Raw genomic sequence first — 72,089 nt, 5'->3', positions numbered from 1 at the left:
TTTTCTGATTAAGCAAAAATAAGTGCTGAGTGGTTAGATTATTGATTCCATATTTATCAACGTGTGGCTAGGTGTTCCTTCCCCTTTTCTACCTCGCTAATATACAATGAAGTAGCACATTATATAAACTGTAGATAATGTATAATTATGGATATACATTGTAATAAAAAAATCTGTTTTGTCATTTCAGTTATGTTTGCCTGTTCTTTTGTGAAAGCTGTTTTGCCTGGTATCAGTTTCAGCAACAGTGGGTGTTTTCAAAACAATTTTTTCACAAAAACAAGCCTAGTGACCCATTGTTTTTATTTGTTCATTGTTTTCAGCACAAGTTTTCCTAACATATATGTGAATTTGAAAAAAAATTCTGTGAAAGAAAAAACTATACAACATACTGGCACTACAAAATAGCCAGTTATTATAATTAGATTGTTCACCATATGTTTAACATTTCATATTAGTTAGCATCTCTTGCAATGTTAGTGTTAGTGTTCAGGAAGACAACTAATTCTGACACTAAACGGTAGTCTTGATATTTCTAAAAGAAGCATTACATACATAGATCTACAACCAGTTAAGATACATTGTTTTGCACTGTTACTTGACTATTCAAACTTTTCTTTGTCCAAATGAATCAGTTGTTTTCGAGCACTTGCAAAAAAGTATCCTTCTGTTGCCTTTACGTATGTTAGGGTTTCACCTGACGGGGATAACTGTCTTGAGACTCTGGAACATGGTTGGGGTAAGAATGAGGTAAATCGGTTTAAACTCCCCGGTGATGGTTTTGCCACTGACCATCCAAAGGCGCGATGCCCCATTGTTTTCCTGTATTTGTTTGTTTTGTCCTTGTGTGTTTAATACCAACCAAAGTATGCATAAAGACAGCACAATAAGGTTAATTCTTTTTACAGATTCTATTATATACTTATTTCATATCATAGTCATATTTGTAATACAATATCATTTTAATCAGCGTACAAATAGAAAAACAATCTGGTTTCATATTCACTTTTGTGAACTTTATTTAAATGGAAAATACCCTTAGTAAAGAACTTTTTTTTTAATTTTGAAAAAGCTGTTTCTAGATTTTTTTCCTGTTTTCATTGTGAATAAACAATTGAATTGTGAAAATAAAAATGGAAAAAAAAAGTATGGGTCACCGGGCTAAATTTTATGTTAAGGCCGCTTGAATGCAACACCTTTGCGGACGAAAAATGGCGCGAACCTGACTAAGTTGATTACATGTATATCTGCCAGAAGCTAAAAAGTTTAAAAATTCTTAATTCTTTCTATAATTGAATACTGAATAATCTGAAAGGGGATTTTGTCTTATCAATACAAAGTTAACATAAATGTCTAACATTATATAAACGGCACTGTCTTTGTACTAACGTGCGCTGTCAAAATACAGATACATGTCAGGCATGATTCATGTCAATACAACATAAACCAGTATCAACATTTGATTACTGATAAAACTTATTAAAAAAGTTATTTTATTCAAGATTCCTCATATTTAAGATTGTCTGTAACATGTTTCAAGAAATGTTGACCACTTCAATTTTCCATAGATGGTGTCGGCTGCGCAGAAACATGCGCATAAAAAAACTACCGGAATTCCCTTTAAATGTGCTTTGATTTTTCTTTTAAATGTGATGTTTGAATTTTATATTGTTACATGTTGCACAAAACTGTATAAGGCAGATAAAAAGAAACCACCGCTTATGACTGAAATGTTATTCAGTAAATAAACAATAGAAATTTGCTTTCTTAATTCACTGAATAGCATGTTTCAGTGGAAGAATACCAGAGGAAGTGGATTCGTTCAATGTTGTTAGAGAAGAGATGCTGTATACAATGCCTTATTGTCCCAAGTGTACAAAAAGATCGAGAAAATATGCTTTAAACGACCCTTTGCCTTTTGAGCTTCCTTGGCCTGTCTTAGGCATCATCTGCTTCCGTATTTGTTGTATGTATCTTAAATTGCAGAAATTATTACAATACGATCAATTATCAATTATAAATTATAAATTTTAGAGTTGTCATTGTAAATATTAAAGGCTAGAAGAGGTCTGCCCAAATACTTTTAAATTAATGCTTATCTTTTTACAGATTTTATTATATAGCAGATGTATCTGATAATAAGTCGAACAAATGACTGCGAAAAAAAGTTACACCAAATACGCAAAGAACTGCTACGCGCTTCTGAGTATTATAGACCTAATGAAACTTTACGACAGATTAAATCATATTGTAAATAATAATTGACATCATTAAAGCGGATATTACGATATAAAATAAATCATTCCTTTCAAAAGTTTCAAATAAATATGGCAGCCCGTGTATGAGTAAGATAAACGCAGTTGATTCAAAATCTATACACGGTGGAGGTGTCGTTCTTAAAATGTCCACTTTCCAACAATGTCCTGTTCTGTATGCAATGAAAATAAAATTCCTCTCTCACATATGATTTAGGCAAAGACATTAATAAAGCACAACTATTACAGTATTCAAGAAAAGTGAGCCTACAAAACATTTCCATTTTTTTAGTACAAATAAGGTCACAATTCCGACAAAATTTATGTTCTTGGCCTGCATTCATGACTAATAATAATACATCTTATAATAAAGCAATGACCCATAGAGTATTCAATTAAAGTAGACCGTAACACAAGTTTTAATTAGGAAATTCAATAACCTGGTGGTAGAGCGTCCGCTTCCAGGGCGGCAGGTCGTGGACTCGACCTCCGGCCGCGTCATCCCAAAGACATGAACCAATGGTTCCTGTAGCTCCCTTGCTTGGCGCTAAGCGTGAAACGGGAAAATGGCTTCTTCTCTCATTCCATCAGGAATGAGGTGTCGAGAGTGATTTAGTTGTAGAACTTCCTTCACAATCGACCTGATAATTATAAATTATGTATAAACATAGTACAGAAAAGGCCATAATTCTGAAAAAATGTGTGCAGGAGTTATGGTTCCTGGCAAACTTAATAATGATGAGTGTGCATAGTTTAAAAGCTTTTGTTCTCATTATTACAGTAGAGTAGAGTAAAACATACAAAAAATAATTTCGATGTTCTTAAGTATAAAAAGGGTCATAACATACTCATATAATGACAATATATCACTGTGTGTAGTTTCAAAGCTATGGAACTCATAGTATTCAACATAATGCGGGACAGAACGCGGGGTCGTGAATACGATCCCCGGGCGTGGGGTTTATCCTGTGTGACGAATTTGGTAACAGACATTGTGTCTAAAATCATTCGTCCTCCACATGTGATTCAATTGGAGAAGTTTACAATTACTTACGGAGAACAGGTATATCTAATGGAGTTATTTCAAAAAGTAAATAAAGCTGAGTTACGGATCTTTTGCAGTACAAGTCCTCCCAGTACTATCTATCAATGTTAAATTTCTATCAAGCTCTTTTAAATGTTTTGGAGATATGCTCTGCACAAATGTTTTATACGTAAATAAGATAAAGGAAGAAATTTAAATAGGTCATTAAGGTAGATTAGACTGCATTTTCTCTGTATGAAATTTAAACTTCTTCGCCTTTACAATATCCTTACAGTAGTTTAGGTAATTCTGAATTATGCTCAAGAAAGAAGCGTAATGCCATCTTGGTCCAAGAGTGCTCACCTGAAATTCAGAGCTTAAACAGACTGGAAAGTTCAAGAGGCATTATTATGTGACAGATTACAAACAGTACAAACACTATATTCTTCCTAGGTCTATAAACTGGGTAGAATTTACACACAAGTAATTGGACTAGGCCTGGGTTTTTCCCAAAGATTCTTTAAACTAGTCATTTGCACCCTGCAATTCATAAGAAGTTGTTCAAAGATATTTTCATATTTAGCTCAACTGGTCCCTTAATAGGAGCATAGACCACCAGTTGAACATATGTTGGAGAAGACCGTACAGTGATGCTACAGCCAAAGTTTGATAAATATCCATCAAGCCGTTCATGAGGAGAAATCGTTTGAAGGTATTGTTATTTTAGCACCAGTTACCAATAAAAAGGACCAAGCTCACTCATTTAAAACGTGGGAGAGGACCTTAAGGAGACTTCGTTTTAAGAATTTTCTATTTTTAGATATTGTGTCCTCTAGAAAGGTCTTGTCATACCAATTGTAATAATTCTGGGAGATGACCTTACAAAAGTACTACAGATCATGTTTGATAAAAATCCAACGAGTGGTTCACGAGGGAATTGTCACATTTTAGTGCATTCTTTGGCCAAGGATGTGTTAAGTTTTGAACCAACATCCAGCAAAACGAAAAGCAGTAAAATCGCAGTTTACTTTAATGACTTTCCGTGAATAATCTCTGTTGTTGTATATTAATGTCTAAAACCACATAAAAATTTCACGTAGGGTAATATGTGGTGTACTAATACTTTGCAACAAGAATACCACTCTAAAAGAATCTGGATCCGGCATACAAAAGGTTGGAGAGGGGAGCGTACAGTACTACTTATTCTTTTGTTATCTGTTTAATATCTAAAACGTACACATAAAACCTTTTTCAGAAATTCACAAATTCGTGTCAAAGTAATAAAGGTGATTTAAAAATACAACCGTTTCGATTTTGATTGTAGTGCATATTTCTTACAATGTAACACAGCGCTTTACATGACAAAATGTAACGTGAAAATGTGTGAAATGGCAAAATTCTACAGGTATATAGACAGACAGAAAGATGGACACAGTAATTACTTTTATATAAGAACAAAGTAACTTTTTCATGAGATTAGGTTAAAATCTTGTTAACGTATTAAGAAAAGGCACAATAGCACAGTCTGTTTCATTTTTTTCCGGTTTATGGAGATGTAATGAAATGTGCAGTTCTCCTTCAGTCTCCTAGACCGGCTTAAGCGGAATTCTTTTACAGTGAAAAAGAATTTTCTCAATGATCGAAAAGGACCAAAAATATAACAAACACTACGTCCATGTACGGGGAGACTTACTCAACTTTTACTCTTGTTCACCTGATATATTATGATTCAAAAACAAACTTAACATTACAGATATTGCCTTTACCTAATACAGCAAATATTAGGTAACAAAATACAAATCTTCATATGTATCTTTACTGGTTTTTCATACGTGGCACTATGTACAATATAAACAAAGAAAAATGTCCTGTAAATTAGTAGATACAAGATGTAGCCATGGTTGAATCTTTATAGCTGGTTCAACGTTATATAAAATAAGATGTCAATAACTTAACATTGATGTTGCCTTTATATCCAATACTGTTCACAGTATAAGTAAATTTCAAAGTCGCATCGGTGTCTAATATTCTAAATTCAAGAAGCATGTTAACAATTCTCCATTGTGTCCTACATCGAAAGAAGTAAACAGTTTAACTTAAAATGCTTTCCGCTCTTAAGTATCTACCTGATTGTAATCATGTCAGAATTGCTATTATATTATCAAATACTTTCTAGTAATATAAATGTTTCTGATAGCTTCAATTTTACTCCCACATTTAGGGTATTTCTTCCTAGATTGTTTTTAAAAATATGTAGTGTACAAGGTATACAGGCGGTAAGGTCACATAGATGAAAATATCCTGAAGGCTCTCTATCAAAGCAGGCTATGCACAAGTTAAGCTTATGGCAAACCTGAAAACAGAAACAAGAAAAAAACTAAATAGTAATTAAAATGATTCCTGTATAGCTAAATGATATCAACACATAGCTTCAACAAATATTATCATGCAAAATAAATTTGGTTATAAAAATATATCTTTTGCATGTCTTTAGTTGATCAAAGAAGTTAATCAAAATAATAACTACAAGTTTCATCACAAATTATTACAACGCTATTTTAGCAATCTGATTATTATACTAATGAAAATAAAAAAATGCATAAAAATTTGAAATAATACCCCATTTGACTATGTTGTTTTTCCATCATGATCGTTCAGTACATCATTGTCAGTCTCTCACAACTTCCTCTGGTGGTCTGAATATATAAATGACAATTGTTTGCAAAACGAGGTTATTCTATTAAAATATGTATACAAATGTTTCAATAGCTCGATCGAAGTGTCGGCTATAAGTGAGAAGTGGGGCTCTATCTCCGGTCGCGTCGTACCAAAGACAAATTGTACTTACAGCTTCCTAGAATGGCACTGATCAGCATTTAAAGGACTTTAACAGGCGGTCAAATAAGCCCAGTCAAGTATCTATTACTGAATATCTTGTTTGTCGCAAAAGAGCTTTGTGACTGGTTTTGTTTGCGACGTTAAATAATCTTTCATCTGTTACTGGCTGACCGACTGCTTTTATTTCACTCCATTCATTTAAAGTCTAGAATTCATAATTCATTCAATATCTCGAGGATGCAAACACCGCATTTTCAGGCATTAACTTCAACTACAATAACTTCTGTAGAGATATATGTAGGCTACGTAATTATGATACCAATAATAAAAACACAAAACAATCTGAAAATATACCTCTGTTTTACTAAATTCAGCTCAAGAACTTTCCATCTCCTCCATTCTCCCGTCACGAATGCAAATGGAAAACGTCTGCAAAGGGAGGAAAAACTGATTACAGCAAGCGTAGTAAAGTAGTCTAAAATATAGTTCCTACCAGCTGGTACCGTACGTGCCACTTGAGAAGCCATGGCCGCTACACCAGTGGGGCTCGAACCCACGACCCTGAACTTAGCAGCCGACACCTTATCCACTGGATATTCTAAATATCCCTAATTGTTATAATTATATTCAGTTATAATAAAGACCTTTGCTGTCATATCTTAGCTTTTAGGGTAAATATTTCTTTTTATGACTTCTCACTCGGACTGAAGACATATTGATTATGATATTTTATCGCTGATTTCAGTTAGAAACTGTTATTTACTTTAACAGTGAAGCGAATTCAGAAATTCATGATAAATTCAGACAGTTATGAGCACAATCCAATTCAAAAATTCTATTGAAAAACAACAACAACGACAACAACAAAAAAAAACGGAGTGTGCAATTCTATCAGATAAACAAGACTACAGAAGCCTATCTTGAAAAAATACGTGTAGGGTGCCCAGTGGTCCGGTAACTGCATCCTTCAACCCCGGGTCTAAAGGTCTGGTTACGTGACCAAAAGGAAAAGCCTCTGTCTTTTCTTACAAATAGCCTACCTTTGTTACTACACTCTTAGCACAAACTAATGTTTATATTTCACTCTATTCGTGGTTACAAATTAATTTAATTAAAAAATCGTGAATTATTATTTTAATTTAATATATAATATTGTATTAACGTACCGAAATAGACACGTCCGTCTGTCCGGAACACACACGGATTCAAGAAATACTTTGTGTTGCCTTTTGTGTTCGTGCAAGTTGACATTTTCATCTTGTGATTTTCTCGTTTAAATTTAGGAAGCAAAACCATTTTAATCAAATGGCAAGTCGACTTATATTTAAGTAACATGATACGTTACATAATGGCATGTCGCCTTACTGTGACTACATAAAGACGTACCACATAGTAAATTTAGGTAACACATTAATTTAGGTAGCATAAATTATGACCTGTGGTAGAAACTTTGTCAACAAAACCAGAATCAGTTCTGGCGTGACGTCTTAATATTATCCGAGATGCCACGATATTACACGATATGTCGAGATAATCTATCTTGACAGGTCTGTCATTTTCACGTCAACTCGGGGGTCAATTAACGCTTCCATAGGAAGTATATAAGAATGCTTAGTTCTGATTATGTCGTAAGCATGGTATACTATGTCATGGTCACGGGTGGAGCGAGATATTATCTTGTCGTCACGACTAGTTAAGTTGTCGGAAAGATTTACAATGTACTTACTTGTGGGAACAACATACTATCCCGTGGGCTTGACTTAATTAAGTCGTAGAAACGCTGTACTAAATCATGGGAACACATAGGTCATGCATTGCTGAAATAATGGAAAAGCGATTTATCAGCTCGTGGGAACTCTTAAAACTCCTAATAGATAAAAACACACATGACATCTGTGAGCTTCCGTGAGTTTAATTCTAACTTGAGTTATTATTTCAATTGCCATAAAAATCTAATTGACTTTTTAAAAATTGATGATCTAGCCTTTTAATTACTCGGCGAATCTTTTGATATCAGGAATGCATAAATGATACTTTTCCCAGTTTGCACCAGAAACTGCTACTGTCTATGGTAAAGACGCGGCTAATGACTTATTCTAATATATGATATCTCAAATAATATGCTAACGATTTGTAAACAATTTTTGACGAAGTTAATTACTGTCATCATTTGAAGTAGGAATAGGTCAAATATAGGCCAAAACTGATATTTTCCTCATCATTATAGAAATGTTGTTCGTAGTTTATTATCAGGCTTATCATAAATAGGGTGATATATATATCACCCTATTTATGATCATCGTAACATGATATTAGAGACTCATATGCAGATTCTGAGGTTTAAATTTAACTTCTTGAGACTTTCAACTTCATCTCGGAGCCTTCATCAGGACTTTTATGTCATATGACAATGGTAGTCACGTGAAACAACCTCTCGTTGAGCTTGCGGGAGGTCGTAACCTGTATTCTCATTCAGATCGGTGTGGGTGGGGGGGGGGGGCTTCTGGCTTCTGTAGTCTCACGGTGTTATCTTCACGACTGACCATCAGGATGTTATCCCATGACATTGAGTGCCCAGTTTATTTACAATGTTCGACCATTGATGTTAAACGGCTTCCTTTTGTACTTATGTATTCCTTTACCCGTACTCCTAAGTTCCTGGCAGTCTGTCTAATGAACTCAAATTTTACTAGATACATGTATTAGAGGTACGTCACTTAACGAAAGCTATGAAGTGTCAATGTAAGGTATGAACTGAGAAATATTTATTCAGCTCTGTTAAGTACCGACTGGGTTTACGTACTGTAGGTATTTTCCTTAATGGTCGTACTTTCGGAAATGACGCCTGCCTAATATTAACTGTAAATGACGTCTTAATATGGGACGCCGTCACTGCCGTTTTTTCTCATGGAAATCAATTTCTATATACATGTGTTGTTTAATGCATAATGTTCTAACTTCTTTGTTGTGCAAACATATTTATGTTATATGTGTACGAAAGACCGGTGGTGACTTCACACTTCAAACTTCACACTTCACACTTCTTACATCATACTTCATTTTCACAGTTCAGACTTCATACTGCACATTTCACTCTTCATGGAATATACATCACGTGACTTGACATCATCTGCTAATTTTATATTGGCATAGATGTGTACGCCATTTCTTATTTGAATTTTAAATATTATTGTGTACATGTTAGCAAAATAAACGACTTCTCGAGTTTAGATCATATCACCTACATTTGTAAGGGGAAAATTCACCGTCTGTTGTCCATCAGTTCAAAATCTTCTTACGAAATACTATTGGGATAATTTTTAAACAATCTCGCGGGAATGATACATGGGTGATGCATATGAAAATTGCTATAACAATTCCATTCAATGCAGAAATCTGGTTGTCATGGTAAACGAAAGGAAAACATGTTAAAAAATCTTCAAGTGTTAAACAGAAAGGCATAGAAGTTAGATATCTGGTGTTTGGCATTATCTAGTGGTCCTCTAGTACCGGAGGTATTCAAATTATGCCACTGGATTCAAAATTGATCCCATCCGAGGGACAGTATTTTCAAAGAGACTTGTAATGGAAAACCTTTTTAATATCTTCTTCTCTTACAGTATATTATACTCTACTACATACATTCAAATTATGCCTCTGCAGTCAAAAGTATGCCATAATCTGTATACTTCATTATGTCCAATCTTGAGAATTCCATGTTGCTTTTAAAATAGAGAGGAAAAAACTTCACACTTCAAATTTCACACTTTCAACTTCACACTTCACACTTTCGTCATACTTCAAACTTACATTTCATACTTCAAACTTCACTCTTCATACTTCAAACTTCACACTTCAGACATCACATTTCAGACTTCAAACTTCAGACTTTCCTATTATTTGTATGTGTATTTAGCATTACGAGCACAGCCTCCTTTTAAGAGCGGTCTTCTCTTAAGCAAAAACCTCTCTATAACAACATCATCTAAATTTCCCTAAGATGAAATATACTAACAACCTCTACATAACAGTAAATATCTGTATCTCCCAAATGGTGTTGCTCTACAGAGGTTGCACTGTAAATGAAGTGTGAAGTCGATCTTTCGTAGGTGTGCAAGTCGCTGTATGTTGTGTTTTTGTCTACTTGTCATTTTTGTTACATAATATACACATATCTTTATACCATGCAGGCATCTTATATTATTAGATGCACGAATTATTAAACTGTGTGCATACTTTATTATACTGTGCCTGTCATATATTGTATTGATTATGTGCCTTTATGACAGTATTTTGTGCATCATTTTTTTTTTATTATGACGTTGTGTATATCTGCCAGTACTGTATAATAATATATATTCTTTCATGACTTGAATATTATATCTTATGCAAAAGTTTTATTGCGGTAACTTAATTATGAAAAAGTGTACAATATTAGCAAGGTGTTATATTGTTTTAATTTTAAAGTTCATTTAACATCAAAGCATTTACTATGCATATTATATCAACACGATAACCCTTATGTACTGTATCAAACAACAATGCAGAATACTAGAGCGTTACATAAAAAGGAACTATATATCATCAAATGTTGATGATATTCCGAAAGGCTTCACCTGTGCAAAAAATAACTGACATAAACACAGTTTCTGGAGAATCCAGTTATCTAAATTAAAACAGAATAAGGTATAATATTATGGGTTTTGTCTTCACAGTCAGCTAGTGTAATTGGTTTAAATACATTTCATATTAAATCCTATTGTTACTAAAACGTCACAGTCAAAAAGGTATATTAAATGAACTTCTTCACCTATTAAATGTTCATCACAAAGAGTACATTTCTTTACTTACGTTCAATATCACAAAATCAACATTTTTCGATTAGACTTTTTGTCTTGGCATAAGAAAGTGCCAGAGCGCGCATGATGCGCAGTTAACATTCGACCACGGTTAAATACAAAATGGCATTGGCTTGACTGACCACCTTGCTTAAATCGATATAAGTTATTGTGAGAGTCAAGAGAATCAAAACGTACATTTATGACTGTTGTTAATTTACAGACACAGAATGTAAATGTTTGTTAATAGAACCTGTCGGAGGCAGTAATTTCGGTCTCGAAAAGCAAACGAAGGCAGGCAAACATGACAAAAACTTGTATTTTACATTTAAAAGATTCAGTATAATCGATATATTGCAATACTCACAATCCACGGTAATAATCGCTAGTCGGGCCTTGATCTTTTCCCAACCGTCTGGGATCCGGGCAGGTTGGTCTGCAATAACAGACCATCAAAAATAAACAAAGAGGTGGCCGAGTTACATAAGATAATCGTTTGAAGCTGATGACTTGTTATTTAAACATAGCGAGCGTGTATACACCGTTTGAGAATGCAATGGTTTCTGTTAAGCAGAATGAAAACTTGGTGTTAATGGATCAATCTAAACGGCGCGGACATTCTTTTGAAAGATCGCTCTTGTTAGATATAATCTTACAGAGCAAAGTAGTATGACAGACGCTACCAACTGAATGTATGGGGAGACAAGGAAGAAATGCATCCCTATAGAGATGAGGTGGTGTAAGGATGGAACCTGCAGTTTAAAGTTTGAAAATTGTGCTATGCAAATCAGTCCGGCATAATATGTAACTAGTAATGCCTAGCCTCCCTCTTACCCCTCCTTCCCCACTCTCCCCAATTTATCATACCCCATATTATCCCATGGAAGGTTACAAACAAACCCAATAATAAATCATATTGCAACTTAATTTTGTTATTTCCTTCGACTTGATTGAACAGTTTAACATGCAGTATCAACTTTTTTGAACTAAAGGGTAAGTTAACCAATTAATTTGAATAAAGAGTGTTTATTAAATGTGCAACAGGACTGGCAGCGTATTTAGTTTGATTGGGACATTTGAGCCATAATTCGTATTGCATTTTTTCATTAAGCTTTACAATAACGTTAGAAAGACTATTATACAATTTTTGTTTTAAATTGATCTTTTAAAATGAATTAGAATAGTGTTTTAAACAACTGTAAAGGGATTAAAAAGGGATTAATAAATATTTTTCCAGTTATGATTTCCTCTCTCCAGGTAAGCTGACATCATTTTGTAACACCACTTTTGTGAACATTCAACACTTGTAAATACGAAAATGTATTTGTTTTTTATAACCGTTATATTGGTATTTAAATGAAGCAATGAAAACTTTTTAAAAAAAACATAGATACGGAAGCAAGTCTTCTAAAAGGCTGATGTACCAGCAGTCAGACAAATGACTGATGGTTGGAAAATGCCAATACGAATAGCAATAATTAAACGCTATAAGCACGTATGTAGAGTTTACTCTTGTGAAAATAAAAAGAAATGTTAATTTAATATCAAGTTAAACCAGACAATTTATGTTTAGTAGGGACAGTAAAAGGGAAGAAACACACGCAGTTCAAACGTTTAAGTAGAGAAAAGTTATTTAACTTAGATAAATTACTACAGATCTTTTTTTCATTTATCTACGCACCGGTATGACATAAATGGAAAAATGAACTAACTGTATGGATTAAGGCTTGGTGATAAGTATTTTGATTTCAATGTTAATCTTTAATGTAAATATTGAATAGTTTTATTTCTTGGGTTTTTTTTATATAATGATTTGCGATGTAGTACAAACAACATGACATCTCGTAATTTTCTGCTTAAAAAGTGGATCTAAATTTATTGTATTAGACTTGAAGCATCTTCTTATGTCATACAGTATGCATGCGTGGACAATATTTTCACAGTCAGATAAATTCATCCCGCAATCATCAAATTATGATTGGGGAGTAAACACTTATTAGTGACTTGATAAGGCGTGAATTTTGGGAAAGCTTACAATGATCATATCAAGATCTAGACTTCAATATTATACTTATAATTTTTTTGATATATTTAATCAGTCAACATATGCCTTAAATTTAACAATTTTAACTATGTTAAACTCTTAAAACATTTCAAAGCATTCTTCAAATAAGATGTTTTATACTTATTTTTCTTGTCTTATGAGGTTTAAAGTCTCAACGAATCAGTATGTGATATGATCACTTTTTCAGTTTTTGATGATGTAAAGAAGATGATGGATGCTCAGCTTTACATAATTTCTGGGTAGATCCCCAGGCCTTACTTAATAAGCAAAGTTGATGGCTTCGTAATATGAAAACGTTATACACCTCAAGCGAGCTTCAAATCGTAACCAACAAAAGTGCAAGACAGTGATTGGAATTCAGCGTCCGCTGGGGCATGGAGGGCACTGCAACTTTTAACAGCACAACATCTTTACTGAAAAACATCATAAACTTTCGCTAACTGCCATGATGTTTTCCGAGAAACGTCATCAACTCCCGTCTACGGAAAATACGTTATTACTTGGGTTAAGGGCAGCCGAAAGATTTAGTCTGAAGTAGAACAAAACTATTCTTGCATACCAGACAGGATGTTTTCCCGTGTTCTTTAATGTGTTTGAAAAGCTCATCTTGCATCCAGAGGTGAAATATGACTCTTATGCTGTGATATTAGAACGAAAATGGAAATTCTTACAGTACTTTTTGTAAAACTGCTTACAAAGCATTCGATTTATCTTATTTCTTTCATCAGCGGTAAAATTACGTTATGCAGGATAAACACCTGTCACTTATTAAAGGAGCAAATAAAAATAATTTTGCTCTCGTAAAACTGTTATGCGATCTTGGCAGAGCCTCGTTACCTCCTAAAGAGTTACCCTCGAACCAGATATTTTCAATGAGTGAAAGATTCTGATATAATAATTATTATTTAATAATGGCTCTATGAATGTATTTGGGGTGTTCTATGCTACCGGGAAATCTACCCTTACCGTTTATCTTTTGCTATACCATTACAAAAAATCGTAGAAAATTCCACATTGTTGGTATAAGACTTTTTTTCGAGTTACCTCATCATCATTTCTCTCTTTTCCAGTTAACCATTTCTTTAATGGACTGGTCTATCATTCAATTTGGGCCGTGAAATTTACTTTTGAAAGGGTGTTTTCAGAAAATTACAGATTGCATAGCGAACAGTGCAGACCAAGATCAGCCTGCACGTGCAGGCTTATCTCAGTTGGTATTGGACGCAAATGCAAAATAACTAGCTGGCAGCAGGCTAAAGGTTAAGATAGCATACATACATCAGGCTAGCTAGCTAGAAATAAAGACAACTCCGCTTAATGTTTATTGTAGATTTAGGTGACTATGTACATAGTTTCTCATGCAAAGCATGCATTTTTCGGCGAATGCCGTTTTAAGAACGAATTCGTGACCTTGACCGACCCATGCCACGTGACTTCAGTTTGCAAGTCAAACTACTTGATAACGCATTATAGATAATTTATCAAAATGAAAGATTTATGCAACACTCTGCCTGATTGGACGAGAGTGTCAATTTGTTTCACTCTGCTGATCGTGCTACGCTGAGTGAAATGTAGACGAAGCGTTTATCCTAAACGACGCTGTTCACAGTTTTAAAGCTACCTTTCGCTCAGTATATTTAGCAAGAATATTGATATATCTCAAAATGAAAAGTAAGTTTAATAAATATAATAAAACCCTGTTCAAATACCAACATATGTCAAATTAAAGAAAGAGCTGAATACGGTCTGCGTATCACATGAATAAGGGTGTGAATCTTCATCAAACTACTGCTGTAAGTATTCGTCTAAGGATGAGCGAAACAAAATTGCAACACTATGAAACCTTAATGAAAAATTAAAAGAGAACCATTTAAATTGTTAATGCGCGTTGTTTAGTTTTGCAATTTGAAAAATGTTAGATGAAAGATGAATGTTAGATAAAAAATTTCATAAACTTCTTTCCTTATTACAATTCGCCGACCACCTTTTTTAAAGATATTTCTTGTTACCTCTAGACATGAAAAAAATAATCAAGCATAACTAGCAGTTACTGAAAAGATCAGGACTTTGAAAAAACAAATATGTAAAGATCAAATCATTTATCGCCCTGGAGAGGGAGTGGAAGTGTGACATTTTTGTGGTGAAATTTGTCAACAAGCATACGATTTTTAAATGTTAAATCCCACAGACTTTCACAAGGTATTGTGCTTCTTTTAACCTGTTAAATGTGCATACAGTATACGCTCTGTGCATTCGACATTATAATATTCGGCCAAACTTCGATGCTATCCGTATGTTTTACGGAAAGAAATTTTAGTTAAGTGTGAAAATATACTTATTAGTATGGTTAGTGAAACACGTACTTGTCGTTCGTATCGGTGGCTCAGTGGTTACAGCACATAGCTTGTATGCGGATTATCGCTGATTCGAGCCCATGAACGAGAAGATTTTTATTTTTCATTTATTTATATACTTTCGGTGACGTTACGTTTTTTTTTAACGAAATATACCGAAATAGGTCGGAAATTCCCAATGCTAGTGATAGTGTTTATCTTAATATCAACTAATTTAGCTAGTTATAGTTTGTATTGATGAAATTTGTAGTGTACTGAAATGAACTGTGAAGGAAAAAAGATAATACAAAAAAGAATATGAAAAATTAAGAAAAGACATAAAAATCAAGTCGAGTGTGTCTGTAGGACACAGTGTGTGCCCCCACTGGTACATTTGTCACAAATAAGTGGAAATTATTCAAATGTTTGCAGTCTTAATCATGTTAATGGGGTATATCCTAAACAAACAATTTATGAAAAGGATTCATTATGTTGAGCCATATACTTTTTGATCTATGACCATCACAAACCAAAACCCACTATTTTGGCTATTTCAAGGGCCATAATTCTGTAAAAAGCGCTAAGATTCCCAAGAAGAATGTCAAGTGTGCAAGGTAACATTATGATAAAGACTATAGCAAGGTTTCATGAATTTACATCAAATACTTTTTCAGCTAGGCACATAATTCAGGGGCCATAACTTTAAAAATAAAGAAAGGAGCCAGCCAAAAAATAAGAGGTGTACAAGTCTATATCATGATAAAGACTCATGCAAGTTTTCATACATTTATATCATATACTTTTTGAGCTAGGTGCATCAAAAGGTGAAAATTTGTATTTTTGACAATTTCAGGGGCCATAACACTGAAAATAGGGGGCGGAGGCAGACAAAAAATAGGAGGTGCGCAAATTCATATCATGATAAAGACTCATGTAAGGTTTAATCAATATATATTAAATATGTTTTGAGTTAGGCGCGTCACAGGGTGAAAATGTGCATTTTTGACTATTTCAGGGGCCATAACTCTTGATATAAGGGGCAGACCCAGATGAAAAATAGGAGGTGGGCAAGTTCATATCATGATAAAGACTCATGCAAGGTTTCATCAATTTATATAGAATACTTTTTGAACTAGGCTTGTCACGAACTTCGCACGGACGCACACACACGCACGCATGTACAAGACCAAATCTATATGCCCCCACCACTCATGGGGAGGGGGGGGGGGAGGGGCACAAAAATACTTGTAAGATATAATAAAGGAAATACTGAAGGAGATACAAGCTTACATATAAAACCTCAACCAAAAAGTCGTAAAAGGGACATAATAAATAATAATAATAACAATTGCAAAAGCAATACAAGTCACAGAGACCTCTAAGTGTGTCAAGTTTCAATTCATTCCTACAAATGTTAACTGAGAAACCAGCTTGCATACAAAAACTTAACCAAATCGGAAACGCCGACACCGACGCAGACGCCGGCGCATGGGCGAGTAAAATTGCTTTAAATTACATATTCTTTGAATAGACAAGCTAAAAATTAAAAAAAAATCAGGAATTTTAGATGCATGACTTATCATGTGCAACAGGTTAAATAGATAGCTTACTTTTCTATTGCACTGGTATAACATGGACAGGCTTATGATTGTCAAACGGTGGTCACTCAACTTCACCATGTAAAAAGATTATTTCCCTTGTGTAAAGATGGCTTAGAGTAAGTCTCTAACTGGCGCGTTTTTCTGGGGAAATATCAATCTTATTCCGGATCTTTTTTAGTGGCTCAAAGTTAACGGTGTATCGAGAACAGTCAATGCAGCATCGTCATCGGCCTAAACCATACCATGTGGAGACTTACCCCAAGCCTTCTTTACATAAGGATAAACAATATGTTTATATAGTGAAATTGTTGAGTGATAACCGCGTGATGTATCAGTGCAAAGGAAAAGTAACTTATCTATGTTTAATGCTATACATGATAACACAGTCATGCATTGAACAGTCCTGAATAGATTTCTTTGATTTTCTCGTATTTCTAGATATTTTTCCTATACTTTGACCTTGTAAAATTCTGTGTTTTTTTTTTCTTTTAAAAAAATGTCTGTTGACAAAGGGGGGGGGGGGGGGTCCCAGTTAGGTGTCTGCGCAAAATGTTTTTTAATTTTATTTATATTTTACGGAAATATACATACATGTATAAAGTTTCATTAACAAGAGTTACTGTTACCAGTTTTGACTTACTTTTATAGATATTCACATTTAAAGTGGGTGGGGTAATCTGACACGTGACCAGCCAGGAACACAATTTCTGTTATTTTTTTAAAAATGGTTCAAACTTTTACCTGAAACTTTCATGATAAAATAACTAAGCAATGGACATTCACACAACATGTTGCATTTTAAAATTGTGCTGAATACTTTTTTCATCACAGAGCCACAAAGTCGTCTAATCAAATTTACTGATTTTCAATGGACGAACTTTACCAAAAACTAAAACATTTTTCATTAGTTGAGATATTAAGGTGTTATTTTCAGCAGATATTGTAAACTAAATAAACATAAAAATGACAGTATATCAGTACACTCTGATTAATATTGGAAGAGTGGTACACTCTCAAACTGGGAAAAAGTGGGTGGGGTAAATAAATATTCGAAGCAACACTACAAAAATTGTGCAGTTGTTAAGCAATGGCCTCAGATTGTCTATTACTATCTTAATTTTATTAAATACCACATTGATTGATAAATTTTAACAAAAGAAATCCCACTTTATACATGTTTGTCATGGAAAAAGCATGGACCTTGAACATGACATGTAGACAAACCAAATTAACCCTGAAAGCTCAAAGTATTTAACAAAAGGTTTTGCCTGAGGCAGTATATTTTGAGGAAAGCTATTGTTCAAATTAACATTAAATTTTCTGCATTGATTTTTCCATGGCACACATGTAAAAAGTCTTATTAAAGAGAAATTTTTTTTTGTTAAAATTTATCAACCAAATCTGTATTTAATAAAACTAGAATGTGTCTGTAGGACACAGGGTGTGCATTTTTTTACTATTTCAGGGGCCATAACTCTGGAAATAGGGGGCAGACCCAGATAAAAAACAGTAGGTGCGCAAGTTCATATCATGATAAACACTCATCAATTTATATCAAATACTTTTTGAGCTAGGCGTGTCACAAGGTGAAAATGTGCATTTTTGACTATTTCAGGGGCCATAACTCAAGAAATAGGACGCGGACCCAGATTAAAAATAGGAGATGCGCAAATTCATATCATGACTAAGACTAAGGCAAGATTTCATGAATCTATATCAAGTACTTTTTGAGCTAGGCGTGTCACAAGGTGAAAATGTGCATTTTTTACTATCTTAGGGGCCATAACTCTAGAAATAGGGGCGGAGCCAGACGAAAAATAGGAAGTGTGCAAGTTCATATCATTATAAAGACTCATGCAAGATTTCATCAATTTATATCAAATACTTTTTGAGCTAGGCGTGTCACAATGTGAAAATGTGCATTTTTTACTATTTCAGGGGCAGTAACTATAAAATTAGGGGGCGAAGCCAGACGAAAAATAGAAGGTGCGCAAGTTCACATCATGATAAAGACTCTTGCAAGGTTTCATCAATTTATATCAAATACTTTTTGAGCTAGGCGCGTCACGAACTTCGGACGGACGCACGGACGGACGGACGGACGGACGCACGGACAAGAGCAAATCTATATGCCCCCACCACTCATGGGGGCACAATTACGATAGTAATAGACAATCTGAGGCCATTTCGTAACAGTTGCACAATTTTTGTAGTGTTGCTCCGAATATTTATTTACCCCACCCACTTTTACCCAGTTTCAGAGTGTACCACTCTTCCAACATTAATCAGAGTATACTGATATACTGTCATTTTTATGTTTATTTAGTTTACAATATCTGCTGAAAATAACACCTTAATATCTCAACTAATAAAAAATGTTTTAGGTTTTGAGTGAAGTTCGTCCATTGAAAATCAGTAAATTTGATTAGACCACTTTGTGGCTCTGTGCTGAAAAAAGTATTCAGTACAATTTAAAATGCAACATGTGTGAATGCCCATTGCATAGTTATTTTATCATGAAAGTTTCAGGTAAAAAGTTAGAACTATTTTCAAAAAAATAACAGAAATTGTGTTCCTGGCTGGTCACATGTCGGATTACCCCACCCACTTTAAATGTGAATATTTATAAAAGTAAGTCAAAACTGGTAACAGTAACACTTGTTAATGAAAGATAATACATGTAGGTATATTACCACAAAATATAAATAAAATTAAAAAACATTTTGCGCAGACACCTAACTGGGACCCCCCCCCCCCCCCTTTCAACACGGAACATATCAAACTTTCCTTAAGGCATTAATTTATTTATCTTTACCCAGTTTTCTATTCAGATTTCTAATCCATGTGGCAATTATGCATGCATTTTACCTGCCTAGGGATAAAAAGTGCATGAGGTTCTAGGCCAATAGCCACCTAAGCCTACAATAAATTCTCAGAGACATTGTCTCAATTTTTCCAAATATTTTACGCGGGATCATTTTTTCAGGTCAAATAATTCTTTTCGAGAAACGGTTTTTAATATTTTCACTTTACGTACTAAATAGATAGTTTCTACATGAAGTTTTATTTTTAGTTACACTGCTAGATTTCAAAAAGGGAGTCTGTCGGATTCAATTTGGGAAGTACCGCTTATTTGAAGGGGTGTTAGCTTATATAATAAGATTGTCTGAATAGCGATTAGTGCATACCATAATCAGGTACTGGTTGCGATCTCAGTTTTAGAAAAACACCACAGCCTATGCACTGCAGAACATCTGGGCTTAAAGTACAAAATCCATATTTTTTTCAACTCTTTAGTATTTAGTGCCAATTTAATATTGGGTACGCGTTTTTGAGCCTCAATTTTTTTTTTCAAGTTTAAACGGGACATAATATGGTAAAATACATGTCAGAGTTATGGGACATGACAGTATGACATAGTTTTAACCGGAAAATGCAGGTAAGTTATTTCACTGAGGGGAATCACATGATCAAAATAATCTCTCAACCAAAGTCATATTTTAAAGGACATGAATATATTTCCTACCATGATAAGATATGAAATTTAAACATAGCCTAACAAATGCCTAATAAAAATTGTTAAATTATTATGTATTTAACAATAATGAAAGATATCCTGTTATTACAAACACTAAGGGAAATAAGAAGTCTCAGTTTCTTAAGTGTTCCAGATAATGAGAAGGTGATTGTGATTGAAATCTATATAGTTTTTTGATACGTGTATGTTGCTATATGATAGGCTATATTTTAGATTTACAGCAAAGGTTGCATTAATTTAATCCCATATTATTTACAAATTTATTTTGGTTTAGAGATTATTTTGATCATGTGATTCCCCACAGTGTTATTTCTATATTTGCCTTAGTTTTAGAAGTAGAACTCGTCACAGTTAAGGGTTTTAATGCGATCACCTAGTTTCATAACAAAATACATGTCAGAATTATGGGACTTAAAGCTATCACTTACTGTTATAACCCCTAAGACACAAGTGAAATTTCAATTCGTTACGTGCATTAGTTTTGGAGATGCAAATTTTTAAACCAGGACTAATAAGTATTTGTCCAGATATCGAGCAGAAACCTTTTTTCAATGTTCTGGTCCCTGTGACCTTGACCTTGACTCAGCTACCCTGAAATCAACAGATGTCATGTGCCTATCAAGACCAACATACATTTGAGGTTTCAAGGTCCTAGGTGAAATACTTGTTCAGATATAATGCAGAAACTATTTTCAAATATTCAGGTCACTGTGACATTGATCTTTGAGCCAGTAACTCTGAAATCAACAGGGGGCATGTACACATCAAAGACCAACACACCTATGAAGGTTCAAGATCCTTGGTAAAATATTTGTCCAGATATTAAATGGACAAAAAGGTTAATATGAGACTATCATTTCCATCCATTGTCCCGCCCACCCATCAGCCTCGGCATACGTAATCTACAAGCCGGATTTTTCTTGAAAACCCCGCCAAAAAAACAAGTTTCGAAGCTGTTAGTCTTTCAATGATACCTATATGTACTTGCAAATTTTAATCAAGATATGACGCCGACGCCAGGGCGAGTATAATAGCTCACTTTACTTCGAATGGTCGAGCTAAAACCGGGCTGAATCTTCATTTTGCTCTATTCGCTCAGTACTGTCAAGTATTGGCAGCTCTTTTGGTATAATGAATAAAGACTTGAATAAAAGAACAAAAGAACTCTATACTAAGTTTACACTCCACGCGTTGATAAATGAGACAGATTTATGCTGCACACACCAACCAGTACTTCGTACTATAAAGGATTTGTTCTCAGTTTACTTCAAATTAAAATAACAAAGACATTACAATCTCAAAACATTTATTGATACTAGACATAACAATTAACAATATCAAAAACTAAACAACGTTCCGTTAAGTATGAATATTTAAGACGCCAAGATTGAAAACTGCTTTCTTAATGTTATCCAAAAATGTAACATCCGAATTTTAATTCACTGTTCTTATATCGGGAAGCGTCTCATGGGTAAACCGTTCAGTTACTTCGCATGTTTAAACATTCCATTTGTCCATTAGTTCTTGTGCTATCTCATCAGCAGTGGTTTGTGGTGACTGCATCTTGTATCTGTAGTTACTGGGATACCTCACCAGGCAATCTGGAGTTTTTGCAGTGACATAAACGCCTCCCACGCTAAAGTCAGACATGCTGAAATCCGACTGGTCGAATTCAATCTGCAAAAGATACAAACTCAGTTTACAATGTTGCTACTCAAGACTCTGGACACTAATTTTTTGCAAAAGAGTAATATAAAGGGCCATAACTTTAAATACCGATCCGAGCGGCTGGCTATGTAACTTGGCCAAATATTTTATAGTGATACGTTAGTGTTAAGAAAAAAAATCTCTTGTTAACGAACGGACTGTCACTTTTGGCAATTTTGATCAATTCAAGAGACGCAGCTCTGAAGATACTAGTCGGAAATGACTGGGTATTGATCTTGGTCTAGATTTCATTAAGAGTTTAATACTTTGTATCATAAGTTCTAATTTAAACACAAAATACTCAAGTTATTGAGCGGACATCAATGTTTTCCAAACGCTCACGCACCAGTATGTTAAAAATATTCTACGTTCCGTTTTTCGAACCAGAGCGTACGTAAAGGTTGCCGGGCTTTGTCTAAAATAGAGAAGCTTTCCCTGGTACCTTTGTGTGTAGTGTAGTATACATAGTATCGACACCTAAATCGTGAAGTTTTAATAGCACTGGGTACACATTTATAAACCATTTACATAATTATGTGTGTGAATACTTATATCGAGACAAGTTTAACATTTCTCAGAATATTGCTTTAAGCACAACGTATTTATAAACGCACGTGTACTATACCCCAACGATAACTTGATGTTTACAAACAAAACTTTAAATAGATTAAAATGGAACATAGGGTACTCCAACATTTTTCTAACATGTTAAAATCTGAATATTTCTGGTTTTCAAAAATACGGAAACGAACATGAAAACGAATAGGAAAAACAAAAGCAAACCGCTAAATAAATCATGAGGATTCGAACTCACAAAACGATTTGCTTATACCCAATTCTTATCTGGATTTTACCTGAATGAGCTATACTGCTGTATACTAACTTGATAGTACGATAGTTTAAATGAAACAAATATTAATATTTACTTGTCAAGTTATGTGCACGCAGTATGAATTGTTATTTTATCAGTTATAATAAAATAGACTCGTCCTCGCGTTTCGGCCGAAATCACATTGTCATTGGGAATAAATACACTTCACGCAATGCATTTCAAACCCTATATACAGTTGTGAGGGACTAAAATTCTTCCAGTCTGAAATATTTAAGGTACCTCGTAGCGGAGTTTACCGTGCCTGGAACCCTGAAGCGACGACGAAACAGATTTTCCGCATTCTTTCGATCGACACCTTCGTGATATACATAGTTAATAGGTAGGATATATGACTCATTTTGTTATTTTGAACAATTACTGTAAGGCAACTGAAAAAAGGCACCAGGCAGAATCCTTTTAAAACTATTTCACCGAAGTCCTGCATGCGTAACTAGGTCTTGTACTCTTGGTATTGCATGTATTTCCAAATGTGGCATATTTTGCTGACTTTGTAGAAGCGGGCATGTAATTTTGATGGGATTATGTTATTTGTCAATTACATAACGTTTGTATAACAAAATGATTCAAACTCTAAAACTGTTACTGTAACAAATTTTAAGTAGTTAGTCTAAAGAATTGTTAGACATAGTTCAGTCTATAAAGTAGGCATTTAAGGTAATAGCTTTTTTCTATATATTAATCAGAAATGGCAACTGTAAAATGTGCGACGAGGTATCCTTTAATGACTGAAACCATTAACTAACCTTAGTGATGATAGGGGTTGTTCCGTGTAGGGGGTTTCCGTTGGCATTCAAGAGCGCTTCCATGTTGTTCATCACCTTCGTCATTGCTGCTTGGTTGAGTAAGACCTGATCACCACACACTGAAAGAATCATGAATTATAACATTTTTAATGCTTCAAAACTCAAGGTGTCCAAGTTTCATATCGGGTGCTTGACGTCATTTGTGATGTCCGTTTCATGTGAAGTTCATCAAATTTGCTAGAACTTTTCCTAATGACCCAAGTTCAGCTCTTTGTAATTTTTACATATTCATTAGTGTAGGTTTAGGTTTGCAGCCGAATAACGTAGCACTCTTCAAGTCGCGTTTTCGCTGCAGAACTCATGCAAATTTGTCAGAACAAATATAAACATTGCATATCCATTCCGTTAACTTATGTGACCGACGGTAAGCGTAATATTAGTTCAAACATTTTTATTCAGCATGTGGTGAAGGATTTTCATAAAAGTGACCAACTTATTTTCATTCCATAAGGGAAAAGATGTTCCACTTAATCATGAAGTGGTACAAAAATAATAAATATTCATTGTTCCGCCTACTATGGATTTCCCACATTCAGGGAGGCGGAGCACCTGCCAAAGCAGAGACTGCATACAAGAAATAATGTGTCATAAATATAAATATCAAATAGTGATTTTCTGTGTTTTTATTTTACTTTTGTATAACACAAGCTGTACTTTCATAGTTCCAAGTTTCTGCACCTTTTACTCTTAGTATTAACTCTATGATTTTAATACAGCATTGACCGGAAAGAGCACTAATTGTTGCAATTTATACATATCCAAATATTCCTATTGTTCATTAAATGCAAATAGAACCGTAGATTAATTCACTTCTACTAGTCTAACAATAAACCAGAGTTTGCATTGAATTAGCTACAAACTACTCGGTGAGTCGCCTACAATGTATTTATAATTACGTATGATTCTGTGTACAATGTTGGCCGCATCTCCTAGGGAAATTCAAATCTTAAACGTTATTTTCTCAAAGTCACCTTTGCAAAATAAAACAAACAGCTTTTTGATAAGATACTGTTTAGATTACTTGAGAGATGTTGCTGATTGACAAAAAGGGGCGTTTCAATTTTAAGTCGGTTATATATGAGCCGCGCCATGGGAAAACCAACATAGTGGGTGTGCGACCAGCATGGATCCAGACCAGCCTGCGCATCCGCGCAGTCTGGTCAGGATCCATGCTGTTCGCTAACAGTTTCTCCAATTCCAATAGGCTTTAAAAGCGAACAGCATGGAGCCTGACCAGACTGCGCGGATGCGCAGGCTGGTCTGGATCCATGCTGGTCGCACACCCACTATGTTGGTTTTCCCATGGCACGGCTCATATTATATACATTCTTATGCATTACGTTTTGCCTTCACTATGCTGCGTTCCATTTAGGTAAAACTATTTGAATTAGAAAGTAAAGAAATGATCTATAAAATATATATATTTTCCATATAAAGCGTATATTTCATTTCGCTTGTGTGTAGTCATTTATGACGTCATCCGCGTTTAACACATTACAATTGAGATTATGAATTTAACTTGTGCTTAAAAAAAATAGTGCTCAATAATGAATACAATTGTCATCGTAAAGAAGCATTCACTGGGATGATTATTAGTCATGTTTGGAGAAATATGCATTAGTTACGCCCCTAAATTTTCTGCAGACTTTGGAATGTTTATCGATATAAAATCTAACAATCACGGGTGGTAAACGCGCAATCCAATTCCCGCTGGGAATACGCTTAAAATGGGTTGCGCGACGTCCGGTGCTGGTGTTGCGCGTACAAAAAGTTGAAATTGAGGTATGTGAAGTTCTGACTTTGTTTAGTATAAGACAAGAATAAATTTTCTCGAAAAAAGGAAAATGCTATTCGGCACAAATATGATTAAACATCATATATGTAAAATATCTGGTTTGTAATTTATGATTTGGCTCTATTATCACAAAAACTCTGCCGACACGAAGCGTGAAAAAAGTATGAAATCAACAAAAATGGCAGTTTCTGACCTCATATGCCTAGTCTGAGGACATCTGATGCTTTTTATGATAACTCAACTGTTATGAAGTAACGAATATCAAAATCATTTGCTTCGAATCCTGCTTACGGGGACATAATTGACAAAAAATTTTCGGGAATGGGGTTGCGCACTGGGAATGGAGTTGCTCGTATACATCATAATGTATATATTGTATACGCGCAACTCCATTCCCGGGGCGCAACCCTATTCCCGATTGTTTTCTTGCCAATCTTTCCCCCAAAAGCAGCATTTCATTCAAGTGTATGCAATATTCATGACTGTTTTACACGTGTTTGATCATTAGAAGTGTCACATTTCCAGAAAGAAGGCACAAGAGTTAGAAAATTTGCATTTTTCATGATTCCATACTTTTTTGACAGATCGAGCCAGCAGAGTTTTCGTGATATCAGGGCTGATTCTTAAATTAATAATTTGGTATTTCAAACATAATGATCTTTATTCAATTCTGTGTCGAATAGCATTTTGCTTTTTTTCGAAAACACTCGTAAATGTGTCATTTACAAAAACAAAATCCCACCTACCTCGATTTTGTATATATTGATGCGCAACCCCAGCACCGGAAGTCGCGCAACCCATTTTAAGCGTATTCCCAGTTGGAATTGGATTGCGCGCTTACCGCCCGTGACAATGCGAACTGTTTATACCAGCTCTTTGATAAATGAATTCTAACATCAACAGCCGCTCACAAGTAGTATGATCATTATGAAGCGCTACCAAACTCAGTTCAGCGATTACTTATATTGGCAACTCTATCCGATATAAATCAATTTACATTTACTTATATTTTGGAAGAGGAGGTGGGAGGGCGCGAAAGTGCGCTTTAGAGCTGGTTTTGTTTCAAATTTGTTTGAAAAAATTATGTCAAGAAACTGGTTTATTTAAAACGACTGAATATGGACAATGGTGTAACAATAGGTCAGTCCATAGGTTTGTATTAAATAAATAATCATTTGGGAGTAAAAATATTTTACGTTGATAGGACTTATTAAACGTCTGCTTAAATGTGTAGAAAAGAAACAATGTTCAAGTTCTTACCTGCACCTATCAAAACAGTTCGATCTCCAAGGAAAGGCGTGCATTCATTACATTGCTCTAAACACTCTCTGGTTGCTGGATTAAGTTCTTGGACTCTTTTGGCCATATAACGTTGTCTTATTTGTTGCCGGAGTGACGTCATAGCACGAGACTCAACATCACGACGTCCTCGCAACTTAAACAGACCTGAAAGTTATTAAATGCCAGAAGATAAGATACTGTATTACAAACACATACCTCCAGAAAATGTTAGTTACGTTCTAATTAAACTAGAGCTATCACTAAAGGTGATGAATGTACCCCCGCATGCACTGCCACAGTACTTTGCAATTTGACGCATACAAGATTGCATAATTATGTGGACTGTATGTATATAGACTGTATGTATACAGTATAGTAACAAAAAACAAAGTCCCATAACTGTGCAGAATATTTATCTAAAAGAATGTAACATGCACCACGCACAACTAGGGTTGGTACTGAACACTTGTGTGAAGTTTCATTAAATTGTGTGTAAGGGTTTGGTAGATTAGGCACGCACAAGATTGCATATGCAGACTGTAATATGTACATAGTATGTTAACAAGAAACAAAGTCCCATAACTCTGCAATTTTTGTCGCTGAAAGAACCTAACATGCCCCATGCACAACTACTGTTGTTACTGATCACTTGTGTGAAGTTTCATTAAATTGTGTCAAGGGGATGAGGAGAGATGGTGCGCACAAGATTGTGTCTATGTATATAGTATAGTAACAAAAAAAAAACAAAGTCCCATAACTCTGCAAAATTTTTTTCTAAAAGAACCTAACATGCCCCATGCACAACTACTGTTGTTACTGATCACTTGTGTGAAGTTTCATTAAATTGTGTCAAGGGGATGAGGAGAGATGGTGCGCACAAGATTGTGTCTATGTATATAGTATAGTAACAAAAAAACAAAGTCCCATAACTCTGCAAATTTTTTTTCTAAAAGAACCTAACATGCCCATGCACAACTACTGCTGGTACTGATCACTTGTGCGAAGTTTCATTAAATTCTGTCAAGGGGATAAGGAGAGATGGTGCGCACAAGATTGCGTCTACGGACAGACGGACAGACAGACAGACGGACAGACAGACAGACAGACAACCTGAAACCAGTATACCCCCCCCCCTTACAACTTTGTTGTTGGGGGGTACAATAAGAAGTATGTTGTCTGAATTTATACTCAGCGTCACTGAAAAGTTACCACCTAACATAAACCTCTTTACTATTTTATACAATATCGACGTCACTTTTTCATGGCCTACCGCGCTCTTTTACTCATAGAGCCTGTTTGATCATGTCTCCTAACCCATTTCACGACTGTCAGGTGAGAACAGCATATACGGCGTGCAATTTCGTGACATGAAAGTTCGGCGTCAACCATGCCAATGGCCCGATGGCCTTGATCGTGCCTTCAACGTGGCATTCTTAGCAACGATATTCTGGGTTTTTTAACGTATTCCTTTTAGTCTGTTGACTAACTTTCAAGTGCGATAAATGATTTGCGATAGAAAATTCGTACATGTCGACATTGCTGGAAAAAGTCATTTTTCACGTGCAGCACGTGCCTCGAAAAGAGTTAATCGAATTTGACAAATCTTTACACCAGTGACGTCTCAGCTGTGTCAAAAATGCAGTCGTGTTATGTATTTAGCACAGTCCAATGCGATTTTTAAAATATAAGGGCCATTAGGGTGGTAACTTTTCAGTGACCATGAGTATACATGAACAAAATCAGTTTGTGATATCGCGAAAATCTGTGACAAATTATACAATTGAAAACATGAGCGTTTTCATAAAGCTAAAATTCAGAATGATTAACGATAAAATCTAACTCGACTATTTGAACCCCTTCAACCTTACAGTAAGAAAAAGTTTAAGCAAATATTTGTAAGTTGAGAAAGAAAAACGAGTTCAATTTTACCGCACTAAATTTCTAAAATGGACCGGTCTATCATTTAACTTGGGCAGTACCATTTAGTATTCAAAGGGATTTAACTGAAAATTCACCGACTTAACAGCGAACAGTGCGTATGTGCAGAAGCGTAGGGAGTGATTATAGATAGAGTATAACGGATACCAGTACTAAGTAATGTTACGAGTGTTACGTCAAATTTGAGAAGCATGCCACAAAATGTTTACAAAAACTGATATACAATCTGGCCGCAGTGACCTTTGACCTACCTGGTCCTAAGGTAAACGTCTGCTCCTTACAAAGAGCAACCATTATATTAAGTGATGTTTACAGGGGCAGTACAAATAATTGATAGTGAAGCTGAGAATCTTGCCATCAGTGCCATTGCAGTATTTCAACTAAGTGACCTTGAGCTTTGAGCTACCTAAACCTACACCAAGGATCGTCTGCTTCTTACTGAAATCAATTCTTATAAGTTAATGGTGGCAATAGAGAAACACAGATGCTTGCAATAATAACAGCACATTTGTAGGCCTCAGCCCCTGAATCTGGTTATTCTTTTTCAAGTTTATGCCTAGATAAGAAATTAAGTGCGAGTAACTTGGTAAACACGATTTCCTCCCCTTTTTTGCTCTTCACAATAGTGGCTTCTATTATTAAAGCTGAACTCAAACTATCCACTAAATTGTAGTTTGAATACCAGTATCAAAATACTGCATTTACATTAATCGATTTCGAGTAGTCCTCAGAAACAACCAAATTAATGTTTCCGGTAGCAGACTGGTATCCAAATTCCGCTGCATATCAGGTTACTTCCGCTTTTTCTTCGGTGTTATATATTTCGTTTCTTCGGAATGATTTAGTACTTACCACCTAGTACTTTGCCGGCGTTTTGTAACCCAGTCTTGCCGAATGTCTTAAATCCAGAGCCAATGGTTTTGCCAAAACTGCCGAGTCCACTGCCTATTTTCGAGCCCAGATTACCAAATGTGTTTTTAATGCTGTTAAACCCGTTTGAGAATGTCTTGCCAATATCTGCATTATGGTAAAACATACTTTATTACATAATGCAAGAACCTGTCCAGAGCAAACGAGATTTCTTACGTACATTGTATAATACATTTATTGTAGAACTCGTAGCAAACCTATCTTTAAAGTGTTACCTTTTCTTACGGAAACAAAAACAACTTTATGAACTAATGTCAGTTCGTGAGTAAATTATCAAAACAACAACATTACTATTTTTTTAAAGATAAAATCATAATTTTAGATAATCCCTAAAATTCAGCATGAAATATGCGGATCTTTAAATTACAGTCATTTCAAGGACAAGCACACAAACATGTACATTTTATTTCGTCATATTAATGACAATTGTGTATTCTGTTCCTGTTAGAAGTTTCATTGAACTCTATATAGTAGGAAAATTTCTATTTAGACCAGAATGTGTCTGTATGACACAGGGTGTGCCCCCACTGGTATATTTGTCAAAAATAAGGGGCAATAATATAAATGCAGTGTTAATGGGGTTTAGCCTAAGCGAACATTTAATGAAAAGGATTCATTATTCTTGGCCATATTCTTTTGAGCTATGAGCATCACAATCAGAAAATCTACCATTTTGGCTATTTCAAGGGCCATAACTCTGTAATAAGTGCAAAGATTCTCAACAAGAATGCCAAGTGTGCAAGGTCACATAATTACAAAGACTCAAGCAAGGTTTCATGAATTTACATTAAATATTGTTTGTGCTAGGCACATAATTTGGTGAAAATGTGCTTTTTTTACTATTTCAAAGGACATAGTTCTAAATATAGGGGGCGGAGCCAGACGAAAAATAGGAGGTGTGCAAGTTTATATAATGATAAATACTTATCGCAAGTTTTATTTATATAAAATACTTTTTGAGCTAGGTGCGTAACAAAGTAAAAATGTGCATATTTTTACTATTTCAGGGACCATAACTCTGAAAATAGGAGGCGGAGTCAGATAAAAATAGGACGTGTATATTCATCATGATAAAGAATCATACAAATTTTAATCAATTTAGATGAAATACTTTTTGAGCTAGGCGCGTCACAAGGTAAAAATTTGCATTTTTGACTATTTCAGTGGCCGTTTTATAACTCGAAAATTAGGAAGCGGAACCAGACAAAAAATAGGAGATGCGCAAGTTCATATCATGATAAAAACTCGTACAAGGTTTAATCAATTTATCAGAAATACTTTTTGAGCTAGGAGCGTCACAAGGTGAAAATGTGCTTTTTGACTATTTCTGGGGTCATAACTCTGAAAATATGGGGCAGACCAGAATGAAAAATAGGATGTACGCAAGCTCATATCATGATTAAGACTCATGCAAGGTTTCATGAATCTATACCAAATACTTTTTGTGCTAGGCGTATCACAAAGTGAAAATGTGCATTTTTGACTATTTCAAGGGCCATAACTCTAAAACTAGGGGGCGGGGCAAGACGAAAATTAGGAGGTGCGCAAGTTCATATCATGATAAAGACTCATGCAAGGTTTCATCAATCTATATCAAATACCTTTGGAAGTAGGTGCATCACAAGATGAAAATCTGCATTTGACTTTTTCAGGGGCTACAACTGTGACAATAGGGGGCAGACCAAAATGAAAAATAGAAGGTGGACAAGTTCATATCATGATTAAGACTCATGCCAGGTTTCATGAATCTATACCGCATACTTTTTGAGCTAGGCGTGTCACAAGGTGAAATGTGCATTTTTTACTATTTCAGGGGCCATAACTCTAAAAATAGGGGCGGAGCCAGACGAAAATTAGGAGGTGCACAAGTTCATATCATGGTAAAGGCTAATGCAATGTTTATTCAACTTATATCAAATACTTTGAGCTAGGCGCGTCACGAACTTCGGACTGGCGGACGGACGGACGCACGAATAAGACCAATACTATATGCCCCCCCCCCCCCCCCCCCCCCCCCACCACTCATGAGGGGCACAGTTTTTTCTATAGATATATCTATACATTAGTTAGGTCACTAAAACTAGCAAAAAATCAAGCATGCGGCCATGTCCATATTTTTCAATTTTCTTAATATATTTTGAAGCTTTGAAATATTGGGGTTTTACATAAAAAGTACATTGTAGATAAAAATGTACAGTGGTGTAAAAAATGGTTCATACAAGTCAAAAGACTATTGCCTTTATATGAACAATTTTACCCTGATCAAAATTGCCTAAAAAAGAAGTTTATGTTGTATGACCAATTTATATTCAACGGGTTTGATGGTAACTTTAAAAAATCCAATTTGATTCATAATAAGGCCCAAAAGTACAATTAATTTCCCATAAGGTTACATACAAATATGTCAATGCAAGGCTTTGACACATTGTTCTGAAGACAAATGCAAATACCTTCTCTTTAGAAATCTATCCGAGAGAACACAAAAATGACTTTAAAGTGACCTGTTGACCTGCTACTTTTCCCCTCACATCTGTCAGAATGAGTAGTGTATAAGTTAAGCGGTCCAGCCTACTTTTTGTACAAATCCGCAGACAGTCATTTGCAAAAGCATGATTTTCCAGCAATTTTTTACCCCTGTCTCTTCACTTACATCAGATCTATAAAATTTGGCTACTTTCAGAAGCTCAGGATATCTATTTACAATCAAATCCGTCATGAAATGAGGGACCTCTTTTCTCTCGGATACACTTCCTTTAGTTGGGTAACGAAGGGCAGGTAATTGTACCTTATTACCTGTTTATCCGAGACATCTCTGTTCAAAATGTCTGACGGTCAGTGTTTCCCACGGATAGACCGTCATACTATACAATTCAGTGAGACTAAGTAATGAATATGTGTCAGTTTCAGAATGTCTGAACAAAGCAAAAAATATGTATTTGACATTGTAGCCATACTAGTTTCACAATGTACTAGTAAAAATATGTATGTTTTAAACAGATGTTTAAAATGTACAGACGTCCAGACGTAGCAGTGTATACAAGCAGGTCTTGAAATTTAAGAGGAGAAAAACGCCTCAATTGAAGTGATGATAAACTCTCAAAACGCTATATTGAAATTGTACATACCTTTGAAAAAGTTTTGAAAGTTTTTAAAACCATTCGACTTTCCTGAACTTCCTGGTGAGTCACCACCAGAGTTGCCGATTAACTCGCTAAGATCCTCCCAACTGAAACCCTCTTCTTCCTCGCCCTCACGTTTATACCGGCCGGTCATAGCACTCATACCCTCCTGCTGAAAATAAATTCAGTTGAACCTCGTTATCTGGAATTTGCTTATTTTCAAACTCCGTCTATCTCGACGTGCACAAAATATTTTTAAGTCGATTTCTGTTATCTTTAAAGTAAGCCGTGCGATCCGTTGGAACTCGAAACAGCGAGATGTGTTGTAAGTACATTCCTGTCAGAAAATTTAATACATATCTGAGTAACAAAGTAGCAGAGAAATAAAACCTGATGTAATATGCTGAATTAATACCTATTTGTTTGACATATTTGGGGTTTTCATACTAGAAAAGAGACGAGGTGAGGGTAAGGTCATGAACAAAACTTCGTCCCTTTCTTGCTCATATGTAAAATGAGCGTCTTAATGGAGGGAGACTACATATAAACATTGCAAAATTTACGTTAAAACATTCAGAATTTGACCCGTTTCGCTTAAATGAGATTTTTTACATACATTGTATAATGTGTTTATAGTAGAACTCGAAGCAAACCTGTCTTTTTAGTTACCTTTCTTTTCTTACGAAAACGAAAACAGCTTTATGAATTAATGCCAACTCGTGAGTAAATTAACAAAACAATAAAGTAACTTTTTGAAGATACGATACAAAATATTGAAACTTCACACATTTCCAAATAATGTGAGCATGGAATATACGGATCTTTCAATTGTAGTCAAACATTTGAAAGACAAGCAGACAAACGTGTATATTATGTTATACGTACGAATTTACCAAATTTACTACAAAAATATATACAGTATTCTAAAAGCTTACCATAATTAAATCTCCGGAATCCCTGCAAAAGTTAAAAGAAAGAAAAATGAAAAGACTTATTCAATGCACGAGTATGTAAAGCATAACATTTGTTTGTGTTGTCACGCTGGCAAAATCAGTCAATATAGATTTTAGATTTTCTTAGGTGGCCATATGAGCAATATGTAAGGCACGGACCTACCCTAGGTAGAACCACCGATCTTCCACGCAGCAAGCTGGGTGGTGTCTGCGCTTTAAATAATTCTACATCACTATCAAGATGTCAAATTAAAGTATGGGGCAGGTAACTCTGTCACAAATAATTGTAACTGGTTGCTTAAATTCTGAAGAATACCAAAATCATCTAGCCTTACACGGTTTTCATTGAAAATCACTATTTAGAAATTGAACAAGAAGGATGCAGACATTGTATGACACATGTCCCCAGAACATGTTCGAAGAAGCTTTACGATGATAAATTCTAAAACGAGGCTAGAGCCTAAGAATATCATCCGAGATGAAATTGCCGACCAAATAAGCATGTCTGCTTTCCACGATGTATACCAAGTTTGATTTAAATTTTATGGAGACAGCATGTATGATACATATTTATGTAATATATTCTAATGTAGTCAAAATCAAGGAAAAATCTCGACAATAAGGTAATGATATTCAATTAATATTGATGAGTAAGTTTCATACAAATGATTGAAACTGTTGGAGAAGCCAAGTACACAGGGAATGGTGAATGGGGTGTGTTTGTGTTTGTTATATTATTAAGTCCGAAAAGGGAAACGACAAAGGAAAAATAATTAGAAATTAAAATTCTATGAAAATTGTGATAATATGCTCATGTCGACTCATTTGGAATTGATGTACCACGGCTCATTTGAATTATTATCTTAGCATACGGTACACGTGTTCACTTCACGTTGATACAAAGTTCCATTTGAAATGGATGAAACTGTAGAAGGAGTAGAGTACATAACGGCCATTTCAAACACGATACGGCCTCCCAGTTTCTCAATCCTGTTGGAGCGGGCATATAGGCACTATAAAACAAAATGTTTAATATACCAGTCACAACGACTTCTTGCGCAGGTTTTACAACTCTCCTGTACAGTCCTGACTTGAACCTTGCAATCCTCCATGTTCTGATTTTGTAGCGCCACGACAGGCTCGAGGAGTTGGTACTCGGCCTCTAAATGAGCCATGATGTTTCCATAAACTGTAGACTGGAACTCTGAAATGAAAGGTAATATGTGTAGAGAATTGCTGCAATCATGTTAACCAGCCTATAGTGTCAGCAATTGTTGAATGAAAATGTAAATCGTAAATTCAGTCCTATCGATCAATGTACTTCCTTTTCAAATGGACAAGATTCGCAGGAAAATAGTTTTAGAGCCAGAATCTGTACACGTTCAGCTTTATAGTTTTTAGCTCTCGAATTTTATTGCAGCTATAAATCTGCAGTTGAAATAAATACATACTAAACTCGTGCAGACGTTTCGTTCGTTCCTATGGTATCTTCTACCCATTTAATGACGACCTGCGTTTTTTATAAATACATATGTATACATTCATATAAATATGTAAATAATATAAGCCTTGATCGGGAATCGATCCCCGGGACCTTATAACACTTAAGGACCTCTTGACGTCGCTATAAAATCTAGCTTACTAGGAAGGTAGTATAAGTGCATCCTTATACTCTACCCCACTACTCATCTAACCCACTGAAAAACTGCATAAAATTTTATATATACAAGAATCATGACTAATTTACTAGAATATTTACAAAAGTGTATATAAAATGCTCTTGTCAGAAACAAAACTACATATCTTTAATCCCTCCCCCACACCCATCCCGCCAAAGGCGGATGGATTTTCTATTGGCGTTGTTAGTCTGAGTGTATGTCCGACCGTCAAAATTATCTCAGGCAAGACCTATGCTCACATATGTATTATCTCCCTTTCCTTTTGATAAAAATAGGCGTAATTCGAAAAGTATTCCCTTTTTGTCGTTTTCAACGCATGAGGTTTGCTCACATAATGCATTATTCCCCTTGGCCCAGTAAAAGCGGAGTCTTACCCCTTTATTTGATAGGAAATTGAAAATGCATAGAATTCAAAACTGAATATAAGGTAGTTCTGCACGTTTGATAAACAGGAAGTGATGGCATAACGTCATTTATCCGGAAAACGCAGAATAAAGCCTGGATTCGGCGTACGGAAATGAAACACATTTTACGAACTAAAGACAAACCTGTGAGTAAATTCATTAAAATGGCACAATTACTATAATTCTAAAGTCAAAATATAATATTAAAACACATGACACGTTATTGATTCAAAATAATGTCTCAAAATTAGCGTAAACAATTCGGTTCACTTAAATCATGGTCAAATATCTCAAAAATAAGCACACGGGACTTTTACATTTTATTTCACCACATTAAAGTCCATATGTTTATTTACAACTGAGATGTTTCATCAAAATATACAGTGTAGAAAAAAAAATCAAGTTTCAAAAGTTACGATTTTCCCATAGACTCCTATTATGAAAAAATGCGCAAGGGACGAATCAGTCTAGCAAGAAATCAGGGACACGACCCTATCTTTTTTATTTGCTGAATTTTCAAGGTATATTCTGAAGTTTCGAAAAATCGGGGTTTAATCAAATTCAGCCTTGTAGAAAATTTTCCGATCCAAACGTACAGAACTACATTAAATTCGAATTACCTAACCTCACATAACGATTGATTAGCAGATAACTTTAACATACATGTAGTATCCGCCCCCCCCCCCCCCCCCCGCCCCTCCACACATACCACCACACACACACACACGCACGCACGCACGCACACACACACACACACACCACCCCCCTCCTCCTCCTCATCCCTTATCCCAGTATTTTCAACTTGGTTTTGTAAAAATGGTCTTTTTGACTGTTTCTAAGTAACCTATAGATGGATCTTGATGGAACTATACACAAATATAGAAAACTTTAGGACAGAGGTGTACACTTTTGTCAGGCACTCTTTATCAGAAATATTGCCCTTTACTTATTTTACAATCCTTTAATTCCCACATAAGGTAATCTATTTATGAAATTCAACACAAATATAGATTACTATAGGGCAGTGATGCATGCGTATTTTTCATCAGAATATCTTCAGAAATTGCAGAGTAATTGCATAGAATCGATATAAAATTAATAAATTCCAACAAAATAAAGTAATCCATTGATGGATCCTCATTAAACTTATAGATCGCTTTTACTCATTGATTTTGTTAATAACGAAATGGACCAAACGGTTGCATTGTACGTAAGTTTTTATCATCTTTTAAAATATATACCCCCCCCCCCCCCCCCCACCACCACCTCATTCACAAAACAACTTCTTCGGCGGGGGATATAAATTCCTCTTACCCTCTAAAGTGTCGGCGTCTAATTCATCTGCATGTACAAATGACGTCATCACAAGAACGGCACAAACAAAATACGACAGCATCTATAAAGAAAAATGCCCGATTTATTAAACAGTTTCTAATAAAAGATGGACCAGAATGCATATTTTCATTGTACATATTTTACTACAAAAATATGTTTTCTACATCACTGCAGTGAGGCATATTTTCTACATTTTCATCGATTTTCCGAAAGTATTTTAGTATCTTGACAGTGACAAATGTGTCTGATTTTAAGACGAAATTTTTGTGATAGTATAAAGTCGAAATACAAGATTAAGGTTCATGTAAGTCTTTTGAAACAATCCCTCAGGTGAAATTTTGTTTTAGTTTTTTTACGCCACATAGCCCATGGTCTATCATAAAGAAAACGCCAAAATGTTCATAATAAGTAGTAGAAACCTTCAAGACAGGTTATTTCATTTTGAACAACATATTTTGTCTTATATTACATGTGCTTTGACTGTTCATGTTCTATTTTGTAGAATATATCAAGCTTCTTTTTCAAAAGTATTTGTCATTATTGTACTATTTAATTGACCTGTCAAAACATTTTCCCGGCTTTCATATTAATCTTATATAGGCTCAAACAATATATAATGATAGCCGGGTCCATATTTTGACAGGTCAAGTAAATTGGACAATACTTTTTTAATCATTGTGTGTCTAACATTTGTCCAAGTACTCCGGGAGTTGAAAGTGTAACAAACCATGTCCACTTAAAAAAAATGCAAAATGGAAGTGAAAGTAGAGCTGTCAAATTGACAAAAAACTGCAGTATTTCAACAAATATAAAAGTAAACTATTTTTCATTTCCCGGAGTACCTAGATAAGTATGTAAGACATACAACAAAAACAAACTTAGAGAAAAAATGTATTTGAAAAAGAAGTTTGATAGTTTGTACAAAATAGAATGTGGACAGATGAAGTACATGTTTTGTAAGACAAAATACATATTACCAAACAAGGTGACCTCTATAGAAAGTATTTTCTACTTCTTCTGAACAACTCTGTATATGTATGTTTCTGTCCATTATAATTTCCAAAATGAAAATTTACCTAAGGGGTGGTCTCAAACGCTTTACATGAACCTTAACATTACATTCTGTTGTACTTTGTGTACGAGCACGCGGAATTTAACCTGTGCAAGGAGTCATAACGTGCAGAAATATGTGCAAATCATCGGTTACAGCTAGTTGTAACTACACTTATGTTTGACATCTTCGCTATGGTTGCATATTTCTGCCACGAGATACATTTCGCGATAGCTAGAAACCCATCTTGATAAAAGCATAGCTTTCTAAAAAGATGATCTCAATACTCGAAAGTTTTTTTGGAAATATTATTGCCATAATTCACTTAAGTATCCCGATATCTTTCTCGGTACTTTCAGCAATTACCTTGATATTTCGAACTTTTTTGAAAACTTGATCTTAAAATTGAAAGCAGTAATTTATCGCTTTATGTTTTAGAAAAATGTACAACTTTTCTGAAAAATTTAGAATATTATCGTAAAAGCTACCAGGTATCTCATGGCAATTTTCAGCACAAATTCGAAATTTTTCGCTAATATATCTGAAGGAAATACACATTTCTGTTGTACTCAGACACTGGCACCAAAACAGAAAGAAAATGCAACTGTGCACATTATACTTTACTCTTAGGTATACTGTTTGAACCATGGTCATGAATGGGAAAGTGAGCAGTACATTTCTCACCTATATATATATATATATATATCGCGCACAGTTCAATGAATGGGTACCAGGCGTATTGAACAAGCAGTAATTCATCTTCAATCATGCACCAATCGCATTGTCTCAATATTTCATATTGCAGACTTGAGATACTCCATATCTTTTATGCTTTCGTCAACATTACAGAAAAAAGTCTTGCGTAAGCTTCACTAAAGAACATCCGGTCTAGAGGTCACAGCAGTATGCACATATATATGTATATATATCAGTATATGGCACAATGTGAATAATCAAAAGCAGAATGCAAAATATTCCCAGTCAGGCCTATACAATAAAATTCGAAATGAATGAAATTCCTTTTAGAAATTGTTTTGAATTTGAAGTCGGACATTGGTATACATCTGTGCTGTCTGTGCTGCATATACAGATTTTAGCTTACACGTGTAGTTAAACAAAGACTGACATACATCTTTACATCAGCCAATCTTGTATGCACATAAAACGAAATGCTTTAATTAAAGTTAGAACAAAGAATAATTGAGAATTCTTACCTTGAGTTTGCCTCCGGTGGTATCTAGGACTAGATAAATGAAACGTCGTCTGTGGGGTTTTATATAGCTACACTGTGCAATTTCCCGCCAAGACGCACGCTAATTTCGTGCAACACATTCAGAAATTTGTTAAGAGACGGGCTCGATTTAGCTCTTCTTAGAATGGTAGCGAACATTCTGTTCTACTCGATTTACACAGAAGGCTCATCTACTGACTAAAGTAAATAGTATACAGAAGGTTTTATAAATATGGCTGCCATCATTGCGTGCATTATTTTGAATGTAGATGACGACAATTTTGAACGTAGTGCTAAATGAAATCACAGAATAATCGCTGTTTTTACTTCTGCGTGCGCAGTTGTATAAGACCCTGTATTTTGTTATTCTCGCATTCAAATTAATATATATATATATATTCATATTGTGTTTTTATATCTGTGCACAAGGACATTTAAAAGAATACATAGATGTATAGAAAGAGAATATATCACTAACTCAAAGGGTTCTTTAACAGTACTGAATTGATTATATGAATCCTGCACGCCAGTGCCCTGTCCGCAGCTCAGTGCTCCCAGTCCTCTTTCAACTTAGGAATCACTGCTCTTTGGTCGGTCTAGAAATATCCATATATATTTGATAGTTTAAGTTTATAAGTCTTTTAATTTACTGTTTTGGATCAGAGAGGATCGTGAGAAGATATCTGGTTTTGTAGAAGATATTATTCCAAATTACCAACCAAATAACTTGAATATTAAGTTAAGAGTATCGAGAGATACCTTTTCGAAATTTTAGGGTAAATCATTGATTTTAACATGGCTTGATTTTTTTGTCACTTCAACAAAAAAAAAGAAGGCATGCATGTATGTTCTGCTATAAACAACGTCGGAAGCGCGGACCTGCGAGAGAATATTATGACATCATGTATGATGTCAAATAGCCTCATGACGTCTGGCTCGTTACTACTCGGATAAATTAAGTCAAGCATATCTTTAATCATCACGTTTTAATAAGCATATTATAGCTTGAACAAACAATGCCTTCTTGTGTTTTATCACCTGATATACCATGGTTTACCGTTCAGATGCTTGGATATCTAACCATTTTGGCTAACACCGTGGTTCAATTCCAGCGCATCTGAACTCTGAACTGTGATCAGTCAGACGATAAACAACACAAATACATTGATTATCGTATTCATTAACTTTAACAGACAGCCTTGTTTGGGGGCTAAATCAAAGAGCTATAAATATAATTTTTTTACTTCTTTGGCTTAATATAGAATTCTCTTGTGAAGAATCATCTTCAATAAACATTGTAAGCTATAGTTGAAGTAACAACTATTCTCAAATAAAAATGAAATACTGGTCTGTGAGTCATTAACTTGTGAGGATCCTATCTAAATTTGGATAGTAAGATTCCTGCGAAAACATATTTTGCCTTCAAAGCTTTAATCTAAAATGTTTTGTTCTTTTGCGGCGCTGATAATGTACATAGAGGCATATCTGTTAAATATAACTACAAAATAAAATATTGTTGGAAAAAAATCCTATCGCATTTTTAGTATGTTACAATTCGACCGTGCAAAATGAAGATATTTTTAAGTACATACATGACACTATATGACTATTCATGGATTTAACAATCACACTCATACAAGTACCAAAAAAAATTCTCGTTACTTCAATAATTTGTGAGACGGCAGTTGCAGCCTCTGCTCCAATGGCCATAACTGAAGTTGTCATTTAAACTCTACCTAACTGAAGTTTCCTGAATGTTGTTACATCAACCTCTACATTCAAGCTCCGAGGACTGCCATCAACTGCATCAACTTTTACAATGAAACCAGCTCTACTTGAAATGTGTGGGCAAACTTAATCTGGAGGGCACCTGTTGTAAGTGTATGGGATTAGTGCCATTCCCATTAATATATATTTATTGATATCTAAGTTTTACTGTGTCCTCCACTAGTCAACATGGTAAAGGGTCTTTTGACGATGATAATATGTATAACAATTAATTTCACAAAGATGGTCACATTATAAAAGGGACCAATTCAATAACGTTTTCCAGAAATATAAGCCTCTACAATCCGTATTTTCAATGACTTACTTGCCAGATCTACAGCTAGCTAACGATCCTTTGATAATGTATACATCTTCTATTATGTTAAGCCGTAGCTAATAAGGCGGATTTGAAAATAGAAGTTTTCAGAGTTTTGGAAACCAGAACTAATTTCCAGGAAGCATTATCACCGTGACCAAGAGGTGTCATTTAATGTTGAAGAAGTCTACAACTGAATCAACCAACACAGCTAATCCCCCATGATTTCATGTTTGAAAGGATTAAATTGGCAGAGAAAGCACAAGGATAAGCTGTTTTCTCTTAACAATGTACAGGTATTAGATTATCAACATGACTGATAAGGTTAATGTCAGAATCATTTTGAGTACAGATTACTAAGGGTCGATTTGGTTCGAGTGTGAATTACATCAATTTTTTACAATAAAAGAATATTACTCACTTATGTCATTTTTTATTCATTCTGCCTCTGAGACGGACAACATTCACAAATCTTAACGCAAAACTCATACCGACGCCATGTTGGTGCGCTTTATCTTCTGTGCCTTCCGAATACCGAGCAGAATGCTCGGTAAACCTTCTGAGTAGGCCTTCTGAATTAATCGAGTGTTCAGAATGGTAGGCTGGAAGACCATTCCCTTCTTGGAAGGCCTAAATCGAGTCTGTCAAAGGTTATTTTTCGTGTTGCATCGAGTTTGTATATGAGCCGCGTCATGAGGAAATCAACATAGTGGCTTTGCGACCAGCATGGACCTAGACCAGCCTGCGCACACTCGGCTTTCTTCTTGAGAGTGTAGCGCTTATTACACAGTAAATGCCCTTGAAGTACCCACAGTAGTGGATTTTTTTTGTGATCCTCAAAGCTCAAAATGTATATGGCCTAGAAAAAAGAAATCTTTTATTCTAAATGTTTGTAGAGACTATACACCCTTAAAACTGCAAACAGTTGAATTATTGTCCCTTATTTGTGACAAATGTATCAGTGGGGACATACCCTGTGTCCAACAGGCACATTCTAGTTTGATATATAATTTATATTAGAATGTTTAGAAGAATTCCGTGTTTTTTTGTTGTTTTTTTTTGTTTTTTTTTGGATGGAGGGTGGGGCGGGGGGTCGAAACTCTATTGAAACGTATGATTATTTCATCAGCTGGCTCTCTGTGTCTGAAATAATGTCCGTATCAGCACACTGGATCTCCCACACTGTTCTTTGATACCGTCCGTAGCAGTACACTGGATTTCCCACACCGTATCTTAAATAACGTCCGTACCAGCACACTGGATCTCCCACGCCGTGTCTTAAATAACGTCCGTAGCAGCACACTGGATCTCCCACACCGTGTGGTAAATAACGTCCTTACCAGCACACTGGATCTCCCACACCGTGTCTTTGATAACGTCCGTAGCAGCACACTGGATCTCCCACACCGTGTCTTAAATAACGTCCGTACCAGCACACTGGATCTCCCACACCGTGTCTTTGATAACGTCCGTAGCAGCACACTGGATCTCCCACACCGTGTGGTAAATAACGTCCTTACCAGCACACTGGATCTCCCACACCGTGTCTTAAATAACGTCCGTACCAGCACACTGGATCTCCCACACTGTTCTTTGATAATATCCGTAGCAGCACACTGGATCTCCCACACCGTGTCTTAAATAACGTCCGTACCAGCACACTGGACCTCCCACACCGTGTCTTAAATAACGTCCGTAGCAGCACACTGGAGCTCCCACACCGTGTGGTAAATAACGTCCTTACCAGCACACTGGATCTCCCACACCGTGTCTTTGATAACGTCCGTAGCAGCACACTGGATCTCCCACACCGTGTCTTAAATAACGTCCGTACCAGCACACTGGATCTCCCACATCGTGTCTTTGATAACGTCCGTAGCAGCACACTGGATCTCCCACACCGTGTGGTAAATAACGTCCTTACCAGCACACTGGATCTCCCACACCGTGTCTTAAATAACGTCCGTACCAGCACACTGGATCTCCAACACCGTGTCTTTTATAACGTCCGTAGCAGCACACTGGATCTCCCACACCGTGTCCTAAGTATGTCCGTAGCAGCACACTGGATCACCCACATCGTGTCTTAATTAACGTCCGTAGCAGCAATCTGGGTTTCCCACACCGTGTCTTAAATAACGTTCGTAGCAGCACACTGGATCTCCCAAACCGTGTCTTAAATAACGTTCGTAGCAGCACACTGGGTCTCCCACACCGTGTCTTAATGCATGGATCCGTAAACCGTTCAATAAACTCCGCCCCTTAGTTACTGTTGCTGCTTCCCACAAGCTTCTTTCAAAATGGCGGAATAATGTACATTAGCAATTGACTCGCTAGAACGTATTTCAGATTATTTCTATGTGAAAAACTTATCAAATTTTGAACAAAAATGCATCAAAATTATAGCTGTTCAAAGAGGCTTAATTGTTTTACTAAATGTTATGTATATGACATTAAGGTTGACTGAGAAGAAACTACTTTAAAAGTTAGCGCCAAATGTTTGCGTTCTCAAAGAAAGAACACTTTCCGTCTTTCACTAGATATTGCTGGCAGGAAAATTGTTGCGTCCTTATCACGGGGGAGGAAGTGTTACACGAAGGATGGAGTTCTTCTGGTAACTTGTCATGTTTTCTTCTGATAACTGTTACGGAGTTCCTGGAAAACGTTACAGAGTTCTTCTGATTTCAGAATGACGAGCCAAGGAATCAGTGGATAAAATGGTAATTTTTTATCTTTAAGTAGAGAGAATGGGGTGTAAAACTAAAGTTTGATTATCAAGGTTGCCTGATGTCTTGTGCTATACGTCAGAAAAAAAACTGTTTAAACTAATTATCAGCGCCACTTCTTTGAAATGCAGACATTTTGAGTAAAATATCGAAATCGTTTGCTTATTCATACATATTATTCTTCTTATTCGCGTCCTTCATCCTCACCACATGCAATATAATAATTTTAGCGCAAAGTTGCAAACATAAACCACTTTCTAACAATTTTATGCCCGATTTTTCAAATGTTACGGAATTCAGGTGATAACTCTGAAGATGTCACAGAGTTCATAATTATGATAACTTTTATTACTGCCAGGGTGTTTCTTGAGCTGTGTTAAGATACTTGTTAGCTAATTTTATTATTTACAAAGGGTGTTAATGATGTTCTAACGTAATATATTTATCCAAGACACGGTAGTGTGGTTATATAATGTACGGTATGCGTCTTTTGTAAAGTTTAAAACTATGTGCATTATAATGACATATATAGTAAAATACGAATAGAAAACAAATGCAGCAAATTGTATTTTTTCGTTCTATCAATGGATGTGCCAATGTTCGTGAACAACGGTTTATTGGTTTCCGTTTCGATTGATCATTGAATTGAAATCACGGGTACATCTATTTGCTGCATTTGCAGAGGCTGTCTCTTTCTGAAGTGGTTTATCGGATTAATATGTATGACTGCTGTTGTCATCGCATGCAATTCAATTGCTTGTCTAGTTATGCATATTCATATTATGACCTTTACTTTGAGTTAATATGTGGTAGGTTGAAAGGCCAATATGCTAGGTAAAGCTTTAGGTAATTGTTCTTTGTTTCAGGATGCGGCAGTCAGATGTAAATACTGTCACAAAAGATTCCTGACGTCTGAAGCAGTTGCTCATGTTGTAAATATTCATCCTGAAAGGATAGTCGCAATTACAACATTGAGGCCATGTGGCAAATTTAAAACAACTGTTTATGCACAGTCTTGGTTGGTGTATTTATTCTTTTTTATTTTTTGTACAGGACATTCTGTAGTATCTTTCGTCAACACTTGTATCAAACCACTTTCTTCATCATAGGATATTTTTGATTCGTCCTGTCCAATGTTTTCCCCAAGTAAATCAAACGTCCGTGTTTTAAATTTCCCACAGTCCGATTCTTGCAATTATTGGAGATATGGGTTGGATTTCAATTCAACACAGACGTTGGGTCAATATGCTTAGGTTCTGGGACCGTGTTGTAAATATGTGTGATGAAAGACTGACAAAGAAAGTGTTTCTTTATGATTATAACACTGTTAGAAATACATGGTGTTATAACATTAAGTATATCTAACATCAGGTGAATAAGTCGAATTGTTATGATAACAAACTTCATGTAAATTTGAAAGATGTTGAAGATTCATTACTTTCATTGCATAAAAGAAACTGGTGTGAAAATGTTAGAAATGTTTCAAAACTTCGAACATATGTCAATTTTAAACAAGATTATGAAACTGAAAAATACATGTTATTTTCTGAAACAAAGACTGAACGTTCTCATTTAGCACAATTTAGGTGTGGCATTCTACCTCTCAGAATTGAAACAGGACGATATGCTGGCCTTAATGCCAGTGACAGATTATGTACTCTTTGCACTGAAAATGTTGTTGAAGATGAAACTCATTTTCTACTAAATTGTCCAAGATACAATGATCTAAGAATAAAATTGCTGTTTAAATCTAGAGAATCAAACAGAAATTTCGATAACTTGTCAGACTTAGGAAAGCTTTACTTATGTAGTACAAAATCATTATGTTTATGTTTCAAAATTCTTAGTTGAAAGTATGAATAGACGGAGATTGTATCTTTATAGAAACTAATAGAAAACAAAAAATGAACTATTTAACTTATGAATATGTTTAGCAACTCGTTACTATGTTTAATCTAATTTTCAGAATTTGTATATATAGAATATGTACATGTAAACATTCTTGTGTTTCAAATATTTCGAATCTTATAGATATGTTAACAAGATCATTTTTAAGTACTTAAGGAACAGACATTTATTTGAAATTAGATTACTACTTAAATAATTAAATTACATGTACATATTGAGTAGCTATGTAGTTGTGAATACTATTAAAACATTTATCACATAAAGACATAATGCAAATTTTCCTGTTGATAAAGTCTTTTAATTTCCACTTTTCTGCATGTTAATTATATACTGGTATTTATCATCATGTACATTGATTTTCGAAACTTTTAAAATTTAAAGTGACTTATAGGCCCAACGTGGCCGGGTGTTGTAAATTGTAAATTTGTATGTATTGGTATTGTACATAACGCGATGTCACTATTATAAAATTTACTTACTTACTTACATATAAACCGAAATCCGATCAACAGCTTCAGAAAAAGACAGCCTCTGCAAATGCAGCAAATAGATGTACCCTAAATTAAAGATAACGGATTTGATTTCAATTCAGTGAACAATCAAAAAATCAAAACGGAAACCAATAAACCGTTGTTCACGAACATTGGCACATCCATTGATAGAACGAAAAAATACAATTTACTGCATTTGTTATCTATTCGTATTTTACTATATATGTCATTATACTGCACATAGTTTTAAACTTTACAAAAAACTCATATCGTACATTTATATAACCACAATACTGTGTCTTGGATAAATATATTACGTTTAACTTAGAACATCATTAACACCCTTTGTAAATAATAAAATTAGCTAAAAAGTATCTTAACATAGCTCAAAGAAACACCCTGGCAGTAATAAAAGTTATCACAAGAACTCTGTGACATCTTCAGAGTTATCACCTGAATTCCGTAACATTTGAAAAATCGGGCATAAAATTGTTAGTACGTGGTTTATGTTTGCAACTTTGCGCTAAAATTATTCTATTGCATGTGGTGAGGATGAAGAACGTGAATAAGAAGAATAATATGTATGAATAAGCAAACGATTTCGATATTTTACTCAAAATGTCTTCATTTCAAAGAGGTGGCGCTGATTATTAGACTTAACAGTTTCTTCTGACGTATAGCACAAGACATCAGGTAACCTTGATAATCAAACGTTAGTTTTACACCCCATTCTCTCTATTTAAAGATAAATAATTACCATTTTATCCACCGATTCATTGGCTCGTCATTCAGACATCAGAAGAACTCTGTAACGTTTTCCAGGAACTCCGTAACAGTTATCAGAAGAAAACATGACAGGTTATCAGAAGAACTCCATCCTTCGTGTAACACTTCCTCCCCCGTGCTTATGCAGATGCATGGTATAATCATAATCATAGTTATCTTTTAAGCAACATTTGAAAAGAAATTACGTCTTAGATTATTATATAAATTTATTTGATCACAATATTATGTCCACTTCTGCCGTGGAGACTGTACTTCAACGCTATGCTAATACGATAAAATATCAAACACCATGTGCAGTCACATATGGTGTAAGTGATTTTTTACATCTAGATGACATTTTCAACAGATAAAGAAATGTATTAATTGGTTCAATAGCTCTTTATTAACGTTGCATAATTCTCTACTGTTCTCATTTTACAAGTTTGTTTTGCGCTCGAGCTGCTGTTGCAATTGATTGCGGATCTGCCGATCACCGCTGTGATACCAATCAAGTTAATTGCTCCCATTATATTATAAAATAGATATGTAAAATACCACGCAGTTGTCTTAAAAATAAACGTATGTCCATGCTTGGTGTATATATAACTTGTATCAAATTTGTACTTTTTGTCATCTTGCCATACCATGTTTTAGATTATGAACTGTAAATGATGCTATGCTCATGAATCTTGTCAGGTTTATTGCATAATAAAACTATTCTATTCTATTCTATTCTATTCTATATTTCAGTACTAATTTTTGCGAACAAACTTACAAATTTTGAACATTTGGTAGTCTTATTAATTCTGTTTTCAGTGCGGCCGGACATTTCTCGCATATCATAGGGCTGATTACATCTCCTCCACAATTAAATTAAACAAATTCCATACCAGCAAAATTACACAAATCTATCAGAGCAATGGCACAAACCAAGAGGGACAAAGATCTTGCCGAAATCTATTAACCATGTTGTTGTGTCTAGACTGCAAAAAAGAAGAGAAAACAGATAAAATGAATCCATTTGCATTTATTATATCATAGTATTAATGGTAGTTATAAATAGTTTACGATAATCGTAAAGGTAAAAAAAAAATAAAATAATTAGCGACATTCTAAACCGCATGGATATGTGCGTATATTTATCTTTTTCTTTGAATTGCATTTAAAAGCAAGCAACTGACAGGAAGATCAGTTTAAACTTATCAATTGTCAGACTTCCTAGAACAAAACAGAATGGTGTCGAAACAGGGACTACTGTTGTCATACTTGCTGTCTACAGATATTAAAGAAATATCATTACATGTATAATAAATATAGAGAAGGTATTAAAATTAAAATGACTTATATATCCAATGTCTTGAACTGAATAATTCCGCGATTGGCCTAAATTAAAATAAATTAAGCCAATTCATATTAAAATTCCTAGTAAAGAGAGACAGACGATTCATGATGTATTACGTATGCTGTCATATTATACCATGCACATTACTGACACACACGGCAGTTTTAACATAAAGTTTATTATAATTACATTTGAGCAGATTATTATTGATCCGTTCAACGTTCAACGCTTACATTTTTTCTAAATCGGCCTTGGTTTACGGGAAAAAAATCCACTGGATCTACCACACCGTGTTTTAAATAACGTCCATAGCAGCCCACTGGATCTCCCACACCGTGTCCTAAGTAACGTCCGTAGCAGCACACTGGATCTCCCACACCGTGTCCTAAGTAAAGTCCGTACCAGCACACTGGATCTCCTACACTGTGGCTTAAATAACGTCCGTAGCAGCACACTGGATCTCCCACATCGTGCCTTAAATAACGTCCGTAGCAGCATACTGGATCTCCTACACTGTGGCTTAAATAACGTCCGTAGCAGCACACTGTGTCTACCACATCGTGTCTTAAATAACGTCCGTAGCAACACACTGGATCTCCCACAATAGCTGCCTCTGTAAAATTGCTAAATGAATTAAATCAGCATAGGTTAAAATGCAAGCAAATAGCTTGGTAGTCCCGTAACGGAAATTTCTAACCTGTTCAAACATCTGCGAAAGCCTGTTCCGAGTACTAGTTCGTCAAATTCCCACTTGGAATGTCCTCCAAAGTGCAATTAGAAAATGTACAAATTTGCTGGAATTGAAGATAAATACTGTGAAATCATTAATTTTCGTGGGGGACTAATTTTCGTGGATTTCGTTGTAGAGTCAATCCACGAAATTTAATCCCAACGAACAAATAAAATTCCCATTTATTTTATGTTCAAAAGTTGAAATCCACGAATTCATATCCACATGAAATTGCCGTTTTGACCAAAACCACGAAATTTCATGCCCACGAAATTAAATGATTTTACAGTAAGATGTTTCACTAGAGTTTCACAACTTATACAGGTGGAACAAGGAACCTTTCTGACAATTTATTTTGAAACTTGATCTGCAGATTTTGAAAAGAAAAGCGCAAAATCAGGTCTGAAATTAAAGAGGAGACATCATTTTAATTTTTTATATTTCTTACTTTGGGGACATTTTTTGGCCAATCAGGAAATCATTAACAGTATCGGAAGAGTATTGTTCAATTTTCAGTTTCGTGAAATTATTATAAAAAGCGGGCTTGCAGTTTTTGACAAGACTTATGTTCAAATTAGTACTGGGAAAGGTGAACATGCCCACTTGCGGCCAGGGTTTCGACGGTCCAGAGCAAACTAATTTGGGCCGCACCATGAGAAAACTAACACTGTGCATTTGCGACCAGCATGGATCCGCGCAGTCTGATCAGGACCCATGCTGTTCGCTAACGGTTTCTCTAATTGCAATAGGCTTTGAAAACGAACAGCATGGAACCTGACCAGATTGCTCGGATGCGCAGGCTGATCTGGATCCATGCTGGTCACAGATGCACTATGTTGGTTTTCTCATGGTGCGGCTCAAATCTTAAATAATCAAGGTTCACGGATCACTTTTGTTAAATTATTTAAAAGTCAGGTTTCATGATGTTTTGAAGTTTCTTATGAATTAAATAAAAGAAAAGTGAACACGCCCTGTAGAGGCCATTTTTATGGGGGAAAATCTTACACTCATTTATATCATGGTCATGAAGAGGTATTTTCTTAACATTTTACAAATTCTAAAACTTCATAAAACGTAAAGTCTAGTAAAAAAGTAAAATAGTTTTGTTTTTTTTTTGTAAAATTTTAGAAATCCTGAAGTCGTGAAGAGATTACATCTTTATAGTTTTTCTGTTTTCTGCACGACGGACGACGGACTTTGGGCGGTCACAAAAGCTCACCATGAGCCTTTGGCTCAGGTGAGCTAAAAACACTTAGAACACCTAAAAATATCCCATATTTTTCCAGTCATAAAAAGCATGTCCTTCCACCATGACCTTCACCGGATTATTTTCATAGCGTTTGACGAATAAGAATAATTCTAAAAAAGTTGTTTGAAAGTTGTAAAATGGCCATTTATGTGAAATTATTCTGAAATCGGACCAGCAGTATCTGACAAGTAGATTTTGAGGTTTCCACTATATCCAACTAAGAGAAAGGTTACTATGCCTTCTGACAGCCATGGTTTTGGATAAATCAGAATAAAAAATTAATTTATTATTAATTAGAAAAGCGAGCCACTCAATGATCATTTGTGTAAAAATATTTTTAAACAGTTCCTTGTGATTTGACGTCGCTCTCGAAAAACAGAAACAACATGGCGTCTTTCAAAAAAAAGTCGGCAACTAGAATTTCAAAAAGAACATCCAATAATAGCTAAAACTCTCGCACTGTAAAGATTAACTTAGATCGACAGAACTGAGCAATTTTTATTACATGTTTTGAATTTAAGTCGGGAAACACTACTTTTCATCGAAAGGCAGATTGCATATAAATGCGTTCTGTGCTATGTACTTATTGTTTAGATTTTGTTTTTGTTGTCAAAGATTTATAACGAGTTTCTCACTTCTTTGGAAAGAAACCTAATATATTTGTCCTTTACGACTTAAAAACATAAATATAAAGCTTGAGTGTTATTTTTGTGCGTTTAACCTTTAACCTGCTGGTGGCAAGTTATTCTGCCTTTACGACCAGTGCAGGCCAAGATCAGCCTTCACGTCATGCAGTCTGATCATGTTTTGCACTGTTTGCCATTCATTAAGTTTCTTCTTTTAACAGTTAATGGTACTGTTCAAATGGAAAGATGAACTAGCTTTTTTATAGAAATTAAGCATAGTAAGGATTAAACTGGTATATATCACATTTGAACATCTGACTAACACTCCAAGAATCGCTTTGCCATAAATTCTTGTACAAAAATTCTTTGGTTTACCATGCACATGTTATCTTGAAAGACTGTGCATAAAGAGTTTATTGTAATGAATCTAACAAAATTGTTTTCTATAAAGTACGCACTGCTTTAGGCTTTCAAAGCCAATTGAAATTAGAGGAAACGTTAGCGAACAGCATGGGTCCTGACCAGACTGCGCGGATACGCAGGCTGGTCTAGATACATGCTGATCGCAAAGCCACTATGTTGGTTTTCTCATGGCGCGGCTCAAATAATCTCGCTATCCTAAAGATGTCAAAACACATCATTACGTTTGTGTAATATCACTAGGGTTATAGTATTGTTAACAACAGTTATGGCGCAAAGTGGATATACAAGTCAATGATTTCGGTGTATAAATGAGATACTGTCATGCTGATATTTTAGGGAATATGGCTATTTTTATCAATGGACACTAAGCCGACATACTATGAAAAGGTTACGTCTAACCCTGTAACTGGTTCAGAAACGTCCCTAAAATACAAAAAAGGAGGAATAGCCTTGACAAAAAGGACGAACAATCGACCGATCATGGTTAGACCACAAGAACTCTGGAAACTTATTAAATCTGTTAAGTGGGACTGTCAGAATTTCTCGGTTCTGTACTGACTTATTCCCTGTACTTAAGTGTCAACTTACACGTATGACTGAGACGTGGAGAAACGAATGTTTATACACATTCTTGACAACTTTCACCTATGATACAAAGGTGAAAAAACGAATGACTGCACACTTGCTGACAACTTCCACATAAGATTCAGAGGTGGAGGAACATGTACCTGATATCTTACACATATGATTAAGAGTTGGCGAAAATGATTGTACACTTACTAAGCAATTTCCACATATGATTCAGTGGTGGATAAACAAAAAATTGTACATCTGATTCAGAGTAGTGGTATTATTTTCTGTGTAACACCCACATTCGATAAAACCATACTTTTGTTCTTCGTTTATGTTATATATGCAAGAATACATTTGATCACATGTTTGACGTCGCGTGAGTGAAATAAAGAGATTGATAAAAAAAAGATGTTTTGTCAAGTATATACGGTGTTCCGTTTGGAAAATCGTGACATTTTATCTAATACTAAACCGCGATGCACGATGGTACGATGACGAAAACGCGATGGCGCGATGGCACGATGACGAAATAACGATGGTACGATGGTGAAAACGCGATGGCACGATGATAAAATCGCGATGGTACGATGGTGAAATGTCGATGTAATATCGCGTTTTCATCATCGTACCATCGTGGTTTCACCATCGCACCATCGTGCCACCGCGTTTTCACCATCGTATCATCGCGTTTTCACCATCGTGCCATCGCATCATCATCATCGTACAATCGTGGTTTCACCATTGTACCATCGCGTTTTCACCATCGTACCATCGCGTTTTCACCATCGTGCCATCGCGTTATCATCATCGTACCGTCTTGGTTTCACCATCGTGCCATCGCGTTTTCACCATCGTACCATCGCCTACCGGATAGAAATGCGTAGTCCTGTACACTTGTATTTTTGTCAAAAATAGATGAATGTATCTCAGTGTATTTTGTGAGACGAAATTTACTATTTAGATTCTGCTGTTGTGCAAAATGTTTTACAAAATGTTCAGTGCTCAGTTCATTAAAACTGTAAAATTTTCAAGGCCACATCCTTTGTATTTTATGTATGCATGAAAGTAAATAACAAGCTGGGTGTAATAGTCACATGGTATTATTCAAACTCGGCTTATTCTTGTTAGGATGTAGAAGATACATAGTGCAATGTGAAAATGAGATTGTATCAAGCCTGTATTTTACTGTCACATATACTGTACCACTGCGCATGACCACCGGAAGGCGATGGTACGATGGTGAAAATGCGATGGTACGATGGTGATAACGCGATGGTACGATGGTGATAACGCGACGGTACGATGATGAAAACGCGATGACAAGATGGTGAAAACGCGATGGTACGATGATGAAAACGCGATGGTACGATGATACGATGGTGAAAACGCGATGGTACGATAACGAAAACTCGATATTACATCGACTTTTCACCATCGTACCATCGCACCATCGCGATTTCATCACCGTGCCATCGCGTTTTCACCATCGTACCATCGTTGTTTCATCATCGTGCCATCGCGCCATCGCATTTTCGTCATCGTACCATCGTGCATCGCGGTTTAGTATTAAATAAAAAGTCACGATTGTCCAAACGGAACACCGTAAGTATATGTTTGTTATATTGATGTGGTACCATATACAAATTTAGTAATACTTTTATGTAACAGAATAAAAATGTCCCAGTGAATCCCAATGTAGTATTTAAACACATCTGTGTATTTGTTGGAAATACTGCTGAAGTTCACCTTTTAACCTTTTCAATAAAGTAAGTTATCACATGATTATTGTCGTTATTTTTATTTCGTAAAGATAATTAATTTCCTTGGTTGCACTGATGTGATCAGTTTCAGTATACAGATGTTTCTCAAATTGAATGTAAAGGTACACAATCTTGCATATAAAATGCATCATTTTTCATCTATAAAAATGCTTGCTGTTATTGATAAACCATTGAAACACCTTAAAGTTTGAAAGGACAGAAATAAATTATCTATTATTTTTTTTTCTCGTTTCAAAAGAGAGATTTGATTTATTATACCAGTACAGCTGTTACCTTCCCCTGCGTTCATTATAACTGGTGTATTCACAAGATACCACGTGACGACGAGCAGCAGAGTAACGGAGACGCAAAAATTACAAATTCTGGTAGCCTATTTCATTTGTCAAATTTTAACAAAATCCATTCACAAATGCAGTACAGTATACATTGACATAAGAATTAAACTGTACAACATACAAATGGGTTAAAATATTGTGAAATAAAAAATTAAACCAAATTAAATTTTCCTATGTATATGCATAACAATACGTAAGATATCTGTGTTAAATTATTTACAAAATATGCAGATAGAATAAATAAATTAAATATGAACTTAGGTGCTACCTAGAAGGCAGAGCTCCATTGAAAAATCACCAGCGCCCCTTGAAAATTAAAGGAGCGCTGCTGGAATTATCTGGAATTATGGATCCGTTTTAGGAAGTTTATGTTCTTTTAGATCTATTAGATTTTAAGAATTAATGATAATTCATGATTTCTGACTTAATGTCTTAGAATGCATTAAGATTAAATCTTGACATGCGAAAACTCTACAAATATGCTATATACGAACTAAAGAAAGTTACGGTTCCTTTTAGAAGGAAAAATGTGTCCAACCTTAAGGTAAAAATACTGCTGTAATAGACGTCTGGTATGGGAGAATGACAATCATTTACATGTACAAAGCGTGTTTTAAACCCTAAAGACTAGCCATCTTTAATGGTTAATGATGAGAACTTTACCAAGAGAAACACTGTTTACCGAAATTCTCGAAAACCCCTGTTTTATTTACTGAACTGCTTAGTTAACAGTCTATGACATTTTTATGGTTAATCTTTTAGCACTAAAGAATAGGGATGGTAGTAGGAACCTTTTTTATGTTTACTGATAATTCATAATCCATAGTGTTTTTCCTAGTGATAAACTCTGGTCAGTGATAATTAAGCTTGTGGATGAAATATATGTGAACCGGGAGAAGAGCATTATTTTCAATTCAATTCAATTCAAACATTTTATTTGAGTCTCATCTTAGTGTATACATGAACATATATAGAATGTACAAGTACTCGTTCATGTAACACAAAGCCAATCTATACAGATTTGTAAGAGACTATACATATAAAAACACATTAATAAAACATTTCAAGATCACATAAAGATCACATAAAAAAATATAGATTACACTGATGCCATTCTAATTAAAAACATGATTTTACAGCTAAAATACTGATAAAAGTTATTAATACCACTTTACTTACATTAAAAAAAGTAAAATAACCAACAGTGGAAGTTATGACCTAGAATAAAGAAGTATATTATAGCAGGTTTTGGCGGCAATAAAAACCACATTTACATTACTAAAAGTGTTAATCTTTCATTATCAGACATTGTATCGTAAGTCAAATTTGGTAAAGCATTAATTGCAGATACTAAATATTTCCTGATACCACTGTATACTGGACAATGGAATAAAACATGTTTTTCGTCTTCAATAACACGCTCACAGAAAAAACAGCATCTTCTATTCAATTCTAAGCTCTCATACCTCCCTGTCTCAATCCTCAGGGGTGCAACACCACATCTAAATTTTGTAAAAGCTGAACGATAAATAAAAGGTAAATTTTTGTAAAGATAATCTTCTATACAATATTTTGACTTAAACAACCTATAAGTACGCAGCTTGTTACCACCTAAACCACGTAACGCTTGATTATTTTCTAACATGGCTTTCTATTTTTCTTTTTCAATATCAAACAATTTCGTTTCAATCAACGAGATTACATTTGTAACCTTTCTATCTAATGAATGTATACAATTAATGCTTTGCAATAAACTTTTCAATCTATAATATCCATTTTTAACCTTGACACCTCTTGACCACATGAATATCTTCTTATTTATTCTGGAGTTCTCGATACTCATAACTCTAAAATATTGTCGGAAAACAGATCCCCAAAGTCTAACATTTAGTGGTTTCCATCCCATTTCCCCGCTAACTGTCGAGTTTGGAGTGTATCGTCCCACGCCTAGAAAATAACGCATGGCTCTGTTTTGTACAGCATTGATACAAGCAAATGACCTTTCCCCCCAAACTGGAGCGCTGTAACTTATAATTGGCCAAACCATTGTATCAAATTGCTTTGTAAATGTTGAGAAGTGGAAACCAGCAAAAGCTTTACTTTTAGATATAACTAATCCTACAGCTCTTGAAGCTGACATTGCCACAGATTTCGCAATTTCATGATAGTCCAAATATTCATTTAACACAACACCTAAATACTTGTAGCTGTGTACATATTCTAAGACTTCATCATTAAACTTAAAAATGTGATTTGATCTTAACATACTATTTGTTCTAAAATGTACAATTTTTGATTTATCACAATTCACAATCATTTTACTATTGTTACACCATATTGACATCTGATCCAACATATATTGTAAATCTTTATCATTATCAGCTTGAAGAACTACATCATCAGCATACAGCAGAATTCCTTATTCTTGTATCTCCTATAGTAACTCCTTTCTCAAGATTGTTGATAAAAGTAACTAAATCATTGATGTAGAGGTTGAACAACATTGGGGATAGGGGACAGCCCTGCTTTAAGCCGCACTTTATATTGAACCAGTGTGTATCGAAACCATTCAAACGGACACAACATTTCACATCTTTGTATAACGATACAATAGCATTAAAAAGTCTGCCTTCTAGACCCATGTTCCACAACTTCTGCCACAAAGTATTTCTATCCAAAATATCGTAAGCCTTTCTGAAATCTATAAAGGCTGCAAAAGTCGGCAATCTCTTAAGCTTTCTTGTTTCAGCCAAGGATGTAAGAGATTGTATTTGATCTACAGTACTTTTGCCTAAAAGTTTACAGAAACGATTTTGCTCATCACATATTACTTTATTTTTGTTACACCATTTTTCTAATCTGTTATTTAAAACACTGCAGTAAATCTTATACATACAAGGAGCTAATGTTATTCCTCTATATGACATTGTATCATAAACATCTACTGTAGACGACTTTGAAATAGGGGTAATGATACCTTTCGATCAGGCCGATGGCACATTGCCACTTAAAAAACATCTATTAAATAAACTGTGCAACATTGCTATGGCTAAGTCATTTTTCAACAATTCATTTGGGATCTCGTCATGACCTGGTGCTTTACCAGATTTCGCTTGCAAGATACATTTATGGATCTCTTCAATAGTAAATAAATTGTTGGAAAACACCCCATCCTCAGCAATGCCACTAGTATCATAAGTAATGTGATCATCATGAGAAATTTCATTATCAGTACTGTTCACAGAGTTAAGAAGCGTTTCAAAATCTGAACCCCATTTTTGCAGCACAGTACCAGGATCAGAACTGATGGACCCATCAGGCAACCTAACTTCAAAGGGTATCTTTTTCATCCTTTCATTACCAATACCTATTTTACCAATGTTTTTCCAAAAAGATCTGGAATCCTGTGATACTGCAGCTTCCAGTTCAGCCTGTGCTTTATAAACATATTGCCTCTTAGCACTTTGCACATTACGGTCAAACTCTTTACGTTTCATAACATAAATATGCTTTAACTGTTGCCTATTCACGTTATTACACTTAAGCCATAGCTTTTCAGCCATACACATATTTTGCCATAACTCTGTTAAGTGATTAGACCATCAGGGTTTTCTTACTCTGTGTTTTTTATTTGATCTTTTACTGGAATGGCATCTTACAATCTTATTTTTCAATTTGGAAGACATTTCACCATGAACAATGTCAATAAACCTATTGTAAGCCTCATCAAGATCTGCTTGTGACATATTTGCACTTTCTAAATTATCAATTGTCTGAAATATCTCTTGTTGTACACATAAATCACTTAAAAAAAGTACTATCTACATTTTTTGTTTCATAAACTCTTCTATCACTCTGAATATCACAGTCAGAGTTGGTCAGATTCCTACTATTTGCATTATGTGCTTTTCACAGTTCAATGCCTGTATATTTTGATGCCAAAACCTTTTTATTTAAAAAAAAAAAAAGTTTTATCTACTGACTACTGTACAGAAAGTACATTGGAACCTGACATCACTAACAAAACACTTGTTAAATTTCCTTGAGTTTTTACAATACTTTCAAAACTAAAATATAAAACTGAAATAAAAAAGAAATTTAAAAAAAAAAGTTGCTTCTGGTGAGGATTGAACACCCGGCCTTTGCTCTTCAACGCGAACTCGCTAACCTTTGGAGCAATGTGGAAGTATGACGTCATCAACACAAATATAAGTATATATAATAAATTTCAGTTATGGCAGCGTGACGAAAATTTTGTATTTTATCTTTCTTTTCTTTCGTTGTAGAAAATGTATTAACTACTCAATTCTTATCATCAGACGCGCATTTACATTTTTATTCAACGATCAAAGCAGTAAGTGAAACGCTTTTGTCCACCGTATACAGTAAGCGTCTACTGACGTCTTACTGATGAACTGCTATGAGCATTGTGTACTGGAAGAAACCCGAACAACACCGATTCAAAAAAAGTACCACGAATTTTCAAGTCTATTGTAATTCTATTCACAGTTTTATTCATTTTATTTTTCACACGTCTAACCGTAATGCGACGCTGTCGGCGCCGCTTCGCGGCGCCGGTAGCTCTGCTGTTAAAGTTTATTTGTTGCACTAAACATTAGGCCTATATTAATGATAACGTACGGTATGTGTCCAGGAGCCGAGGTCAAACATTTGATTTGTGCTGAAGTATTTGAATTAAAAATCTTTGTGTTCCACATACTCTGCAAATATTTTGTTGTATGGATATTGATAGAAACATTACTTTTACCTGTTTCAAATTTTATTTCATTTCATTCCGAACACGCACGAATGTCATTTGTTGAAAGAAGAAATTTAAAAAGCTCTTTGTTCCAATAAGTATAGCATTTAACGATCTCTTGTCTGTCTGAAACCCATAGGTATCTAACTTTATTGTTTTGATATCAGTTTCCGTTTGCATTATAATGAGACGGGCTTTTGTAATGTGGTGCAATATAAACATTTGCGCTTTAGTTAATATCAATACATGTGTTTTGTGTAATAAAAGAGGTATGGCTGGATGTGGATTGCCGGAACATAAATGTGTTTTAATGGTTCGTATATTAAGTTTTGTGTGCAAAAACAAAATTCACAGGAAAACATGTCGCATAGAAAAATGTCATACATGTATATTAAAATTCGAGTTTTATCTTTATTGTAAAAAGAAAATTAAACATTAAATACAAGCAATTTCCGCTAGAATACATCGGAAATGACTTATTTAACGAGGTTTGGGGATGTGTTATATTTTAGCTGAATTTGTTTCAATATATATCCTTGAAATAAACTGGACACTTTAATGCAGCTGTATTTCATTACGATCATTCAACAAATTGTACTAAAGAATGAATTTCGCACAATTTATTTTTAAGCATAAATGTAATAAGTTGCGTGCTTTTATCCTCTTTTTTCACCGACGTTTATGTACTTTTTTCTCCGTATTAATACAATGCTGTCATCAAACACAACGCTTAAGGTAAGTGTATATTAAACAATGTTTTATTTCGGATTTGCACTTAAGATATAGTTTTACGATCTACAGATAAGGCCATCGTTTTATTATTTTCTGTTTTAGGGTGTATTTTTATTATTTTTTTGGCAAAAATTAAGTCGGGGTGGTGGAGGGTCAAAAAAAAAAAGATAAAATTAAAAATTAAAACACAACAATTTTTAGCAGTCTACCAAATATGTAAAAATACTGTTTTTGTACGACGCAGAAAATAAAACTTAAACTGTGCATTCATATTCAAACATAAACCATCATGAACATGAACTGTTTTATATGAAAACATCTCAGTACATTGTAATTTTCTGTTTGTGTAGCTTATATGCATAATGCCATTTCTGTTTTAATGAAAAGAGAGACTTAACACGTACTGTAGAACTAGCAAACACCTATATCAGGTTTAAGCCTGTGAAATGTAAGGGCCTGGGTCTTTAATCGGCGGTGTTGCACTTATAACTTTGCACTGGAATTTTACTTAGTTTTTATAATTTTAATTGTTCGACAGTATTGAAACAGGAGTATAATTTCATATCATAAAGAAACAACTTGATTGTTCCTCATGTTGCCATTCTGTCCGAGAGACTGAGGTAAAATAATGCGGGTTGTATGGGCTGCCACTGATTAAATTTGGGAACTTTGTAGATTCTTGCATGTTTTATGCTCTATTTAATATTTCTGTTTAATTTTATTATGTTATTCACCAAAGACACGTTTTATTTGTGATCTTTTTTGCATCTATCTATTTTGTAGAAAACATGGACCGAAGCATTTTTCATTAGTATGCACATACCGCAGCTGATGTAACATTAATACATCGCATAATGTTTATTACATAAACCTGAATAAAACTGCTAAAATAATAAAAAGTGTGGATATGTAATGATTATGCTACGTCTGCGTCCTGCACGCATACAGTTGGCTGGAGATGCAAAGTAATATAAGACGAACATCTACGATGATACATCGCCATACTTGAAAGCAAACATTACAAGTTGATCAATTTTGCCAAAGGCAGTAATTTTACCAAAGAAATCGAAATTGTCACAGCTTTGGTTAAGCGTCGTTCAGTGTCTTAAATATTGTTCCGGCCGCAGGCCGATATTGATTTCTACTTTACTTCCTGTTTATATCTGAGGTGAGGGTCATTTAACAGCTGATTAAAACTGTACATTTTGATTGGTGGATGAAAAAATCCAAATAAAATAGATAATATTTTTAAAAGGGGTGTGCAGGTGTTCTGAGCTGTATTGTTAGACAGTATAATCCGTTGCAAGTCTCCAGTGGAAATAGCTTGTAAAACGTCATAAACCTGAATCCCCTGCGGCAGAGTTCAACTCTGCCACTCTGATACGAAGTGATCTCCTGTGAACGATTTACTTTCAACTCGTCCCTTAGTCAACACGGACCCCAGTCAACTCGTCCCCATTTTTGGTCATTTCGTATCCCTTGACGATTTCAAAAGTGGTCATTTCGCCCAACCACCACTTTTCGGCCTCTCCTTTTTTGGTCTTATTTTTTGTCAAAGTTTCCTAGATAAAAACTACATTTTGTTTTGCTTTATAAATACCCGATCATATGTAAAAGTGCAGAGTGCATGCGCGTTTCGTAGCTTAAAGTGTGCATTGACTAATGCGGTCGTGTATCTTTTTTAAATATACTTCTTGATTTCTATTTTGCCGACTGCCAGTGCCATCTAAAATGTTCCAAAATATGAAAATCACAAAACAACTGAAGCTTAATATTGTTCAGGTAAACAGTTTACCTAAATAACAACCTTATTTTAGCTGATGTTTATACAGCTGATTGTGAGAAATGATACAATTTGTACTAGCTGTTTGAACACAACACAAACTTTTGTTAGTTGGTTAGTAACAAAAAGCAGTACTAGAAATGGAAACTTCAAACAGATCAGAAGATGTAAAATCTTCATTGAGTTGGGATATAGATTGTTAAGTAACGAGTCCCAAATATTTATTATAAAAATGTGTCATTATCTGTTACTTTTTTATTATTTCCCCAAAGACATATGAGGCATATAATGTTTGTATATTCGTCTCAATGGACTTACAAAGAATCTTCTCATAGATTTCGTTGATATTCATCAAGTGGACATGAACATTTTGCCCGGAGTTTCATGTCTGGTCATCATGAATATGTTTGTTGTCTTATGGGTGTTTCGTTTGAACTTTATATTATTATTCTATCAAGCATTTTCAGGGGACATGTGTCACTCAAAATTGCTTGGTCTTGAACAAAACTAATACAAATTGTGGATATTTGATAATTTTCTTTTCTGACTCTCAATACTTCAGAGAAAATTAGTGTTTACAAAATATACTCATTTTTGATGTTCCATTTTGCCTTTTCTTATTGGTTTCTTTTAGTTATTGTCAATTCAATTGACCTTACGCCAGTGTTGATTGACAGGTTCCAACTGACCAATCAGATAACAGAACTGATAAGCCTTGTTGTTAGCCGCCATTTTGTCCGTCAAACTTAGTGCCGGACTCGCCAGTCAAAGAATATAAATACCACCGAAAAATCGTCCAAAATGGTAAAAAGGTGACGTTACGACACCTTTACATCAGACACAGGGAAGAGAGTATAATACTAGAGCGCTTCCCTTTTCCAAATCCACTCTCAGACCTCGAATATTGTCAACGATGTATCAGGCTCTGTGGACGTCCTCAAGAATAGTTGATCTTAAAAATCTTATAAGAGTGTTTAAAAGCAAAGCAATTCGACTTAGCACTCATTGTGTTATAACGTTTTAATTATTTCATTTAAATCAGTGTAAAATTCTATGAAAATTAACTTTCTTATTTAACAAAAGTGCCTAGTATTCTTTATTCAATAGTAAAAATATTCCATCAGTTACCAGAGTAACTGGTATGTACTGATAAAACACAAGTATTTGATGTTCTATATTATTTGAATGGTAACGTGTAAATATTATGCCTTAATGTACCGGAAACATGATTTATGCATTTTTAAGGTTTACATCAATCTCCCACTGGTGTAGTTTAAGTCATACCTGGGTGATAATACAACAAATAATAAACATGATAAAAAACTATGATTAATATAAGATTATTTTTAATGAGTCTAATCAACAATTTTCCAGGCGCTCAAAGTTTTGACTTAGCACTCGGTGTGTGTTTTCGTTCTAAATTTCATTTTAATAGACAGCGTAAACTTCGTCTAAAATTCCAGAAAAAATAGCATATTTCGTATAAAGAAGATATGTTCTTAAACAAAAAATTATACATTCATTCTGTATACTTTATAAAGAAATTTGGTAGGCTCAAACATTGTTTTAAGCTGCGATGCGCCGGTATATGTCTTGAAATATGTGTATGGACTATATCATCGCCTTGGACTATATCTTATTTATTTATCATTTACATGTTTTAATTCTAATAAGAGAACTTTCTTTACTTATACTTAAAACACATCATGTCTAAGTATTAGACATTAAATGCTATGTATCTGAATAATGTTGAACAATGATATTCAAGAGCATCTTAAATGAGTTCCGGTACTTCGAAATCCGACGTTTCTTAAATGACGCAAGTGACAATTTTTACATGTAAATTACCTTATTTAATTTATCTAATTATTTTGAAATAGGATTCAGAATCCACATTCTGATTTCAACCTTAATTAATAAAAATCAATGTTCTAGTCTGCTTAATATAGTCATACCCTACATGATTTCCGGGAGATCGAAATTTGACGTTTCTATAAGGAAAAAGAAACGGACAATTAAAAAAAACCCCACAAAATCAGCTATAATGGTTTCAGAGATTTCCGTCTTTTTTACGTGTTTTCCGCTCGGCCCCCTGCCTTGTTTAGTTTTCCTCATACTCTGGTGCAGTTCCCGGCTTTTAACAACAACGTATCGTTGTTTTTTGTAGAATTTATGTTTCGCTACAGAACATCCACTTATTAACGATTGTGTTTTGTCTTTTCACTTTAGAAATACGTGTGAATAGAGGTAGCGTACGCCGAAATCAACTAGAATGTCCGGCAAAATATTTCTGCCGTCGCCATTTGATTCCTTTGTTTGTCGGGCCTAGCATGAATTGTTCCCCCTGAAAACTGGTAGGCGTGGCTACAGGCTATCTGGCGTAAATTCAATTGTAGTATTATTCTGACAATCCCACGTGAATTTGATCGTTGTCCAATTAAATATACAGAAAACAAATCTCGTACTTGTGATACGCCAGATGTTTCAACAAGGTAGCATTGATACATGCCAAGTCATTGTTCGTAGTTTTCCGGACTAAAACAGTACAGTAAATGAAGCGATTGAGCTCAGAAACAATGACTGTTCTGTAACAGTGGTAAATTATATTTTATATTTATATTTCGATTACACGCATATATTAACACGTCTATATAAGCGTGCACTTACATAATTACGCATGCGCGTATAAAAATATGCAAGTAGAAGTATTTATTTACGCGTGCACGCATGTGTGTGTATGTGTACGTAAATTTTGAAAAATACGCGCACGCAAAGCAGACTTTCAACCCAAATGGTATACCATGGTAACCCATTTTATATGCAGAGAACCGCTGTGCAGTGATATGTAGTACACCGCTATATGCACAGAACATGAAACGCTTTTTTACAAATATGGTATGCATGTTTTTCATAAAACATTCCCTTTATCCGCGTTAGGTAAATATTCTAAATAAATAATGTGGTTTATAAAATGAGAGAAGCGTTTTTTAATCTCGATTGCTGCATCATAAATGCACACGTGTGCATTATTGATAGAAATATCATTACAACGATTTTTTGTAACATGATAAGAAGCGATTGTTTGTTGTCTATTCAATAAATAATGCATTTACATAAATATACGAGGAGCGTTTAAAAAGTAGTGGCAACAGTGGCGGGCTATCCATACCTCAGTTATTTTCCACGAAATGACTAAGTGAGACCTTCAAAGTACTGTACACACTTTTCCAGGCGCAAAAGCCACTCAGAAAATGCATTTTGGAAGCGCTCTTTAGGTATATTGTTTATACACTGGTTTAGAGCGCATCCAACTGCGCTGCGCGTTTCAGAGCGGCGCCCCCTTATTCATGATTTAATGAATTGGTTCAACCAACAGTCACACGGGGAGAGATCAGGGCTATATGGTGGGTGTGGTGAAACCTCAATATAATTTTCCATGAGGTATTCCTGTACTACGGCTGAACGATGGACCGGGGCGTTAATTATCATTTAGCAGCTTGATGCCACGGGCCGCTGTCCTTGGGCTTTTTGCTGTGTAGTGGTCGGGAACAGCAGAGAAGACATTTTCTTTGTAAAATGTACCAGTAACACTACTGTGTTCAGGGACAGGAACTCGAGCCACAATTCCATCGGAGTCAAAAAAAAAAAAACAGGGCATACATAACCCGCCTGACGCTTCTGCTCCGCCGAGCAATGATGGACCTCTCGTTATTTTCGCCTACCCACATTTTATTATTTTCTTTATTGTCAGGCTCAAAAAAGTACAGCTTAGTTTAATTTTAGTTTAATCATATTTTATTGTATATATATATTCACACATGTATTCATCACATTTAATACAAGCATTAAATCAAATACATACAAATGGGTTGGGCCAAAAGTTATTCCAACATTATCCTGGGCCCTCCCCAGAACAGTCAGTTTATAAGTAGCTCAAAAGTAAGGTGTTAAGGTTGTGTGATTGGTTGTACAATTTCAAGATTTAAACAAAGAATTTTGGAAAATATGCATCGAAAAGAAGTATTGAAAAGAAGTTTAATAATTATTTTGCTAGATATCAAACAAAATGTTATAAAAGTGTAAAAATAATAAAAAAAAAAAATAAACATACAGGAAGATATACCATTGTTTAGTTGCCGCTAGTACTGACATTACCGCCCCTAGTTTTCGCTAAATAAGTTTGCAGCAGTTACATGTTTTGGTGAACTCGAGTTAATGGTTTTATTTGTTATTTGAATCTTTTGCTCTCCTTAATATAAATTTGTACTTCTTTGAACAGTGTTTCATTCTGGGATTCTGTTAAAGTGTCAATGCCAAATAAAAGTTTCTTTGCTCTAAGAGGATGAAAGGCTCTAGTATTAATGGATAATGTTCGCCTCTGAAGTGTATATCGTTTGCAAGTAAAAAATAATGCTTAGCATTTTCATTCTCAGCACCACATTCACAGGACTGGCTCGGAAAGAGATGATTCTTATACAAATCAGAATTTAGATTACTGCAATTATTTCTTATACGGGCATGATGAACGGCTGAAAATCTTTCGCCTTTAGTGAAAAAAGATGGAACTACTGGCGGTTGATATAATTCTTTCAGTTTACTTTTAAAAGAAGATAGTGATTCTGAGTCTCGAATATTTAACGGAAGATCATTCCAAAGTTTTAATGCTGATGGTAAGACAGACTTAGAATAAATTTCAGTTCTTCTTGTTACTGAAGCGTAGTCGGGATTATTTCTTAACCAGTAGTGATTGTCATAGGCTGAGTCAACTGTAGGGGGAATAACTGTGTCAAGTACTGTGGTAATAATTGGTTTTTGGCTTTGTACATTAAAAGTAATTTTTGAATTTTTCTTCTGTCGGAGAGTGTTACCCAACCTATCTCATATAGTACTTTTTGTATTGAAACCGATCTTGTTAGGCCAGTAAATACCCTCGCTGCCTCATATTGTAATTTTTCTAAGGTATCTTTTTCATATTGTGTACAATTATCCCAAACTAAAGAAGCATATTCTAGCTGAGGTCGTAAATAAGAGATATAAAGTAATTCAGTGTTTTTCTTTGAACTTTAAATTTTAGCATTTTCATAGAACCAAGGATTTTCGATGCTTTAGATACAATATTTGAGATATGTTGATGCCATGACCCATCCTGACTGAATGTGACACCTAGATGCTTATGATGTTCAGCAAAGTTAAGTTGTACATTGTCAAAAAGTAACGATGGCCGATTTCTATTACAGAACGAGAAAAACATAACTAGATAGCTTGAATTTGAAAAGGCTGAAGCCACAAAATCTTTTTGAAATCTGTCTTTTAAATAATTACTTAACCATTTGATCAAATTTCCAAGAATTCCATACTGTTGAAGTTTGAAAACAAGACCTATGTGCCAAACCCTATCAAATGCTTTGGATATATCACAGAAAATGATGCAAGTAGAATCTCTGTTGTCTAAAGCTTTACAGATTTGATTGTATATGTCAATAAGTTGATATACCGTGGAATGACCTGGTAGAAATCCAGCTTTTGAAATATTAAAGAATTGTCATGTATTACTAAGTGGTTATATATATGTTTGAATATAATACATTCCATTACTTTGCCAACGCAGCTAATGAGAGAGATTGGTCTATAGTTTGATGGTTCATGTTTATTTTCCTTCTTGAACAGGGGCATAACATGTGCTAGTTTCCAATTATTAGGATAAATACCTTCAGACAAGGAGCGATTAAAAAGTAAACAGAGTGGAACACAAAGCGTTGTTGATGTTTCTATTAACATTTTATGGCTTATTTCATCTGGTCCAGATGCTTTGTTTGTAACTAAGTTTGCTAAGATATCTGTAACCTCCCGTTCTTGTATAATAAAGTCAAAGAGTCTCGCATTTGTTTTAAAAGTAAAATTTGGAAGATTCGTATTAGTGTCATCTACCTGAGATATTGATACAAAGAAATTATTCAGAGTGTTCGCTTTCTCTACATCAGACAGTGAGTAAGTATCGTTGTTGTTTTTTAATAGCGGTATTCTTTCATTTTGACAAGAGTTCTCCTTTACTAACATTCTAACAATTTTCCAGTATTGACGCGGATTTGAAATATTCATATCATATAAAGAGAATTCAAAGTTGTTATAAAAAGTTTCTTTAACATTTTTCATCATATTATTTACTCGATTTATAAGTTTTTTGTATATAACCCAATCTGTTGTTTTACCACTGTTCAGAGCCTTGTGAAATTGCCTATCTATCTGTCGTGTACTGCTTCGGATATTACTGTTGTACCAAGGTTTATCTTTTGGCCTTACTAAAGAATAATGTGTTGGAATACACTGTTTTGCAAGATCCATAATTTTTTTTGTAAAATTAGAACAAGAATCGTCTACACTATTATCATGTATAAATGTCCAATCTGTGTCTACTTTCTAATTAAAGTATTAAGTTTAACAAAGTCAGTTTTTTATAATTCCAGACTCTCCTTTTAAAAGGTTTGTTAGAATCAAAATCAACTTTGAGGTAAACATAGGTTCCGAAATGGTCACTAACTTCACTTTTTGTTTCAAAAGTACCCGAGTCAGAAACATGTATATTGTTAGTTACTGCTATTGGATCTAGTAATGTTTGCGTATTTTGCGTAATTCTTGCCGGTGTACTAATACTATTGGTCATGCTATTTACTAAACGTACATCTTTAAATTTTTGATTATTTATATTTAATTGATCTTCATTTATTACATGTTGCCTTAACTCTAATGCCATTTCAAGACAACTGTTCAGTTTATCCCAGAAATCGACCTTATAATGGGGTGGTCTATATATTGAACATAATAAATACGATTGCTTTTTATCTCTAATTTCCACCCAAATTGATTCTGGAAGAATACTCTCTAAGTTACATAATCTTTTCGACCTTAAAAATGCGGATATATAAACTAGAAAGCCCCCTGTATGACACGAATTATCCTTTCTGAACATATATTCAAAGCCCGATAACTGCATATCTATATCTTGTATATTTGAATCTAGTTTAGTTTCAGTGAAACATAGTACATCCATTTCTAAAAGGTTTTCTGTGATAAAGTCAAATTTATTCCGTATACTCCGAATATTTTGATGGAATATTGAAAGGCAGTGTTCTTTACTAATAATGGGAACCGGATTACTTTCAACATCACCAGACATAATTATCAAGTATATAATATATTAGATATAGTTCATATTCAAGAGATCATTTAACATTAAAGACTGATTATTCATGTGAGTAACATGAGTGATTCTGTTTGATGAATTTATACGTGGCCTATAAGTAGTATTTTACTTGTTACGAAATTGAAATTCATATTTGCTCAACACAGATAATTCATTCCGAAAAAAGATAGACGGCATAAAGAAAAAAGAAGAACAGACATTTCTAAAATATAACTAACAGGGTTCACAGTATATATAAGGTTTGCACTGGTCAACTGCTGACGGATATTAAATGACCCCACCGATGCCCGCCATGACATTAGGTCATTACCCATTAGGGTATAAATTTATCGTAAACAAGTACAAAGCGGGCAAAAATGGGGTCAGTATGTCATAAGTATTGAAAACGGAGCGAGGCGGCGGCGGCAATAAAAACAGAGCAACATGACTTTGGTAAGAAGACATCAAAGAGAAATAAAACAATAAACTACATTCTAGTCGCTGAAACATTACAAAAGAGTATTCTAAAGGGCTTAACTTGATTTATGATTTTCAGAATCCATCTATTATCATATGATGATAAAAAAAGTACAGCCACGTCTTATCACAACATTTTCTTTGATACGCCTAGATTTCTTGTTTTTATATTTGACGATCAGGGCGGATTCTTTTTTTCTACCCTCTCCCTCTTTTGCTCAGGGGTAAATAAATGCGATATCCAGCGTGCACAAACCTTACGCAGGTTTAGCCTTTCTTCAAAATAAGAGAAACCGCTGACGAATTAAGGCCCAATATTTCCCCTTTCTGCTCCACTGTGCATCTGGCATCTTCCTCGATTATTACTTTCACAGCATCAATGTCTTTGTCAGACACACAGTAAGAGGGCGCCCAGGACGGGCCTCATCTTTGGTGCTTGTTCTCCCCTCTTTAAGAGAGATACCCATCGGACAATAGTACGGTATGGCTTCTGCACTGTCCCCGTACACTTTGTACAAGTCGGCTTTAATTTCTGATGCGCCGATGCCAAGCAGTCCGCGTGTCGTACAAAATGCCCTCTGCTCTTTGCGAAAATTGCAGCTAGATTCAGCCATTTTTTTCAGCCAGTATGATATACTACATGTATTTCAACTGCTAATTAAATGTGCTTTTGCACGTGATTTTAGTGCCATTTCCGGTCAGTTGGACAGAAAAATCAATACTCTTTCCGCTGATATGCCATACTTGTGGGTGCACGTGCAAATGGTGAAAATACTGGACTCTCGCCACTACTTTTCAAACTTTTCAAATTCTAAAAATATTAGCGTGTAATTAAAAAAAGTATTCAATTTTTCAGCATCATACACATCACAAATTTTGAAATCAATGGGTGTTATAACTTTAAATTAAAGTCATGTGCACTTAATCGTTTAAATCATTGTGATTATGTAAAATTATGGGGCTCTACCAAGAAATATTTGCAACATCATATCTATGTACAGTATGACTTAAGAAAATTTAAAACTTTCCTAAAAAATGATAAAATTATGACTGCCGATATTCTGTGTAAAAAGGATATATCACATTAAACTTTGACTTTTACTTTCAGAATATGCCTATGGTTTTGGTCATTCTGGATAAAAATGCATGCATAAATAATGTCTTACTTCATCTTAGATTTATATTTTATTTGTATAGTTATTAGACAGTTTGCTACTTTTTTGTTTGTCTGCTTTACTTTTTCTTATAACAAGTAGAAATGAAATAAAAATGGGTCTTCAGTTAACATTTCTGGAAAAGCTGTAAATACCATAAAGATTTATATTCACATGGTACAAATACAAATCGAATCGTGTTGGGGCTGTAAAAGATTATCTTTAGTAGACGCATAATATTTGCTTAAATATATACGAAGAGCCTTTTGTAGCATAGAATATAACGAAGCTACACAATAGCAGACTCGGTTTGATTGAGTATGTTCTTAGGAGGTAATGAAATGTGCAACACCCCTCACACATCCTAGTACCGGATTAAGCAAGATTCTGTTAACTGTTATACAGAAGTATCATATGGACTTCATGAAACCAAAATTAGCTGATCTTTTAATCATGGATATGAGAAGGAGCGGTAAATGATAACGAGTTCAAACATGGTAAAATATCTAGTGAACAAATGGTTTGCTTAAGGTACATTAATATTTTCAGACATACTTATATTTATCGAGTTAGCACTCAGTCAAACCGCTTGGTTGCCTTCTGTGCTTCCAAAGGATCTTTTTACAGACTTCATTGACTATCAAAACAACATTCTATAAGAGCCGTGTGGCGCCTGTAAGAAGTCGCCTCGTACATGGACTCGGTGTTGTTATATTTTCTGGTCCTAACAGGTCATGGCGAACTTTTATTTTTACTATAATATGTTAAGCCGAGGCCAGGTGGCGTAAATGGTGCTGCACATTTCATTACACATCATGAACAGACTCAGTCAAACCGAGTCTGAAATTATAATGCTTGATTGCATTCTATACTTCCAAAGGGTCTTTGCACATATTTTATTATTATATCTATGCCAGCTGTTTTTGACAGGATTTCTGTAGTATGTGTACGATTGTATAACGTTGATTTTTTTCCAGGTACTGATTGGTATGTTCAGTTGCGTATTACTTTTGCTCGTGTACAACTCTGAGACAAGATCTGGAATGGCCAAAATATGGATGGACAGCCAAACAAGTGAAGCAAGTATTTTTACTTCAACTTTGCACTAAACGAACTAAAACAGCATATGTGAACATGTTACTAAATAGCTAGACTTACAAAGTCTGTTGAGATCAAGTTATCTGTAATAAAGTTTATTCTTTCTTCATACTGACACTAATATTTTCCAAGAAAAAACATTTTCTCTCTAGGCTCATCTTACAAAGTCTGTTGAGATCAAGTTATCTGTAATAAAGTTTATTCTTTCTTCATACTGACACTAATATTTTCCAAGAAAAAACATTTTCTCTCTAGGCTCATCTC

The 72,089-nt window shown here is 34.9% G+C and overlaps 1 protein-coding gene across 2 annotated transcripts; it reads right to left on the bottom strand.

Annotated features, from left to right (window-relative positions):
* Positions 1–21,781: 21,781 nt before the first annotated feature.
* Positions 21,782–39,710, bottom strand: LOC123560354 (uncharacterized). 2 transcript variants are annotated; one of them, XM_045352556.2, is made up of 9 exons: positions 39,594–39,710; positions 37,308–37,389; positions 34,949–35,114; positions 33,893–33,914; positions 32,964–33,126; positions 29,761–29,925; positions 26,950–27,135; positions 23,835–23,953; positions 21,782–22,169 (listed from the first exon to the last, which is right to left on the bottom strand). In XM_045352556.2, the coding sequence occupies exons 2-9, from the start codon at positions 37,387–37,389 to the stop codon at positions 21,990–21,992; spliced, it is 1,083 nt and encodes a 360-aa protein (XP_045208491.2). In that variant the 5' UTR covers positions 39,594–39,710; the 3' UTR covers positions 21,782–21,989. The 2 variants fall into 2 exon arrangements, with proteins under 2 accessions (XP_045208491.2, XP_045208490.2); XM_045352555.2 differs by having other exon boundaries at positions 32,964–33,129; positions 39,594–39,707.
* Between the last annotated feature and the right edge of the window lie 32,379 nt (positions 39,711–72,089).

The sequence above is a fragment of the Mercenaria mercenaria genome, chromosome 18 (genome assembly GCF_021730395.1).
Source record: "Mercenaria mercenaria strain notata chromosome 18, MADL_Memer_1, whole genome shotgun sequence".
NCBI lineage: Eukaryota > Metazoa > Mollusca > Bivalvia > Venerida > Veneridae > Mercenaria > Mercenaria mercenaria.
The sequence above is the reverse complement of the archived record's forward strand: the minus strand, read 5'-3'. Positions and strand labels throughout refer to the sequence as shown.

Excerpts from the sequence above, each read along its gene's own strand:
- LOC123560354 (XM_045352555.2), bottom strand. The coding sequence starts at position 37,389 with ATGCTGTCGTATTTTGTTTGTGCCGTTCTTGTGATGACGTCATTTGTA. Across the intron at positions 33,915-34,948 it reads GCAAGAAGTCGTTGTGACTG|GGATTCCGGAGATTTAATTA; the intron begins GTATATTAAACA and ends TAACTTTTGCAG. Across the intron at positions 33,130-33,892 it reads ATTCCGGAGATTTAATTATG|CAGGAGGGTATGAGTGCTAT; the intron begins GTAAGCTTTTAG and ends ATTTATTTTCAG.